The sequence below is a fragment of the Telopea speciosissima genome, chromosome 3 (genome assembly GCF_018873765.1).
Source record: "Telopea speciosissima isolate NSW1024214 ecotype Mountain lineage chromosome 3, Tspe_v1, whole genome shotgun sequence".
NCBI lineage: Eukaryota > Viridiplantae > Streptophyta > Magnoliopsida > Proteales > Proteaceae > Telopea > Telopea speciosissima.
In genome coordinates this window covers 48,635,133-48,707,221 of record NC_057918.1, presented here as the reverse complement: position 1 = coordinate 48,707,221, position 72,089 = coordinate 48,635,133, and the positions used below count along the sequence as shown (strand labels likewise).

The following is a 72,089-nucleotide window of genomic DNA, read 5'->3' as shown; positions in this document are numbered from 1 at the left end:
TTCAGCTGTGATTAACAAATTTTACCGAAGGATCTATGTCTACTAATCTTATATTTACATGTATTTTCACCTAATGAAGAGTTCAACCATTGAAAAGCTTGAAGAAGTTTCTCTCCTTCCTAGAAGAGTAGGAGTTTTATTCCTCACCTACATCCTAGAAGAGTTGTAGGCCACCAATAGATCGAGTTAATTTGCATCCTAGAAGAGAAATAAGTCACTCTACCCTTCACTTCATCCAAGTTATTTTCATGTCCTTGAAATTGATGTCAATTCTAGCACGATTTCAGATATCATCCACTTCGAATATGAAGAAACTTTCTTCATAAAAGTTGTAGCCGCTTCTGTTTTCTTAAACTTCAAATTGAATTACCCTAAACCGATCTGTGAGTACAAAGTTATTGTCATTTTACTGAGATGATGTGAACTTGTCCTATTTAACCTTTTGTAATTGTTTGTTCTATCTCTCTCCCGATCCATTTGTTCAAGCAACCCCGTCGGCGACATACATCAGTTATTAAATGTTAATCCAAGCCTTTCAAAACTATAATTTCAAAATGTTTGAATAGGATAAATTGAAGTCACATGTTGGAATCATGCCTCAGGAGAAAAATAAGTAAGCAAATTGGGTCTCTAAGGCCATTGATTCAAGTATCAGTAGTGTATCTGTATTCCGAAGATCAATAGCAATACAATACCGATACCATGGATTTAGGTACCGATATCAAGAACCATTTCTTTTTCTTTTTAGATTTTCTTGGACGATGCTACCCTTATGGCTCCGTTTGGTTGCAAGGGAAATTAAAGGGAAGGGAAGGGAAATTTTCATACTTAAAAAAGGAATTTTTATAATCATTACCCCATGTGACACCATGTGACAATATCAATAACTCCAAATCATTCCAATTTGGTTATTAAATTCCACTTTATTTTGCATCCAATTCCCTTTGGTTTAAAATGTAAAATAAATATCTCATCAAAAAAAAAATGTAAAATAAATATTACATGTAAATTGTATATTTACTCTCGATGGTAAGAAATTGAAGTAGCTTATACAATCACATGGGGTAATGATTACAAAAGTTTCTTTTTTAGGTTTGAAAATCTTTCCTTCCCTTCCCTTTAATACCCCTTGCAACCAAACGGAGCCTACGTAATCGTTTTCCATGTTGTTTGGAAAATTAAATCCCATTACAGAAATTGAAGTTCCCGATGGAAAAGATTTGTCAAGAGTTTAAGAAAAGGACCTAAAGTTTTGACCAAATATGTTGGATTTAGGCACCAAAAATCCACCATCAAGAACCAACTCGTTGGTCTCTTTATGGGTCTTTATGTCTTGTTCTTGAATTCCTGCAAAACAAAAAAAGAGCCAGTCTCTCACTATAAAAAGATTTAAAACCACAACGCCATTGTTCTAACTTAACAACGATCAGAATAAAATAAAATAAAAAGACAAAAAATCTCATCACCAATTGAAAGAAAAAAGAAGAGAGAACCCCAAAACAGAGAAGAAGCGATCGATATATGGAAGGTTTTAACAAGTTTAGTAGTAATAACCAACTTGCACGTCAAGTTTTGATCTATTTGGGTGGGGTCCAAGTTAGAGTGATGTGGAATATTCATCGCAAATCGCAATCACAATGTAGATTTAAACCTCTCCTCATGTGTGCCCAGTAAAGACTAAAGACGGACATCACTACACCTAGGGGTGGAAGTGATAACTTGAACCCCCATTACCGGTTCAGCTTTGGTTTACGTTTATGGTGGAAGCCAAAAGCGATAGACTCAGAGAAATTGAAACTGAACCCCTCCACCTAGGGGTGCAAGTTTGGCCCAGTCAACCCGAACTTGCCTTGAGCCCGAACAGGGCCCGGTTTGGCATACCTAGTCCTGAGGGCTGGTCAGGACTGGAAATTTCTAGCCCTGAGTCAGGGCTAGGTCAGGCCAGGGTTGAGGCCTTGGAAGCTGGCCTGACCTAGCCCAACCCTGTTTTAAGTTATACTATAAAATATATATTAATATATTATATATATTATAAACTTTAAATGTCACAAATATTTTGGTACATAATATATTATATATGAAGATAATAAGTGATAATGTATTTTATTATAGTGTCATTTTATATAAAATTGATAATTTTTTCTTCGACCCAGCCCAACTCAATTCAATCCATGCATCTCTCCTTTCCCCCACTCCATGATCAGGGTTAGCTCGGCCCTACCTTGAGGACATGTCAGGGTTGGATTTTTGAGACCCTGAGTTAGGGTCAGGCCAGGCCTGGGCCCAGCTAAGAGGACTCAAAGTTGGGCTGGGGTTTTAAGAAGCCCAGCCCAACCCGACCTTGTTGCAAACCTACCTCCAACCACCCCCACCCAAAAACAAAATAAAATAAATAAAAATAAAAAACTTGAAAAAATATCACTTATTCTTTATTTTTTAAAGGGAGAAAGAACGTAGTCACACTGCGTAGCGTATGCTACCTATGTGGTTGTGTCTATCTCTCTTCTCCCGCCTATGAAATGATATAACTGCCCCTATTGAGGGGAGAGAGATAGACACAGGAGGTACTAGCACATGCTACGCAGCCAAACAAGGAACTAAAGTCTCTTTTTTAAATGGGCGAGAGAATGTAGCATGGGCCTCTAGAGCCTGCACGCATGTGCTGGCCAATGGGTTCACGCGTGCAAGCACTGACTTGGGCAAGATTTTTTCCTTTCCATGTCGATAGGGTGGTACATTCCATGGGAATAGAGCGATACTAGCTGTGTCTAGGCACACGAGCCACGCTGGCCACCCAACCAGGTAGCTTTTTTTTCTTTTTTCCTTTTTAAATATAGGGAAAAGGTTCTCTGGAGCCGCTAGGGCAAGGGATACTGTAGCACCTTCTTTGTCTATCTCTCTCCTCCTCATATGAAATGACCTTGCTGTCATGGATTTAGTTCTTGGTATTAGTTATAGTATTGCTCGTGCTAATACCGATACATATGATTCATATCAATACCGATTGTAGATCAAAATAATATTTTTCATAAAAAAAATACTACATCTATATAATATCAGCCATTCTGTATTGGTCAGTAACCAATACCAGTATGAATTGCTCAATGCGGCCAAACCAATACTGATTCCTAAAACCGTTCTTGCTTTCCTTCAATGTACGATAACATTTTATCATACCTTATTGGTGTGCTCCCCATACCGCTTACTCAGAGAACCCTCTCTCTAAAATATATATGAAAAATTAAAACCGAACTAAATCGAAATGATAATAGACCAATACTATTAAAAGAAACCAGTAAAAGCGAACATGAAACCACCGAAACCGAAATTTGTTTACCTGTTCAATTTCAGCTTGACCCAGTCTCAAACTAAAACCAGACCAAAACACCCCATTTCATATGGGGATTTTTTCCATTTCTTTTTTTTTTTCACGGTAAATTATTGCAGAAGAGTACACTTATTGAGAATTGTAAGAATGATCCCATCTGGGTTATGCTATGTCAACTACCAAACCAGTAGCCCTTCCCATTCATTTGTTAGTCATTTAGTTAATTTTAGTTTTCCTGTACTAGCACTATTCAATTATATATTTTTCCTTTTTCTCCTTTTTAATCTATCTGTTCCACAGATACATGCCCTAGATGGTTATCAGAGACATGTAGGAAGCCTTCCTTGGAACAGAAACTGTCTGACATCAGGAGGCCATGAAAGATTCATCATCAGCACGATGGTATTTACAACCTTACATATCACTTTGGATTTCTTCTGGTGCTTCAAAATTACCTTTGATCCCGCTGTTGGATTTATGTGTCCATTAAATCCCATTCGGTCCGGTTCAGTCCGATTTTACTTTGTATTGAACCTTTATATATTTTAGTTTAATATTATCACATGCGATATAAACTTTTTGAGCATTACGTGTCCGTAAGTATTACTTAAAATGGTAGTCATGACTAGGGTTTGGGCTGGGCACCCTTATCATATGGTCATCGCATTGGGTATGCCTAAACATGTGATGTCAAGGTACGAATGTGAGTACTCACATGTTCGATGTGTGTATTGGCAAAGAATCTATTTTGTCGTTTCCCTCATGTGTTACTATCAGATGTAGGATGGGATAGACATGAGTCACTGAGACCCTGTACCTGAGGGGACTCTGTCACTGCAAAATGTGACCGCATTCTTTGGTTCATCAATGACTGAGACTCAAATGAGTCAAAGCCGGTGTTCTGGGAATGCGTGAATATTTTGTGAGTGAAGGAGTTACTCAACATGGTCACCACTGCCTGATTGGGAAACACCAAGATTGAATTTGTCTGTGAATGGTCGGATCGAAATCTGGATCCAATGCCATTTTGGAAATGGTTTTTGCAAAACCTATTTTACATAAAATGATAGATTATATATAGTTATTTAATTAAAATGTTTTATCGAGTTTTGCAGGACCCAATCAGATACACAGACACTTTTATATAGACATGTACTATGGAATGGGGTTTGACAGTACTAGTGTACATGCCCTAGATTCCATAATGATGGTGTTGATTAGTGGAGGGGTGGTACATGATAATTTATTATCATATAGGGGTTTATTTGGAATTTACTAATATAATTGGTTATTTATTTAATTAATGGATATGGTGTTAATTGTAATTATCCATAAATTAAAATAATTAATTAATTATACTATTCCCTATTAGATTCTGCTTCTTCACCAATTAGAACCACTTTAAGATTAAATAGGATTAAGCCAACAAGGAGAGAGAGAGAGTCAGACTCTCACTGGGATTTTTCCCATCCAGGGTTTTAGAAACTCTGGCTTTATATAAGCACCAAAAACGCAGAGGAGGGCCAGTGCTCCATGTTTTTGGCAGTGCCCCCTCTCCCACGTTTTTGGCTCTCCCTCTCTCTCTTGGGATCTCTTCTCTGCCCTTCTTCTATCTCTCTAGATATTTTGAGAGTTAGGGTTTTGGAAACCCAGATTTGTGACTAAGGAACTGAAGGGGATCTAGGATTGGCTTGGAGAACCTTGGCTCCACCATTGGAGGTTTAGGTCTGTTTACTTTGGGGTGCTCATTAGAGAAATATCAGGGAATAAGAAAGAGAGAAGATAGAGAGAAGAGAAGATGCACAAGGATTTAATGTGGTTCGGTTTTAACAACCTACGTCCACAGTGCAATGGTGATTTCTCCTTATCATTCCTTGAAGATTGATACAGTATTTATAGAGTAGTTTTGTGATTGAGTTGATTGGGGAATATCTCCATGTGATTGAGTTTATTGGGGAGTATCTTCATGTGATTGAGTTGATTGAGGAATATCTCCTCTATACATGGAATGGGAATTTGAATCCTTATCACAGTTCCCTTTAGTTCTTCCTGAATTTGAATTCTTCCCATCTGTAGTTCTTGAATTTGAATTCTTTCCAACCATAGAATCCTCTTGGCAAAGATCTCCACGCTGGTGCTTGGTGTCTTGAGATTGAATTTGAATTCCTTCTATAAGAAAGAATCACTATCTATTGGAGGAGCAACACTTGAGGCTCATCAGGGTAGCAAATATATGTTAATTCCTATTGTTTTAATTTTATAATTATTCATGGGATGTGAAAGTAATCCGAATTGATTCCGTTCCGCTGCGCATTCGGGTATGGGATGGATCCCTCTTTCCATGGGATGGAATAGAGATGTGTTTTCCCCTTGACATGGATCCCATATTTTTATGGGACATCAAAGAGATGGACTGGGCATTGGTTTGTCATACCAAACCCTAATAGGGTCATAGTAGGGCACCCATGGGCGACCATGAGAAATCCTAAAAATTGAAAATAGGATGCCCAGGCAAATTCGGGGTGCCCTGTGGACAACCCTGGAGTTCCCAAGAGTTGGGAAACTCAAAGTATAATGTTTATTGGTTTACCAAGGTGAACCACAATGATCTCATGGACCGTAGCATTGCCTACAATGTGGTATCAAAGCCAGGTTTCTCGCCCATGGATATCATATAATTAATTGTATACAATTATTGTGTATGGAATGCAATCTTTTTTATGGAATATTCATGGTAGAATATAATTGTGGAGGATTGCACATGGGTTGTTATTATGGTTGTAACAACCTTCCCATATGCACATGGGTGGTTACAAGGTAGTTATTCATGTAACAACCTTGGCATGTGCACATGGGTGGTTATGGTTGCTGTAACAACCTTGGCCATGTAAGATGATGGAATTTAATTTTATGATTATTTTATTTTTATTCCATTATAGGTTTAATACCTATTATTCCAGATTAAAGACAAAAAAATTGATGTACCCTAGGTTCACTGCGCACGACCTGCTGCCTCTGCATGCCCGCGGCTTGCGCCTGGCGGGCGCGCGGTGTTCAGCTGCAGCAAGGCCGCGGCCTGCATCACGCGCATGTGCGATGCAGGCTGCAACCTACACGCGGCTAGCACCAGCGCGCAGTCTGCCTCTGTGTAGGCTACGCACGCCCAGTGTTGCTGGCCAACTGTGCTCTTGTGTGCGACTGCTGTCCGGGGTGTTTGGCAGTGTTTTTCCCTCCAGAAAATTAAAATAAAAAAAATTACAAAATAGAATATTTATTTGTTTTTAATGATTTTGCGGATTGGAGGAAGATGATGGATGAAGAGATCCTTCCCTTCACCCACTTGTGAACAAATTGGATTTGGGTACATGTTTTCACATGAGATATGATGCTATTCTTTCTGGAATGATCCATGTGATTGTGGGCCCCATACATAATATTGCATTGCCTATGTGTTTGGGATTGGCTATCTAATAATGTGGATGGTTATTTATTGCATGAATTTTAATTCATGGGGTTAATGGGTGGATGTGATGCTTCTATCTTTCTCTTTCTCCCTCTATCTTTTTTATAAACAATTGTACTCCACTTGATGGACAGCCCAAATTGGTGGGTTGGTTTCTCCATGGGGGTTTCTTTATTTTGGAAAGAAAAGTGTATAGAATTTTTCCTAGGTTTCCATTGTAATTTTTAGAGGAGATGAGATTTCCCAGAGCATGTTGATGATGATCCGCATGTGTTCAAAGTTTATGGAGATGATGAGCCAACTTTGAAGGAAGACCGGACAGAGGAGGTGATCGAGATGAAGCAAGCTACATCCTTGGCATGATGATGCACCCTACAAATTTATTAGATTTAATTATTTTTTTTATTGGGAGGGATTTTTTAATTGCTTCTAATAAAAATACTGTCATCCCATAATCACTTATAATTAATGTTGATTAATTATGTTATTTTGATTCCATCCATGATATGTATGTGAGAGTTGATTTATCCCTCTTTGATTATAATACATGTATGATATGGATTAGTCTAAGTTAGTAGACATGTCCATAGCCTCCTATTGAAGGTAAATGTAGAGATTATGTGATATGACCCTGCATACGCCGACAAAACATTGTCAAACTCATTATCACATGGTTATCTATATTCATCTTTATCTAGATACGTTAGGATATGGATAGTGAGAGGGCACTACAACAGTGGGCCATCTTTCATGATTCCATGATTCTAACTAATGCAATAGGTAAATGCATGACTTGGGTGTATGTCAATCGATAGGATCTAAATATGACACCCAGGTGGCCAAAAATATTGGAAGCCCATAAGGCGGACAGATTAGTCCACACTACCACGGTGTGTATAATGACTCCTGATAGGGTAAGTTATGCATGTAAGGGTTGTAGGTATTCAATTCATTTTTTGGGTCGTGAGGGAGACCTAAATTATGAAAGACCATTGATGTGTATGCTCAATTTTTTATCAATGGTTATTAATATGCGTGTGCTTTTGCTTGTATATATGTAGATTATTATTCAATGGTTGTTGTTAATTCCAACCTATTGACACTCATTAGTGAATACAAATTAAATGGTATAAATTATATTGATTGGTACCGGAGCATTAAATTGCTCTTGACTGTAGAAGGACTTTACACAGTTCTTGATGAACAAGTTCCACCTCAACCCGACCCAAATGATTTTGAGGCATATGAGGAGATGTAGGATTTCCTTAAGAGGGACTCCAAGGCATCACTTTATATCCTAGGATTATTGGAGAAGTCAGTACTGGACTCGGTCAAGGATATATGTACCTCAGGCAGTAAAATGGATAAGCTTGCTAAATTGTTCAACAGCAACTGACACATGCACACTCTAATGTAGTGAGTGAGATCCATAACTACAAGATGTCCTAAGAGACTCCAGTGATGGACTATGTCATGAAAATGATTAATCTATTCGAGAAACTGGAATCCATGGGGACTAGGTTTGAACTGCGATACAAGACTTATTTAATCTTGGCATCACTTACCTCTGCCTACGCATCCTTTAAGATGTCCTACAAGATGTCAGATAAGGAACTGGAGCTCAGCGAGCTTGCTAATGCACTAGTAGAAGTGGAGGCCACCCTGAAAAAGGATAAGGCTGAGGTCCATGCTACTGATGTGAAGCCTTCTTCAAATAGAAAGAAGAAGAAAAAGGGAAATAAAGGCCCTGAAACCTAAGGGTGGTAAGTCTGACAATAAGAAAGTTAAAGGCAAGTGCTTCTATTGCAAGAAGGAGGATCACTGGAAAATGAACTGTCGTGCATTATTGGCTACTATGAAAAACAAGAAACCAGATGATACATAGGCTGCTAACAAAGGTACATATGATGTTTACATTCTTTATGAGTCTAATTTATCCTTTGAACCGATCAATTCTTGGTTGGTGGATAGTGGTTCAACTGTTCACATTTGTAATGTATTGTAGGGGTTCAAAGAAACAAGGAATCTGGAAAGAAATGAGGTGCGTCTTCGGATGGACACTGGAGCTGAAGCCATGACGATGGTTGTGGGAACTTTTATTTTAAATTTTAGTTCTGTTAATTTAATTTTAAAGGATTGTTACAATGTACCCTCTTTTAAGAGGAAGATTATTTCAGTTTCAAAACTCGTTTTGGACGGATATAGTTTTTTCTTTAATTTCTAAATTAATGATTCGTTTTAATAATTCTTTTGTGGCATCTGGATATATGCAAAGTGGATTGTATTTCCTAGATTGCCCTATTAGAACGAATGTTGTTTCGAATGTTGATTTGAAATGAAAAGCAGCTCTAGTGAACTAAACATATCTGTGGCATCTAAGATTATGTCACATTAATTTGGACCGAATCAGTAGATTGGTAAGGGACGGGCCCTTAGAGTGTCTGAGGGTGGAACCATTCCCTACTTGTGAGTCATGCCTTCAGAGCAAAATGACCAAGAAACCCTTTAGCAATAAAGGTACTAGAGCCACAGTTCTGTTAGAGTTGATACATACTGATGTGTGTGGACCCATAAATATAAAAACAATGTATGGATTTGAGTATTTCATAACTTTCACCAATGACTACTCTAGATATGGTTACATCTGCTTGATGCGTAGAAAATCGAAAGCCTTTGACAAATTCAAAGAATTCCAAGCTGAGGTCGAAAGATAGCTCGATAAACGCATCAAGTCCTTACGATCAGATCGTGGTGGGGAGTATTTATCAGATGAATTTAAGGAATATCTCATTTCACAAGGGATAGTTAGTCAATTAACTAATCCAGGAACACCACAACAAAATGGTGTATCTGAACGATGCAATTGAACTTTACTGAATATGGTTCGGACGATGCTCACTTATAGTGAGCTACCTCTCTCTTTCTAAGGGTTCTCTTTAGAAACGGCTATTTATATCTTGAATAAGGTTCCATCTAAGTTTGAAGCTAAGACACCATTTGAGTTGTGGAAATGGCATAAGTCCAGCATTCAATACCTTAGGGTATGGGGTTGCATAGTACATGTGCGAAAGCAACAGGCAGATAAGTTGGAATCCAAGACTTCGAGATGTTTTTTCTTAGATTATCCTAAAGGCACGATAGGTTACTACTTCTATGACCCGGTTGACCAAAAGGTCATTGTAAGTAAACACGTTGTATTTTTGGAGGAAGAAATGTTGACCAAAAGGTCTGAACCTGTAGTCATTAAGGAGTTATTGGATAACTCAAAAACTGCACTTCTAGAAGTGAGACCAATCGACATACCCACTGAAAATTCAACACCTCAAGAACCTCAACGCAGTGGGAGGACTATTAGACCACCCACCAGGTTTACTCTTCTCAGTGAAGAAGAGAAAATAGTGGAAGAGTTCCACATGGTGTCAGTTGAATTGGATGATGATCCGATAACATACTCTGAGGCTCTTAAGGATGTTGATGCCACTAGGTGGCTGGAGGCAATGCACTCTGAGATCGACTCGATGCACTCCAACAAGGTCTAGACTCTGGTAGATCCACCACTTGGCGTTAAGCCGATTGGATGTAAATGGATCTTCAAGAGGAAGAAGGGCGCGGATGGAAAGGTCAAAAGATTCAAAGCCGAGACTGGTGGCAAAAGGCTATACCCAGAAAGAGGGTATAGATTATGAGGAAACTTTTTCACCAGTGGCAATGATGAAGTCCATCAGGATTTTTCGTAAGCCGTTACTCTTTTCGACACCCGAGTGTTTGGACTTCGAAGTTATCCGACACCATTATTTTGCCTGAGGTCCAAGCACCCGACACCTGTAAGCCGTTATTCTGCCCGACGAGGGACAAAGCTAGTCTTTTGCCTCCACCTGAGTTAGGGGACGCGATCCGTCCCGCATAATTGTATTGGTTTAAAGCATACATGGATTTATTTTCTTTATTGAACCTTGAATTTCGTAACAATGTAGGCTTTTAAATTATTCTCGTGTAGTGTACAGTAGTTAATGTAAATTAGATTATTGTTAGTTAAGCTGTTTGCGCATCATTTTAGCCATACATGTGGGAATATGACATTTAAAAAAGGGAGAATATTCGAAGACAAGCATCTAGTAGAAAGACCGGTTCACCCGAACGAGGTGGGTGCCTAACACATTCCAACTCTCGTAACCTGACCACTTACCCCAAATCTCTGACCAGGCAAAACAAAGTCCTATAGCCCTTGACAGGGCTACACCAATGGGTCCTAGGCCCTAATCCAAGGTGGCGGCTCCATTTCATTTAATTGTATGACCCCCATCCCCTGATAAATTGACACATATACTTGAGAAGATGCATTCCTTCTCTCTCCAACCGAGGAGCATAATAACCCTCCGAACCAAGTGGGGAACGCGTGGTTCCGGAACAGATCCTCACACTTGGCCTATGAGATTGATAGGTTTTGCATATGCTCCACCCAACATTTCTCTCATGCAAAACTTATAGGTGAGGTCCCGTCCGGTTCCTTAGGTCCCATGATAGCTACATCAGTCGATTCTTCGGGATCCGCCATTGGTGAACTGGGGGATTGGTCCGAATCATCAACCGATAAAGCCCACAACATTGAGGCATACATGGTTACTGAACCTGGACCTGGAATCATACAAATTCAATTAGACCTGGTTTAGAGGTGGGTTTTACACCCTACCATTGGCTGGCTTGCCGAGGTATAACTGGGGCTGGGTTGGTTTAAGGGTGTAAATTGGTTCGGAGCCAGGTATTCAGTTCGGTTCCTAGGAGTATTAGTGTGATCTAGATCAAGACCAAGTCCCGCATCGACTATGAAATTCAGTACTCGAACCAAAACTGCACGGTTCCAGTTCAATTCCGGTTTCAATTCGGCTCATACACAGTTTGGATCTGGTTCATGTACTTGGTTTAGACTATATAAGTTATACTATAATATAATAGTATTATAGAAACTAATACTAGTAAAATATCTGTTATTATAAATTAGTATTATAATGTTTTAATATACTATAATATATTAGTATTAAATTATATTAATGTATTATAATATAGTAGTACCTAAATTCGGTTCGATTTCGGTTCTAACTTTTGGTTCCTATGTTGGATCCGGAAAGTAACCAAAGTCCCACCTTGATTCTATTCCTTAGTTCCGAATTGTAACTAAATTATATTTGGTTTGGTTCGATTTTGGTTATTCGGTCTGGATCCGGTTTCAGTTTTTGGTTCCGGTTCCAATTTGACAATTGGTTGAATAAATAGTGCAATTGATGAATTTTCAATAGGGCAAAAACCTGAGATCCGACCCCGATATAGTTGAATTAAAGTCCGGTTTTCTAATGGGCTGGCCCGAGTTCTTACATAAATTCCTTTTAAAAAGGGGTAATTTTGTAATTTGGTCTTAAGATAATGTGTATAGTGCTAGACTTTCGTTATCCGCTTGAAGCGAAACGTTGCGCGCTCTTTCAGCCGAGTTCGAAATGGCTTCTTCGTCTATTCTTCTTCCGTTTGGTAAGTCTTTCCTGAACTCTCGTAGTCTCTTCCACTTCTCTTTTATTTAAAATATAGTTTGATTTTCCCCTACTTGCTATACATATGAAGATTCTGAAAAGATTGCAGATATTTTTGTGGTATTGCTTTCTGCAATTTTTTCTCTTTCTTTTTTGCATGTTTAACGTTTTTTTATCACATTCAGTATGGTAATGTAGTTTTGTTAATTTTTCTTTGAAGTATTTACTGATCTATAGAAAAGAAAATGTCAAGAAAGAAAAGATGAAATTAAAGTGCCAAGGGTCTTCCTTGGTTTGATAATCTTTTAATTTTGGTTTCATAATAATTTAGTTTAGGTTGATGACATAGTAATTATTTGAATTTTCTTAAGTTAAATTCAAGTATCATTATTCATCTATAAACTAGTAATCAGTTTAATTTTTCATGTTTTCATTTTAATCCCACACAGTGAAGTAGTACACAGATTATTATGGTGTCATGCCTATGTTAAATATGCAGGGAGGTGGTATTTTTTCAGATTCAAGTTGTTGGACAAACTAAATTATGGTCAGGCAATGAGTGCATCATTTCTTTTAACTGGAATAACTTGCTCCTTATGTGGTTCTGAGATCTGAATGCTTCTGCTCAAGTTTCTACTTGGTTTTCTTACTGCAGATTGCCCATACTGTGTAGCTGCATTCGAGTTTTGCTCCATATGAAACCTTGTTAAGTTTTCTACAGAAAATAGTACTGTTTAACCTAGGTCAATGCACTTTGTCCAAATCATATAAGCATTGAAATAAATAAATAAATAAATAAATAAATATATATATATATATAAAATAGAATGTAGTTACTGAACTCTGCTTTCATAGAGGTTTTGATAGATAATCAGCTCACTGAATTTAGGTTAAACCCAGATAAATTTTGTACCTTAATGTCAATGATTCATCTAGGTGTTGAGCACAGCTTGCATTGCAATGTTGTAGTCATTGTTGTCAACACAGTCAGCCAGGAAGATCAGTTGAGCAGTGAGCTTGTGTTGATATCCTTGATGGTCAATACACTCACTCAGTTGAGCCGAGATACAAGCATATGGATGGTCAGTGTGAAGACGAGCAGAGTTAGCACAGCTGGAAGCCTCGAGAAATATTGGTTGTCTACAGTCAGCAGTGATAGTAGGAAGTTGTCAGTTGAAGGCTATAGTGAAGAACTAGCTTGAGAGTTGGCATGGTGAGTAATCTTCAGAGATGATTTGATCTATGGTGTGCAAAGGCAAAGTCTTGTGGTGGCCAGAGAAGAGCAGAATGGACAGCTGGAGTCTGGGTTGATAGGCCTGACGGTTGTCAGATAGCAGTGGCAATGGCAGTTGATATTTGCATCTTGCAAGCCGGGCTTGTACAGTGAGCTGACATAGACAGGAAGGTCTTGAGATGGCTAGACCAGAGCAGAGCAGCATCACTGGAAGGTCAATGGTGTAAAGACCATTGAATTGGGCTGGATCATTGACAACTGATGTTGTGTGTGAGCAGTTGAGCTTGCATTGTGGACTGATAAGGTATGATGAGATGGCCAGTGTTGTGCTATGTATGTTGAGAGAAGTTGTGAGAGCCTCTGGGATGCATGGTGATGATGTAGAACTTCTGTGAGTATGATTTCTATGGTAGTTGGCTTGAGGCAAAGCTTGAAGATGAAGTGCTGTGATTTGTAGTGGCATTTTGTATGGTGCAGACTTTCATTATAGTTTTGAGCTGTCTTTGAGGTAGCATCAGTTGATGATTGTTAGAAGTCGCGAAGTAAAGAGGGGAAGGAAGTCGTGATTTACTAATCACGATTTCTCTATGGGGGTATTTCTGTCTTTTTTTTTATTGTTTTGTGTTTTTGGGGTTTTCCCTATTATATATTGAAATCGATGGGGAGTCCCAACCTTACGGTTGTGACTTCCAAGAGTTACAGCAGCTCTCTTCTTCTTCCTCCCTCCATTCCTTCTCTTTTCTTCTTCTTTTAAATTATTACATGGTATTAGAGCAAGGTACTTAGGGCTGTGACATATTCCCTAGTATCGTGTTCTCCTCTTTCTCAAGGTTTCAACCTATTTTGGTTGATTCATCTCTGGTTGGTGGTTTGCGACTTCTTTAGGACTTTTGTTTGAAGGGGTACATCACCCTATGCTGTATTGTGGAATGTTTTAGAGACTAGTTCATGTTTCGGTATTGAGAACTAGGTCTCTCTCTTTTTTGTGGTGATCGATTTATGGAGTAGAAGGTTGCGGTATTATTCTCCATTCAGGTATGTGTTGTTGAATGGTTTGGGGCAGTTAGTTTGATCAGTTTTGGTTCAATTTTTGGGCAGACTCTGGTTGTATTTTCTGGACATCGTTTTCTGGGCAAACTTGACATCGATTTCTGCATATTTTCTGGACATCGTTTTCTGGGCAGACTTGGCGTCGATTTCTACATATTTTTTCTGGGCAGATTCTACATTATATTTTTCTGCATTATTAATTGGACAGATTATTTGGATCAATGGGTGATAACAAATCTGTTTTTACTGAAGTTTCTTCCAACAAGTTAGTGGAGAAGAAGTTGGAAGGTACCAACAATTTTCAACAATGGAAGAAAATTGTTGGGCTCGTTTTGACTGGTCGTGGTCATGAGAAGCATTTGACATAGGCCAAGGATGAAGCTGATACGTCATGGACAGTAGTGGATGCTCGAATTTTAGGGCAGATGTTAAATTGTATGGATCACCACATTGTTGACCTGGTGACCCATATCGATACAGTGAAGGAATTGTGGGATTATCTGTATGTTCTGTATTCTGGACAGAACAACCTTTCTCGAATTTATGAGCTGTCCCAGGACTTTTATCGGGTTGATTGGAAGGGTCGTTCTTTGACCCAATATTTTGGAGACTTCAAGAGGATGTATGAGGAGCTGAATTCCTTACTTCCTATTACTTCTGACGTACAACAAATGCAAAATCAGCGTGAACAACTCGCCGTCATGGGATTTTTAGGTGGTTTGGGTAAAGAATTTGATGCTGTCCATTCCTAGATTCTTGGTAGCGATAAAGTGGCCACACTTTCAGAGACTTTTTCTCGTGTTCTACGTGTCTCACGTGAGAATACACATGATACCACACCAAAACTTATAATTGTTCTGTTACCTTTATTCCTGGCTATTGTGTTTTTCAGGATCTTACGTCGAAGAAGACGATTGGTAGAGGCCGTGAATCTAGGGGGTTGTATCTATTTGAAGACACATCAGTTGTGGCGTGTTCGAGTGTGGCGCTTCCTCACCAAATTCACTGTCGTTTGGGTCATCTTTCCTTGGAGAGTCTAAAACTTTTGGATAGTCGTTTTCGGTCGTTGTCCAGTTTACAGTGTGAGTCTTGCCAATTTGGGAAACTTCACCGTGTAAGTTATCCCCCTATAGTCAATAAACGGTCTGACCAACCCTTTTCTTTGGTTCATTATGATGTGTGGGGTCCTTGTCCAGTCATGTTTAAGTTGGGTTTTTGTTATTTTGCCACTTTTGTAGATGATTACTCCAGAGTTACCTGGATTTATTTAATGAAAAATCGTTCTGAGTTGTTCCCAATTTTTTGTGCCTTTGTTCTTGAAATTTCAGAATCAATTTAGTACTTCTTTAAAAATCCTTTGTAGTGATAATGCTAAAGAATATTTTTCAGTTTCTTTCAGTACTTTTATGATGCAGCATGGGATCGTTCATCAGTCCTCTTGTGCTGACACACCTCAACAAAATGGTGTGGCAGAGAGGAAAAATAGACATTTAATGGAGGTCACTCGATCTCTTCTGTTTGAGATGAAAGTGGCCAAACCTTTTTGGGTTGATGCTGTTTTGACCGCATGCTCTCTCATTAATCGCATGCGTTCTTCTTGGGTGGTGGCATTCCATACTCTTTGTTGTTCCCTTCTGCACCATTATTCGTATTACCACCCTATGATTTTGGGAGTGATTGTTTTATTCGGGATCATCGTCCTGGACTTTCTAAGTTGGATTTTAGAGCTCTTAAATGTCTTTTTGTTGGGTATTCTAGAACTCAAAAGGGTTATCGTTGTTATTCATTTGATTTGAATAAATATTTTGTGACAGCTAATGTTACCTTCTTTGAGTCTACTCCTTATGTTGAGTTTTCAATTGTTTCTTCTGATTTGGATGATGACTTGCCCGTATATATTGTCGAATGTTCTCCTGGTTTGCAGGTTCCTTTGTCATCTGCTCCGCCTCCTCGTTCTACGGAACCTCTTGTTATGTTTCAATGTTGCACTCCGGACGAGGCTGCAACCCGTATTACACCTTTCGAGAGATACACCACTCGGTTGAATGCTTCTACCACGCCTTCTTTGCCGGCAGATCCTGATACTGCACTGGGTACTTCCTCTTCTCCTACAGTTCCTGCTGTTTTTGATTTAGATGTTCCGATTGTTCATTGTAAAGGTGTTCGCAGTTGTACCCACCATCGAATAATTATCACCTCTAATTCCTCAAATTCCTCTAATAGGGGGGAGTGGACCCCACCTTGGGCAGTTTTTTTGGGCAGGGCTAGGGTGGTCATTTCCGCCTCCCCCATGTGAGGAATTGGAGGTGCCCGCGAATTGGAGGGGACAACGATTCCCCACCATCCCATTTCTAACTTTGTTTCATATTCTGGTTTGTCTCCTGGTTTTATTGCTTGTTGCCTACTGTTGAGCGTCATCCTATTCCTAAGTCTATTGTAGAAGCCTTGTCTATTCCTGGGTGGAGAGCTGCTATGACTGAGGAATTATCTACACTAGAGGAGAATCAAACATGGGGCCTTGTCTCCTTACCCTCTGGTAAGTCTCCTATTGGTTGTCGATGGATATTTGTGGTGAAGGTCAACCCTGATGGTTCCTTGGCTCGTTTGAAGGCCAGACTTGTTGCTAAGGGTTATCCCAGGTATATGGTGTGGATTACCTGGATACTTTTTCTCCTGTTGCAAAGCTTACATCTGTCCTCATATTAATTTCTTTGGCTGCTATACATCATTGGCTTGGCTTTTATTTCAGTTGGATGTGAAAAATGCCTTCTCACATGGTGATCTCCATGAAGAAATGTATATGGAGCAACCTCCTGGATTTGTTGCTTAGGGGAGTCTGCTGGTAACGTGTGTAGGCTGAAGAAATCGTTGTATGGGCTGAAACAGTCGCCTCGGGCGTGGTTTGGCCGATTTACTGATCTTGTGTTGGAGTTTGGGCTGACACGATCTGCTAGTGATCATTCGGTGTTTTTCCGGCTATCTAATGCAGGAATGATATTTTTGATAGTTTATGTGGATGATATTGTCATCACAGGAGATGATTCTCCTAGAATTGAGAAGTTGAAAGTACATTTGAGACAACAATTTCAAACTAAAGATCTGGGAAGGCTGAAATATTTTTTGGGCATTGAAGTTGCTCAATCACGGAAAGGAATTTCGCTCTCACAGCGAAAGTATGTTCTTGACCTGCTTTCAGAGACAGGGTTGTTCGGCGCTAAACCGTTTGATACTCCTATGGATCCAAATTTGAAGCTTATGATAGATGATGGTGATGTTCTTGAGGATCTTGAGAAGTATCAGAGGCTTGTAGGGAAACTTAATTATATGACTGTGACTAGACCTGATATCTCCTTTCCTGTTAGTGTACTGAGTCAGTTTTTGTCTGCTCCTCGGTCATCTCATTGGGATGCAGTTATACGAGTTCTTCGATATATCAAGAAGGCTCCTGGACATGGTCTCTTATATTCTAATCATGGTCATGGGAGGATTGAAGGTTTTTCTGATGCTGATTGGGCAGGATCTCCTGTTGATCGGATGTCTACTTTAGGATATTGTATGTTTGTTGGAGGGAACCTAGTGTCATGGAAAAGCAAGAAACAGACCGTTGTAGCTCGATCTAGTGCAGAGTTCGAGTATCGTGCTATGGCTCATGGTACTTGTGAACGGATGTGGATTAAACAGTTGATGACTGAACTTGGGTTTGTTGATAATTCTCCTATGACTTTGTGGTGTGATAACCAGGCTGCTATCCATATTTCTACTAATCCTGTGTTTCATGAACGAACGAAAAACATTGAGATAGACTGTCATTTTGTCCGTGAGGAGTTGCAATAAGGGATCATTTCACCTCATCATGTTCGAACAGGAGAGCAACTTGCTGATTTGTTTACCAGTCTTTGGGAAGTGTAAGGGTTGAGTATATTTGTAACAAGCTGGGCATGATTAACATCTATGCTCCAGCTTGAGGGGGAGTGTTAGAAGTCACGATGTAAAGAGGGGAAGGAAGTCGTGATTTACTAATCACGATTTCTCTATGGGGGTATTTTTGTCTTTTTTTATTGTTTTGTGTTTTTGGGGTTTTCCCTATTATATAGTGAAATCGATGGGGAGTCCCAACCTTACGGTTGTGACTCCCAAGAGTTGCAGCAGCTCTCTTCTTCTTCCTCCCTCCATTCCTTCTCTTTTCTTCTTCTTTTACATTATTACAATGCTCAAAACTAAAAGACTCTTGCCTTTTGAGTTAGCTTTCCAATGCCTCAAGAAGTGAGTCAATTTGACTTCTGATGAGGAATATATGTTCTTGAATGTAGTTGTTGTGCATGATTTCCATAATGCTGTTTCTACACTGCTACAACTTCATGGAAGTGTTGAGTGTTTCTCCACTTGGATTCTTTAGAAACCATAAATATGGGAATTGTTCATCTCTGATTAGCTTTCCAATGCTTCAAGGATTGTGAAAATCTGAGTATTGGTGAATGAGTTATGGCCTGGACAGTGGAGATGACACAAAGGTTCAGAACACTGTTTCTGCACATCCGGAAACTTCAGTGTTAGTTTTGAACATAGTTATCAAGGCGGCAAGGCGAGGCGACCATCGCATTTGAGAGGGGGGGGATTAGGGCGACACTAGCAAGGTGCCAAGGCATTGCCTATGCGCCAGTCCAGGCAAAGCTCCCTGGACACCCTTTGATAACTATGGTTTTGAAACCCTTCCATTAATTCTGAGTTGAAACTCAAAACTATAAGACTCTAGCCTTATGAGTAAGCTTTATAATGCCTCAAGAATCGAGTTAATCCGAGTTTGGACAAGGAAGTTATGATCTCGAATGTAGATGCAACACATGGTGTCTAGAACACCTGTTTTGCATATACAGTGACTTCGGCCCTTTTTCCAATGTCTTGAACTCTACCTGTATTGAAGCTCAACATAAGAGTTGTAGATCTTCGAGTCTTCTTTCCAATGTTGTAAGAATCAAATCAATACGACATCGGACGTGAGAGATATGATTGTTTTTCCGACAGGACGCAGAAGATGGTCTGACAGTGTGGGAGCAGAAATGAAGCTCATTTTTGGTTTCTTAAACACAGGATTTCTCAGCAAAAAAGTGAGAGAACCCTTTGGAGAAACAGAATAGGAAGAGGAGAAGTTGAGGGAGAAGAGAGGGCTCTCAAGTCAAAAGCCCATGCTACCAACCTCCATTGGGCATTAACGCTTCAATTAAAGGCTCTGAAGAGATGGTTGATGAATGCATTGAAGACCTAGCTAGGGTTTGAGAAGATTGAGAAGATTGAGAAGAAAGAAGAGGAGAAAGAAAGAAGAGGAAGAGAAAGAAGGAAGAAGAAAAGAAAGGAAGGCAGAGGCCAGAGAAGGCTTCAAAAAGTTGAGAAATCCGGTCTACAACTTTCTTCAGAGGTTGCCAGAGTTGTAGGTAACCCTTGTAGCAAATTCCCTTTTGTATTGTATTCTCTGTAAGCTTAGTGTTTGATAAAATGCCCGAGTGAATATCTGTGTTTTATGTGGGTGGGATTTGTAATATATTTGTGCTTGTAATTTGGGCATTCTATAAGCACATAATTTTTGTATTTCTGGACCTGTCCAGTGGGTGTTGGACAGAGGGATTAGAATTCCTCGGTAGTGGGTGCTACCTAAAGCCAGAGGTTGGTGCTCCCCCACAGTAAGGTGCTCTGAAATTCTGGAGTTGGTGCTCCCTGCAGTGGGTACTGTAGAATAATTGTATTAAGCAATATATAGAGCCCATTTAGGGCATTGCTCCTTGGATGTAGGCACATTGCCGAACCATGTAAAAATCTTGTGTTATGGGTGGTTTCTTGTGGATTGTATGTGTGGATAAATGGAGTCCCTTTTTTGCAGGATGGGCCTTGCCACGTGGATGTGAATACCTGTGGTTGTGAGGCAAGGCGTGTTACATGACTGTGTGTAATCAGTTACATGCTTAAAAATAAGAGTTGGCTGTCAGGCTTTGGGCAGTGTGGTTTTTGTGACCGAAGCAGTCCTTCAATGACAGTTGGGCAATTAAAATAAAATTTAAAAGAATTACTGATTCCCCCCCCTCTCAATGACGACCAAAGTTCAGCACAAGGTCCTTGCACTTACCCAAATCATTTTAATTCATTGAAATAAGAGGATGATGGACTATAATTCTTCTTTCATAGAATTCTATCATGATCAGCAACTGTTTAAGTTGAGTTGAAGTCCTAGTAAATTTCCATCTTGAAAATGTTTTCGGTTGGCTTCAAACCATGCATTTCACCAAGGTTTTAGATGCAGCTTCATTTCTATTTATTGCTTAAAATATACGAGCTTACCATATTTTGTCAAAATTCTTGTTACAGTAGCTCTCAACTCTTATTGTAACTATATGTTAAATTATGTTGCTTTAGGTTCTGTATTTGGTAGAGGGGCTTCTGCCAATCGTCAAAGTATATCTAGAAACAGAAGCCAAAACCTTACAGTGCAATACTCAGCTTCAAGGGATAGAGTTAGACCTGGAGGTTCAAGTGAATATGAAGATGACTTCACTCTAATTAATCGTAGGACTATGATTGGGTTAATCTTCGGGATTTCTAGGCTTGCAGTCTCATTCGATGCTGGGGCTGCAGGGCTCCCTCCCGAGCAAATGCCAAGATTATGTGATGATGCGTGCAAGGAGAAACTAGAAAATGTATGGTGAGATTGCATGGTCCCTACATCTGTCAATTTCCTTCAATTCAGGAGTTTCAATTTGATGCTGTCAGATATTCAGTATGTAAAAGATGTTCTCTCAAGATTAACTAGGAGAACATCCGACATATTCAAAATCTTTTATTCAGTCTGATTGGAGCATCCAGTTCTTGAATGTTTGGACTTAGAGATCTTATGTGCTGATTAAAAAAAGGGGCATACACAGTGAATGAGGCTCCTGGCACTGCGGGGCCTGGGGAGAGTCATAATGTATGCATCCTTACCCCTGCTTTGCAGAGAGGCTGTTTCCCATCCTCATGTACTGATAAACATCTGGAAAATTGAATTTGGGTTTGATGAAAACCCAAATGATGTAAACTAGCAATCCGGCTAAAGTAGCTAACTAGCTTCAGAATACACTTGCCTTGTGTGAGTACCAAAGAGTTTTCTTGTTCGTTGGATTTTTTTTTCCAACTTGAAGTTAGGATCAACCTGTTTTATTTAGCCTTCTATTGGGGACCAGCCTGTTTAATTCATCCTTCAGTTTCTGCAATTACAGCAAATTGTGTCTGAATTGAATTAATGAGAATGAGAGTCTGAAATCTGCATGCATTGGCTTTTGTTTAGAGACTCAGACTGCACCATGATATAGTAGTCGATGCAGGGAATGTGTGAAGAACAGATGGAGTATTGTGACCATTGGATTTTTTTTTTTTCAATATTCAAAATGCTTTCTGACCAGGCAAGAGAATGCTGTAGTTGGACCGAGTGATTTCCTACTTCAGACCCATAAAATGACACGTCATGACCCTATTGACAGCCTATCTTGTATGTGGAATTTTAGATTTCCATATGCTAGTTGGATACATTTCAGATAACAAAAAGAAAAAGTGAGTTGGACATTTCAATGAGGTCTTCCATGTGAAATTCATACATTCAGTTGGTATGGGTTGCTGTTGACAGTAATAGATGATTTTGAAAGTTAACGGTTGGAACTAAGCCTCATCCTTCTGTATTATGAAGGTACCTATGATAACTACAGAGTCCGGCTTGCAGTACAAGGATATTAAAGTTGGCATTGGTCCTAGTCCGCCTGTTGGTTTTCAGGTATATAAGATTTTCTTTCAATTATAAACTTACCTGCTGTCGGTATCACAGTTAGAAACTAGATATTGCTTCTTTGTTGGTGTGAAATATTAAATTCTATCTCATGGTTTAATAAATACCACAGAACAATGTGCAACTGTAAAGTATGGCTCTCTTCAAATGGATCTTTGAATAGATCTTTCGTTTATACCTAAGTAATCTAATCTCTTGCTAGGATATTTTTGGTCAATCTATGTTTGTATGAACCAAAAAAAAAAAGGTTGGGTTATATGTAACAACCTCTTAGTGACAACTAAAATGTATCACAACCTGCCACATCAGCAAACATGGGTGGGTCCATGTGATATAGGACCTTAGACACTTCTCACAGTCAAGTTTCATTCCAAAACAGGCAAAGGAGAGTGCCTTAAAAGTGAGTTTAAAGTTACAAAAATGCAATTAGATTTTATTATAGTGAAATGGAAACCTTGTATTTTTGAGAACTTTTAACAGTGCTTTTAATTGATATCAGAACACCTTAGGGCTAGGGTTTAGAAACTACAGAAAACTCCAGAATTGAAACCAGTAAAAATTCCAGATTCAAGAGAAAATTGATATCAGAAAATAAAAGTCAGATGTGGCCAATGTGCTGGTTGAAGGTCAAATAAATAGTGTCACACCCCGGCCCGGTCAATAAGGGCCAAGTGTGACTGGATGTCTCTGACATCCAAACAATCCCAAGGATCACAAGTGCAGTACTCCATTTACAAACATATCTCACAAATACAGTAATCAGAGGCAGCGGAAACAATTTAAATAATAGAGGTAACATCAATAATAAGAGAAGTCTAAGTGATATTTCATTTATATAAAGGATTTAACTTGTGTTACAGCTATACAGTTCTCAAAAGTATCACAAGGTATAACTGAACAAGAATTATATTATAACTATACAAAAATGTTATAAACACAAAAGAGTAGGGAGATAGCCTGGGCTGTCAGGCCAAGATCAAGAGAATGTGCAATCATCACATGCGCACGAAGCATCGTGCACTTCACACTCCAGCGCTGCAAATCCACCACCAGAAGTAAACAAGTCATCTGAAAAATAAGGATATCCACAGGGGTGAACTCCACTGAGCCCAGTAAGGGAAACACATAAGCAAGTGCAAATAGTCCATGATGAATGATCTAGAGCTAAGAATGCTTCTAACAACAGTACTAAGTCTCATGAGGCATAAGTGCTACTGTAATAGAATGCCAGCCTCGGTCCCGGAAACACATAACCAGACGTCGGTCACCCGAGCGAAACCATTCTACTACGGTGAAGACTCGCCAGCTCCGGAATGAACACATCGGACCCAAAGCAGACCCCAATGACTAACCTCATCATTGCTCCTCGTAGAGTACACACGCTAACATGGGACAGTGAATGGCATTCTGGAATTTACCCTTCGGACCTACCACGGGTTATCCAACACTTCAACCCCTGTTGGTAAGGGTCGTAGCACTGGGTTCATGCCAATCCTAACCATATGCATACTATCATGATGACATATGAATCATAATAGATAATACAACAATTCTGTCCAACAACATCATCATCATAATAAATTCTAAGAATCAAGTAATAAATGCAAATGCAATATGGAAATGTAACCTAAAATCATGCACATCTAATGCAAAGAAGTTAAAGCTAACAAAAGTACATAATCAGTGTTATTAATATGATGCATGACATGGCAATCATAATAAACCAAAATTAATTATCACAAATACGCCGAAATTAAAGTCAAAATCTCCTTACCTAGAGTTGGATGTTTGTACAAGTTTGTAGATGAATCCAACTCCCAAACAAACCTCAACAATAAGAAATTACAGTCCTAAACAGTAATAAATAGCATGTATTAGACCCTATATAAACCTAGGTTAAAGCCTAAACCAACTAGGACCAAAGCAGAGACAATATGGGTGGACCGGATTCAGACCAGCCTTGAATCCGGTCGACCGTAGGGGTCACGGGCTCTGAATCCGGTTGGTAAAACAGTGCCTATTTTTGAGTTCCAATTTCATGGATCTTGCCATGCATGGAGTCTAATCCCTCAAATTGGCTTAGGGGAAATAAAGGGTACAGCCATGGGGTCATTTTGACCCAATTGCATGCATGATCAAAATCATGAATTTCAATTAAAGATTAAAAAATTCAGAATTCTTGGAATTTCAAGAACATGGCTGACCCCAAGAAAAAAGAGAGGAATTGGACAGATTAAGGGGATTGAAGGTAACCTTAATTGGGTTGACTTAATCCAATTGCATGTAGGATCAAAGGCTTTCAAGCCAAATTATCTAAGTTCTAAGCTTTGGGGTTTGCTTGAGTTAAGAACTCAACAAAAGCAAAGAAGAAAGAGAGGAATTGGGAAATTTCAAAATAGTTAGACAGCATACCAAGGATATGAAATGAAGAAGATGGTAGCAGCCCAACCATCAACCTTTCCTAGAGCTTCTCTTCTAAGCTCCAAGTACTTCAAATCCTTCAAGTTCTTATTCCCTCTTTTTCTTCTCTTCTTTCTCCCTTAGAGCAGAATCGGTTCTTGTCTAGATAAAAAATGAACTCCTAAAGGCTGTTTGGTTTGGTCAAGTTGGAATTAGTTTGGTTAATGTAATTCTCTAAACTAATTCTAAGACAAACAACCCCTTAAAGGCTTATATTTAAGTCACGGGATTGATGTACCATGTCATAAGTGGGGCCCCGGGTATGTTGGTCCACGGGCAGCTCGGGACACACGGGGGTGTAGGTCCCACAGGAGAAAATTACAATTCTGCCCCTACTATACCATAAAGCATTAATGCTATATATATATATATATAGGAATGGATTCTTACCTAAGACCCGGCCCAATGGTATGCGGACAACTTAACCCGGACGGGTACGTGGGTCCCACAAGGAGAAAATTATATTTCAGCCTAGAATAGAGTGAGGTTCGCAGGCTATAAATCCAGCATGCCAAGCTTATGTGTTGTCCTCCGTTAGACACCTCAGACTCAATAGAGACTAAGTTAGTTGGCTGTTCGGAATGCCATTATAGGCGGGTCACGAGATTGGTCTGAATTTTCAACCGAGACAGCCCACATTATAAAGGCTAGCTTGGGCAATGAACTAGAACCTGAAACCACACAGGTTCCAAAAGTTCAAATTTATTGCGGGTTTCACAAATAGGGAAGAATAGTTCCTCACAGTCAGACTTGGATCTGATGGTCAGTTGCTAAGTTACCGAAGAATCCTAGTGTAAGTAGGATAGTTCAAGAACTAGAAATTGATAGCAGGAAATAGAAGATCTAGAGCAGCAATGAAGTATTCTCGGAATAAGGACTAAATAAAAGTAGAAACTCTGCAGAAGCAATTGAACAGAAATCTGAAACTGAAACTCGAAAATAGAAATCAAAGCTTGATGTTAAGAGATCATAGACACCTGAAAATTGATACCAATACGAGATTTTGAAAGCAGATTATGAACTAGGTCTAAACAGAGAATAGAATAATATAAAATGAAGAGAATTAAGACCAGCAACTAATCCTGAATCTCCAGAACTCAGAAGTCCTAGTTGGAGCAGGACTTCAAGTTGCGGTTATAAAGAACATGCTTTGATTTCAGAAACAGATCTTGAATAACTAAAAGAAAGAATAAAATAACAGAATATCATTAAAAGCAAAAGAGAACTGATTATGGAGATAAAAGTATGCGCAAGAAGTAAAGATAGTTTTACTGACCTGTTATTCAAGTAGAAGAACCGAATAAGTAGGAAATAAGAAAAGGGGAAATGATGGTTATATTTAAGATGAGAAATTGTCTTGTTCATAATTGGTACGGAAGGTTGGACCACTGATCTTCGAGAATGCCCCTTTCCCCTCCGGCAGCCTCAGTTACTGCCTGCCCAGCTGCTTCATCCCCTGCACCTTCCATCTCCCCTCCATCCAGCCCTGCCCTTGTTCAGCATAACACCCCTTCCAATTCTTGGAGCTCCCTCTTCTCCGGCAAAACCTCTGCACCCACTGCTAGACGCTCCCTCCATTTCCTCCCCCCTTCCACCCTCGACGAGTCCAAAGTTGGTTTCTGCCCCAAGGGCTTGCTTGACGATGAAATTTCAAAATGGCAGTGTTGCCTTGTGGGCCACTTCCTTGGCGCCTGCCCCCCTTTCCATGTCATCAAATCTTCTCTCCATAAACAGTGGCGAGCTGCTGGTGCTGTCTTCACCTACCTGCTGTCCAGCGGAATCTTCATATTCAGGTTCTCCGATGAATCCGACAAAGCTCGTGCTTTGGAGGGTGGTCCCTGGCAGATTGGCAAGAAACCAATCTTCCTCCAGCAATGGGATCATCGCTCCTCTCTCAGCAGAATTGACCTCAAGTCCATCCCCATTTGGGTCAACTTACCTGGTCTTCCCTTTCACTATTGGTGCCCTTCTGGGCTCAGCATCGTCGGATCAACCATCGGCACTCCTCTATTCTCCGACGAACGCACCAAGAGAATGGATCGACTTTCTTTTGCTCGAATTTGTGTCGAAATCAACGCTGATGATCCTTCTCCAGATTTTGAAGAAGGCCACTCCTTCTCTCAGAGAGTTCTCTACGAGTGGCTGCCCCTCTACTGCTCCGTCTGCAAACTATTTGGCCATCCCTTGATGCAATGCTCTTCAGTTTCTGTTGGTTCCAAGGTTGCCTCGAACCCTTCCCCTCTAGCTCCAGGGCCTTTGGTCGAGGTTGATGCCTTTGTCGAAGACCTTGGAGAAGCGACGCTGGCTGACGAAGAGGAAGAAACCGATGACGCTGCTGCAGTGACTACCCTTCATGCCTCTGCCGCTGCTACGGCTTTGGAACAACCAAGGAAGACTTCCACGGCTGACCCTTACAACTCAATGGAGTATGATGGTTCTCCAATCCTCTCTCGTGGCCGGGAAAAAAAGAGAAACCGTCACTGGAAAAGTCTTCGTGCTTCTGAGGAGGTCTCCATCCCCGGCGAGTTGCCCGATGCCCACCTACCACGCAGAACATCTGACGCTGGCCACAACAGGTTCGTAGTTCTTCAGAGACTCGATCTTGGTGCCGACTGTGAAGTCGTTGTCTCGCCTGCTCCTGATGAGCCTCGGATGAACCTTGATACTGATCTGCAGTCTCCTACTGCATCTTTACCTGCAACCCCTCTTTCGCCTTCGCTTCGTATGCTTTCCCCTTTTGTTAACTCAAACAAAAACCCTCCCTCTGCTAACCTTCCCCATCCCCCTTCTCCTAGCTCCCATTCTCCCCTGACGTCGCTTTCTACGAGGTCCCCTTTAGCTAAAACCCACCTTTTGTCCTTTCCACGTGTCCCCTTTGGCCTTCATCCCCCTTTTTTTGTCCCATCTCACTTAAACCCACCTTTTGACGAATAAACTTCTTACACCGACCCGATCCATCACCCCACCCATCTAACCCACTTATCAGCCTTCAAACCACTTATCCCAACCTGGCCGAACCTTGTGGAACTAGTCTTCCTCCCTTATGTGCTCATGGCCTGTTGCACCTCATAAGAAATTTGGTTGCATTTGGCTACGTCATTGCACCCACCAGCCAAATGCTGCTTCAATCTAGTGGCCCTTCCAAAATTTAGTACCTTCTGGCAATACCTACACCTTGACTATTTCTTGTCGTTTCCTATAGGCTCTCCATGATATATCTCCACCTCTACACTCATCCATTGTGCAACAATCTTAAACCTTTTTATACTGTTACATCAAAATATTCATGTATTATATAGCTATTCAACATCATTTCAAACTCCTAAAACAATCATATAGTTATTTCCTATTTTTCCCTAACTCCTTTTTTTTTTCTTAATTAAAAATAATTTTATATTTTGTAGAAAAAATAATTCCATAACTCATCAAAAATTATAATTAAATGAGACATTAATCATCATTTTCAATTTGAAATACAGTAACAAGGCTTTCATCAATTTTAAAGAATTTTCAAACAAAAACAGATTTTTTCCATATTTTTTTTTGAATTTTTTATTTAATTTTAAAAAATAATTTTAAAATTCCAGCAATTTAAATAATTAATTTCATGACTGAAAAAAAAGACTCCGTGAGGCCGTAGATCGGCTAACGGTGTCTAACATATATTAAAATGACCTCCAAACAATAAGTAATAACTATATATTTTTTTTCAAAGCAAAAAAAATCATTTTTTTGTGCGGAAAAATAAAAAACTATTTTAAAATAGAAAATACAATCTGATTCTGTCAAGTCATAGATCAGGCAACAATGTATACATACAAAAATTGAATAACAACAATCAAGTATTTATCATATTTTTTTTTGCAAAAAATAGTTTTGGAAAAAAGTGTGTTACCCTCAAGTTCAAATCTCTTCCAAATCTTGTTGTTGGGCAGAAAATCTCCTCCAAATCTTGTATTTGAGCAACAAATCCTCTTGTTCATAGCTTGTTTGGGTAAGATTTTGTCAAAAGGAGCAAATAGGAGATTTGAGGTGGTTTTCTTCACTATCAAACGAAACCAGACAAAATTTCGACTGAGTCTCATTGAGTTATGGTATTTAAAGTAAGTGACTTTTATCGTTTTGGCCAAAAAATCGGTGAAACGAAATACTGGACTGAAATTTTGGTCGAAACCCTGTAGTTTTTCTATTTCAATGTTTGTTTCGACTCGGAGGATGGTGAAATTGAGATATTTACTGAGATCTTGCGAGATCTCGGTGAGATCTTGTACCATGTTTCAGTCCGCCCCTTGCTCTTTTTGCTGCCAGGGCAAATGTTCAGGTTCGAGTCTTGAGGATAGCCAACGTAAAAATGCCAAAGGTCAGGACCGACTCCAAACTCACCCCTCCCAGGATCTCGCACAGGCGGGACCAGCACGGGGTAATAGCCCTTTCTTTCTTATTGGTGCATCCAAAGGTCTTTGTTGCACATGTCCATGTCATCGCAAACAACTTTCTTTCAACATATCATGTATCGCAGCTACTCTTAGATTATTGTTAAGGATAGGCATTGACTAGACATTGTCTAGGTTCGTTGTATCAGTATGCTAGATAAGGATTGTGACTCAGCCTTAGCTAGCATACCTTATTTTTATCCATCATTCCCTCTATAAATAAATGAAGACCTTTGTCTTTCTGACAAGCTAGTCTATTCTTCTCACCTTGGTATCAAAGCCCAATACTTTGGATATTTTTTAAGGTTTTTTCTCATTACTACAAGAGGTCAGCGCTACGCATTAGTGGCTTCGGCCTCCCAAGGCTGAGCATGGTCACCTAAGACGTGCCGCCTTTACTTACCAGTTGACTCACTGGCCATACTATGGCCTCGTGCCCTTATGACATCCTGTCTGCCACCAGGCCCTCCTCGCCGATCACCAGTAAGGGCTCCTGCCCTCCCTGCTGATCACCACTAAGGGCTCCAACCCTCTCGCCAGGGCCCCTGCCGTCTCCGACTTCTTGCTGTGCACCGTCATGCCCTTCAAAGTAGGGATGTAAATGAATAGCCGAAATCCATTTCCGTATCCGTATTCGTATCTGTTTAGCACTATCCGAATCCGTCCGAAAGCTAAACGGATGCTGATACGGATAGACTATAGCTATCCAAAAAGCTATATTTACATGTAAACGGATAAAATATCCATTCCGTATCTGTTTAGCACTATCCGAATCCATCCGAAAGCTAATCGGATGCGGATGCGGATGCAGATATAGCACTATCCGAGCCAAATCCGATCCGTTTACATCCCTACTTCAAAGGGCCCCCTGCTTCCTTGCGCTCGTCCACCAGGTCCTCTTATGATCGCCAGGGCCTGCGCCCTTACCCTCTTGGGATCAATTGCCAGGCCCCGCTAGGGCCCATGTCGCCTTGTCAGGGCCTCCCAGGCCCTTTTCGTCTCGCGTGGGGCTCCTAGGCCCTTCGGCTACCTTGCATGGGACTCTTAGGCCCTTCAACCGCCTCGCGAGGGCCTCCTAGGCCATTTTGCCTCTCTTTTGCTCTTGGACAGGCCTCATTAAGGCCCTCAACAGGGATTTTCCCCCCCTTCTGCTTGCTGCCAGGCCTCACCGAGGCCCTTTGCTTTCTCACGTGAGCTCTATAAGCCCTTCGATAGCCACCGCCAAGCCATTATCGGTCTCTTGCCTCGCTGCTTACTTCACTATTGGTCTTCATTATTTGCTGCTGCCTTCGACCTATGTATCTCCTCCAGTGAGTGATCACTGATCTATATCTCGGGCTTAGTGCCACTTACTATATTTGGACTTATATTTACCTCTTTATACATGGTGGAAAGTAGTGCTCCCTCTATAGGGAGAGTTGAGGGTGTTGGTCATCTTGGAAATGATGGCCATGACCCTACTCTTCAGATAGGACCTACTAAGTTGAATGGGACCAATGATCTTACTTGGCCACGGATGTGCCTTCTCACTATCCGAGGTAACAATTTTTTTGGGGTATTTGAATGGTGATATGATTCCGATTGAAGGAGCTAAAAGAGCTAGGGGCAGACCTAAAATGACCATAGGGGAAGTAGTGAGGAAGGACGTGCATGGTCTAGGTCTGGTCCCAAGTATGACCTCGGAAAGAATCTATTGGAGGGCAAGGATCCATGTCGCAAACCCCATTTAGCTGAGATTATCCTGCGTGTTGGGCTGTGCCTTTTTCCTCTTACTACCTTTCATCTTTCCTTTATTTCCCATCTTCCATTTGTCTTTTCCTCTGTCATGTCTCATCTCTTTCCCCATACCTATTCTCCTATCTTTTCTTCACCTTTTGTTTTTTAGTGTAACTTTGGTTTTCTCTATTTTGCTTTGTTTGGATCCATATAGCCGACCCCATTAAGTTGGGATAAGACTGAGTTTGTTGTTGTTGTATTTGAATGGTGACACCCTTAAACCCCCTGATCCTACGGAAGCTAACACTTGGTTGGCCAATGTTGTCCTCATTATGTCATTCTTGCGAACTCCATGGGCTCCACTATTGGCCCAAGATTTTTCCTATTGAATTCTGCCAAGGAACTATGGGATGCGGTCAAACAGACATATGCACAGTCAAATTACTATGCACAAATATATGAACTGCGAAGGCAAGTTCGTGAGACTACTCAAATCCCTCCTTGCTTACTACTCTACCCTTAATACACTATGGCAACAATTTGACTTTTATCGTCTTGTTTCCATGGTTTGTACTAGTGATGCTAGTACGTTTCAGAAGGAGCGTGAGATGGAAAGGGTGTATGATTTTCTCTCTCGATTCCACCCAGCATATAACCAGATATGGGTTCAGCTTCTTGGCCGTGATAAATTTCCTACTTTGCTTTAGGCTTACAATTTGGTTCAACATGAGGAACGTCGCCGCTTTGTTATGTTGCTCACTCTTGCAACTCCTTGTTCAGAACTAGTTACTATTCCTCAGGTGGATATCAGCACCACTAAACCGGCTGCTCCTGCCAAAGAGCCGGTTAAGTGTGATTATTATGGGCATCCTTGTTACACCTGAAAGACTTGTTGGAAGCTTCATGTTCAACCTAAGGGAGGGGGACATGGGGGAAAGCAGGGCTCGTCCACTCGCCCTTAAGCTCATATGTCAGAGACTGCCGATGCCTCTTCATCTACTACAGTCTCCTTTTTCTTCAGAACAGATGATAGCTCTCCAGCGTAAGATAACATAGCTTAGTACATCTCCCACCATGGCCTCTTCCACTACACCAGCTTCTCATCTTGCTCAATGAGGTATCTTTCATGTTTCTTCCCCTTCTAGTTTATCAAGGCTCCTTGATTCAGAGGCCTCTGATCATATGACTATCTCCTCGGACATGTTTCATACGTACCTCCCTTGTTCCGGTCAGAACAAGGTCCAAGTCGCTGATGGATCTTTGTTTGCTATCTCTGGTAAAGGTTCCATTTCCCTATCATCTCTTTACCTTTTGTTCTCCATGTCCCTAACCTTTGTGCCAATTTACTTGCCATTTATTGTCTCACTATTGATCTTAACTGCTGTGTTCATGTTTACTCTACCCATTGCCTCTTTCAACATCTAGTGGTAGGAGCAATGATTGGATATGGTAGGGTACCTGATGGGCTATATTACTTGGACCTGGATATCAGTGCATCCTCTTCCCTAATTCATCGGTAAACATATAATCAATCTCCAGATTGGAACAAAATATTCGTCTGCCATCAGTGATTCTGGTGGTAGCATATCTCCATAGTTGTGCAGCTTTATGCAGTTCTATAAGAGATCCTCGATACATTGATTCTAGACAAACTTGTCGTGCGAGTTGTAATTCCCTATCGTCTTCGATCTTTGGAGGACCAACAAAATCATTTTCATTGGCACGTCTCAGGATCCAAAACTTCTTTTCGTGTTATAAGTTATTTATTTCCGTCTTTGATAAAGCATTGTACTACGGACCAATTTACTTGCGATATCTGTGAACTAGCTAAGCACATTAGGTCTTATTTTCCCAGTGATAAATAAGTGCTATTTCTTTCTATATTATTAATTCAAAAAATTTATGGGGACCATCTAAGACTGTTGCTAGGGGTGGGTGTAGATGGCTTATTACATTTATTGATAACTGTACTCGTTTAACTTGGGTTTATCTTCTCTAGTCTAAGTTCGAGGCCTTTACATGTTTCCGGTCTTTTCATATTATGATCAAGACCTAGTTCCATGCCTAGGTTCAAATTTTGCGGAGCGATAATGGGACAGAATATATCGATGGTTCATTCCTTCATTACCTTGTTGTACATGGCATTTTGTCTCAAACCTCCTGAAAATGGTGTCCCAGAAAGGAAAAATTGCCATCTCCTTGAAGTCACTCATTCCTTGATGTTTACCACCCATGTTCCCAAATTCTATTGGGGTGATGCGGTCCTTGCAGTTGCCTTTCTTATAAACCGGGTTCCTTCCAGTGTCTTGGACTTCAAAACACCTATGAGTCTCCTTTCGGATCCCTCCTTTGCTTCTCACATTCCTCCAAGGGTATTCGGCTGTGTTTGCTTTGCTCACAATTCCTCTCCCTCTTGATCCAAATTGGATCCGCGTGCTCTCTATTGTATCTTCCTTAGGTATTCTACTTCTAAAAAAAGGTACAAGTGTTATCATCCCCCTTCTCGTTACTCACTGATTACAACAGATGTTACATTTCATGAAATTTGAGTCCTACTACCAGTCTTTTCTTCAAGCGGAGAGTGTTGAGGAAGAGCATCCTTCTCCTTTTGTTATTGATACTATTCAACTTTAGGGGAGAAGATAGACACTGATCATGTCACTGGAAAAGGGGTTCTACTCACTTATTCCAGGCAAAAGGAAAAGCCGCCCATCTCAGATCCACCATGTCCACCTATGCTCCCAGATCCAACTCCTTCATCGCAGATGGTAATGATACTCCTACTGATGATGTTCCCGTGGCTATTAAGAAGGGAGTTAGAAAATGTACCCAACACTCTATATCTAATTTTGTCTCCTATGAATCATTGTCTCCTTCCTATCATGCCTTTGTTTCCTCTTTGTCCTCTGCATCTATCCCACAGGGCTTGAAAGAAGTTGCCAATTGTCATAGATCCTAAGAGGAAAGATGCCATGGTAGAAAAAATGTAGGTTTTCAAGAAAAATGAAACCTAGGAGCTTGTCCCTTGTCCTAAAAGAAAGAGGTCAGTAGGTTGTAAATAAGTGTTCACTATGAAACAAAAGGCAAATGGGCAATTGAGCAATATAAGGCACGATTTTGCCAAGGCTTCACCCATATGGGATTGACTATCGGGACACTTTTGCCCTTGTTACGAAAAATGAACTCTGTTCGGGCATTGCTATCCTGTGCTGCAAATCTTGGATGGAATCTCCAACAATTTGATGTGAAGAATGCTTTACTTAAGGAAGATCTCGAAGAAGAGGTATATCCCTCCAGGATTCGAATCATCATCTATAGCTGGCAAGATGTGTAGTCCCTCTATGGTCTCAAGCAATCACCCCGAGCTTGGTTTGGGAGGTTCTAGAAGGCTATGCAACAATTTGGGTATGAACAGAGCCATGCTGATCATATATTATTTGTCAAACATAGGGACAAAAAGGTTACTGCCCTTATTGTCTATGTTGACGATATAGTGATAACAAGGATTGATGATGCAGAAATCTCCTTGCTGAAAACTTGACCAAAGATTTAGGACCCACCAGATATTTTCTTGGGATTGATGTAGCCTGTTCAAACAAGGGTATTTCATTTCTCAAAGGAAATATGTCCTAGATCTTCTCAGTGAGACAGGAATGATTGGCTGTAAACCTGCAGACTCTCCTATTGAGGTGAATCATCAACTCAGCTACAAAGGAGGTGAATTAGTTGACAAGGAAAGATATCAGTGACTTGTAGGCAGATTGATATACCTCTCCCATACCCGACCTGATATTGCTTATATGGTTGGTGTTGTTAGCCGTTTCTTGCATGATCCCCGAACTAATCACCTTGAGGCTGTATACCGAATACTGAGATACTTGAAATCGGCACCAGGAAAGGGTATTTTATTCTCCAATAATAGCCATCTGAAGTTGGAATACTTTACCGATGCAGATTGAGCTGGCTCCATTGATGATTGGCGCTCTACCTCGGGATATTGTACATTCCTCGACGGAAATCTGGTTACTTGGCGCAGTAAAAAGTAGTCCGTGGTATCTAGATCCAGGAAAAAGCAGAGTGCGGAGCTATGGCACAAGGTGTGTGAGAGCTTATCTGGCTTAAAATCTTTCTTGAAGATTTGCGGGTAACGTCTGAAGAACCTATGAGGCTCTACTGCGATAATAATGCAGCTAGCAATATAGCCCATATCCCAGTCCAGCATGACAAGACTAAGCATATCGAGATTAACAGACACTTCATTAAGGAGAAACTTGAACAAAGCTTGATTTGCATCCCATTTATCACTTCAGAGAATCAATTAGCTGATGTATTCATTAAGTGATTGACTTCTAAGTCATTCCATCCTGTTGTTTCCAAGTTGGGCATGAGAGATATATATGCACCAACTTTTTTGGGGGGGGGGGGAGACACTGTCAGGTTTGTTGTATTTGTATGCTAGATAGGGACTGTGACTCAGCCCGAGCTAGCATATCTTATTAGTATCCATCATTCCCTTTATAAATTAATGAAGGCTTCTGTCATTCTGACAAGCCAGTCTATTCTTCTCAACTATTACCTTTGATGTGTCTCTTCCTTATTTTATCTTCTCCACTCATAGATTACCCTAATCTTCATATAAATACATATTCATAGTTTGTGCTTGACGTGCATGGACATGGGGGTTTCCATGTGATCACTCCCATCTCACAAGTTAAGTTCCAGCGCCAAATGAGCAAGGGAAGTGGTTAAAAAGAGCCTCATAAAATTGCTCTATCTATCCCATGGTAAATGTGTTGTATATTGTGTTGTCACTTTGCACTCAGATTTAGAGAACTTCTCCTTCTTGTTTAGGGTCAAAATGATCCTTCACGTGGATCTCAAGATTTTTATCACATGGACCCACCTATGTGGAAGGGAATAAAGTTCCAACTTAAGGGTGCCAGATGATATGAGCTTACCATAATTTTTCCCCCTGAGAAATGCCTTACCTGGCCAAACTGAATTTTTACTATAGAAACTAGAAGATACACAATACTGATGTAGACAGGGTCAATGAACCCAATCTAGGTCTCCAGGTAATGGCCCATGGGAAGTTAATAAAGAATTCCAAGTTACCAATGTGCAAAGTAGAGAAAACTGAGAGAAAGTAAGTGTCTCAGCTGATTGAAAATTGACCAAAACTCAGAATCGAGGTCGAGAGGGGCCTTTCTGATCTTGCAGCTGCTGTGGAAGAGATTTCTCTCCCCAAAAGGAAGGGGGATAGGTGAATTATTAGATGAATTTAATTCCAACAGAAGAAACTGAATTCTGCCAATAAGAAAGCAGAAATTCAGAACTAGATTTGAATTTAGAATACCAAATCAGATTGGCCGAATGATCTGATATGAGTAATTCAGCCACAGGTTAATGGAATCAACAGAATTAAAATCAGAAATTATAATAACGAAGCTGCCCTGAGATTGAGTATAAAGAAAGTATGGATAGACTTTTTGCATTATGTATTTGATGAAAGGAGAACGAAGACCACAGCAGTAGCAGTAAATATTCACGGCAGAAATCAGCATCAACATAAAGAGTGCAATTAAGCAGCAAATCACCAGGCATTGTTCTGTACTTCTGCAAAAAGTCTCTACCGAGTAACCATATGTGAATTCAACCCATTCCACTGAAAATATGCTGTTTATAATGCTATTTACAAGTAATTGCTAGATCCCTATCTCCCTGCACATAACTCGACTCTAACTAGAATTAGGGCCATTACCCAGTGCTGGTCCCACCTATGCAGGGTCCTGGGAGGGGTGAGTTTGGATTCGGTCGTATCCTTCGGCATTTTTGCACAATATGGCTGCCCTCAAGACTCGAACCTGGGCATTTGCGAGGCACCGAACCTTTTACCATTGCTCTAAGCAATGGCCCCTTGACTCTAACTAGAATCCTAAAACATATAAATAACTGTATCCTTTTAAGACCCCTTATAATTATTAACCTTATAATAAAAGAAAACTCATTCCCCAACTACTTTAAATGTATATAAAGAAGTCTATGCTGGTTTGGCTTCTTTAGACCAAAAGCTGACCTGTTTCCTGATGAAAATAGAGAACTAAACTTGACATAGTTGGGGACTCTTTAGAAAACACACTTTAAATTGACATTGGCTCCATTTAATAATTTTGATCAAGTACCATGCTCCCAAGCACCAAAAGTCGATCCAGTGGCCTGCAAGGAAAAATCAAGTATGGATTCTTCAGATGGGGATGCTCTGGCATTAGATATGGTATATTTCGAGTCACTGCTAAAATATTATTGTTCGAAGGATCTTCATTCTTAACTTGGGTTTTGATGTTTTCTAACCTGGAATCTAATCAATCTATGACTATTAGAAATGAGCAAAAATGGACACGTCTTGCTATTTTGTATCCTTAAATTCTAAGTGTCAGCTAGCACCTATCCAAAGACGAATTTTGCTGTTACCTTTTCAGCAGATGGCCTTCTGAACTTTTATTTTATTTCCTGTACTGAGAACTTTCAAAAATTGAATACATTATTAGCCAACTCATATCCACATCACTGAAATATAGGTAGACATCCTATAGAAAATATTTTAATTACATAATTCTGGTTAGTTTAACAATCTCCAATACGGAGGTACAATCTGGTCTTACTGTTTCAGTTGAAATCCTTTAATTCCTCTACGTAATTGTCCCACTTTTGACTGTAGAGTCCTATGGTAACTCCCCAAACAAAGTAGATGCTACAATTCAAAATATTTATATATCCAAATCATTATAGGATTCAATGGAATGAATTCAGCAACTTTATGCAAAGTGACGCAGATTAATAATTAACCTGCAGATGAGCCCACCCAAGCGGTACAATACAGAAATATCAATTAAATATGAATCTGCCACTAGATGAGCCGTATACAGGACAGACTAGGACTAAACTAGGATGGTCCAGAGATCACAATATTCAATCAATCTTCATAAAAGTTACAGGCCTTTCATAATCATCAAATATCAGGTTTAAATGTCTCACAGAAAAGTTGTGAAAATTGAGCCAAGAATCCTGCCCTGCAAAGCTACTGAACAGCAGGGATAAATCAAGTTATATATAAGCCCATCCTGATCCAAACGGAGTGATTCCCAGAGTTCCAGAATCTTTACTCATAGGTGATTTGCCCCCCCTAAATTATCAAATCCTACAGACTTGATCTAATAGGGTTAAATTGTCTTTGAATGCAGCTGTGATTTCTGCCCAGAACAGAGGCAAAAACTTGAAATAAGCTTCCCAATCATGCCGAATAACTTCCCAAATAATTTAAATTCTGAAGTAAATACCCTAAATTCAAGTTTCACTTAGCTTTCTTAAATAAGTCAAGTTTCATTAAAAGATGACTTGATAGGTCAAACTAAAATATCACCAATGTATGTACCTTCCAGAATCAATAATAAATCAAAAGATAATAAGCAAAACACTCGATTAATGTTCAAATTGGCCTTACTGGATAAATTAAAGCTCATGGGACTGGTATTTTTCTAGATTAGAGAATTGATTATGTTCCTCTAAACAGATCCTTAAGCATCTAGTCAGATAATTCTGACTTCAGATTGAATCAGCTAGAAAAATAGATCTGGAACATGAATACTAGATGTACCAACAGCCAATTAAGTAGGGATAGCAGTAACAGAGTAGTATAAGTAGCAAAAAAGTGACAATTAAAATGCTAGAACCAGCCCCCACAACCAATGAAAAGGGAACACTCTACCTATTCAAATTTTAATTTCTAAACAGGCCCCCCCACAACCCTTGTCTTTTAGCTGGGGCGTAACAGTACATTACAATCACATAACTTTTAGTACCTTGAGGCACATCATGGTCAGACTGTCTAGTAATGGTGCATACTAGAAGAACAGAGTCTTTCAAACCAGGGACTTGATCAACTTGTGAAGTGTGTGCTAAAATCCCAGCAAGTCTAATTTGTACCTGCTGAACGATAAAGTCAGTCATCAACCTAGTGGTTTTTATTTTTTAATTTTTTTTTTCAGTCAGCATACTTTTTTTGACAAATGCCGAGCAGTTGTCCCTGTGCTAGACACTTCATTTTCAAGTTTAAAAGGCCATATCCCAGTTGCACCTTTGCTGTACCTTATTAATATTGATTGCTTATAGGTTTTGGATTGGCCAATTGATTCTTTAATGTAATATTTTACATCATCAGTCAGTTTTCCTTTAAATCATGACTCTCGCATTAGTCATTCCACTCCTCTTCATGCTGATTGTTGTATAATCACAGGTCGCTGCAAATTATGTTGCCATGGTGCCCTCTGGACAAATATTTGATAGGTAGTTGCATCTTCTAATGCAGATAGCTTAGTTTTTTTAAAAAAAAAAATATTCTGATGCCTAAAGATTATCTTAAATGAAATATTGTGTACCTGTGGAAGGTTATATTTATTTTCTAACTAGAGGTATTTTTTATCCATAAAATATTGCAGTTCTTTGGAAAAAGGTCGACCTTATATATTTCGCGTTGGCTCCGGTCAGGTAAGTTTGGAATTTACTGATGTTCAAAACTTCAAATAAGCTTAAAACCATACTTTTTTAAGCCAGTTAAAATGCTTTAGTTTAATTAACTTCTAACTTTGTGATTTGCGTGCAATGGTGATTTTGTTGGATATTTTAACATTTGATGTTTGTCCATCAAACCCAATTTAATTTGAATAAATTAATTAATTGCAGTTTATGATTATATGCTTGCTACAATTAAATCTTATATGCAACAGCCAAAAGGTACTGTTTACTGTCACAACTATAGACAAATTTGGGCAGTCTTTTTTAGGGTTGCCACGTTATATATATTTCCCAATAGGGATTGGCATGGAAACATAGATGTGGGCACATTTGCGTGTTGAACATTGATCTGTTGAGATTCTTGAAAGGTGTACTGCCAGTTGTGTTTGGCAATAGGAATCTCTGGTAGTTACTTTCTTCGTTTACTTGAGAGGCACTTACTGTTGCATTTGTGCGTTGTGCGTCTGTGGTGTGCCAATGGTTGATGCCTACCGACAGGACTAGCTCTATATCAGTCTGCTTGCTGTGATCAAGTGAGAAAGAGTGAGTTTTATGGAGAGAGGTAAATGGAAAGAGAGATCAAGAAAAGAGATGGAACAAAAACAGAAGAGAGTTGTGATGAGTAACTTTACTTGGAACCAGCAATCCCTTGTTTTGATGATTGTTGCGGAGTCACGAGGAGATGGAAACATCCTTTATATGTTCTCTCCTATGATACAACAACAACAACTCAGCCTTATGCCAACTAAATGGGGTCACCACATGGATCCATTCAAAATAAAGTAGAGAAAACTGAGGTCCTCACAAGGGGAAAGGAAAGTAAGAGGAATGAAGAGTAAAAACAAAGAAATGGGATAAGAAAAGTTAGTAACGGAAAATGAAAAATGAAAAATGAAAGTAAAAGGAAAGAGGATACCCAGGAAATCAGGAAAATCTCAGCTACATGGTATCGTTAACATGGATCCTTGCCCTCCAATAGGATCTATCTAAGGTCATATTTGGCACAAGACCCAGACTATGCAAGTCATTCTTCACAACCTCACCTACGGTCATTTTAGGCCTGCCCCTAGCTCTTTTAGCTCTTTCAATCGACATCAGATCACTTCTCCTTACTTGGGCGTCCCCAGGCCTCCGTTGTACATGGCCAAACCACCTCAGACGACATTCTCGGAGCTTGTTGCTGATCGGGGCAACTCCCACATCAGCTCTAAATCGTTCGTTCTTTACTTTATCCTTCCTAGTTTTGCCGCACATCCATCTTAACATCCTCATCTCTGCAACACTTAACTTTGCTATATGACACTTCTTAACTGACCAACATTCCGCCCCATACATCATAGCAGGTCGGATAACAGTCCTGTAGAACTTTCCTTTAAGCTTTAAAGGAATGTGTCGGTCACACAGTACTCCGGTCGCAGCTCTCCATTTCATCCATCCCACTTTAATTCTTTGTGAAACATCATCATCTATGTCACTTTTTTTTTTGTGTATGATAGACTCCATATATCTGAAAAAGTCACTTGGTGGTATCTCTCTCTCCTCAATTTTCACCATGTCATCATCCATCATAGTGTAACTAAAGTTACACAGCATATACTTTGTCTTTGATCTACTAATCTTAAAGCCTCTTGTTTCCGAGGTCGATGTCCACAACTCTAACTTAGTGTTAATCCCTTGATGTAGGACAAAACATGTAGAAAAAGAGGCCAAACCACTGTTCACGTGAACAGTGTCACAGCCCCTTATTTTGCCTTGGTGAGAATATTATTAGAAGATCCTTGGTGGGGACCACATGAGAATCCAAGCTTTGACAAGAAAGAGGATTGGCTGCTAAAAGACTTGAAGATTTTGGAGAATTAATGAAAGAACTTTTGAGGCAAACTGTTGCACTCAACTATGGGAGTAAGACCCCTGTTCAACAGCTGGGATAGCCGTGGGTGAGAGACCCAGAGCTGAGAAAGCCCATCCCCTACCCCCTTTCTCCTATCTTCTTCTCCTTTCTCCTCCTCCCTTCCCTGCTTGATTTCCCCTACTGCTGCTGTTATTTGATTCCTGCTACAACTTCAAGGCTGTGTATCTCCATTCCCCTTCATCAAAACCTGCGGAGTTTTGGAGCATCATCTCACACCATCTTCCCCTCCATTCGATCCCCATTCTAGCCTGTTCTATTGGCTGGATTGCTTCCAAGCCTTAACCTTCTATTTTCATCGCCCCTTCATAACTTCACTTCTGTCCATAAAAATCACACCAAACTTGTTGCAGATCATCTACTCTACAAGGCCTCCACTCGATCCAAACTTGAGCCCCAACTGCTGGCTGGTTTGGCCTGCAGGATATGAGTTTATATTTTGGTGTTGATGCCATATATTCCAATTCAACCATCAGAATCAAGTGACATTTTCAGCAGTGTTTCTCCTTCATACAAGCACCAATCGACCTAAGTTTGGTTACATTCTCACGGCTGGTTTGGTTTGATTTATTAAACCTTCTAATTCTGCCCTTGTTTCTATTTTGGATTTGTGGGTTTACTTGGGACTAAATTAACCCTAATTTAGTCTTACATTATCCCTGCTTTTGTCTCTTCCACCAATACAAAATCATCGGCAAAGAGCATACAACATGACACCTCGTCTTGGATGTTCTTGGTTAATTCATCCATGATAAGTGCAAACAAATAAGGGCTTAGGGCTGATCCTTGATGTAACCCAACCGTAATTGGAAATTCCTTGCCTTGGCCACCCACAGATCTCACACTAATCACCACACCCTCATACATATCTTTAATTACCTCCATATACTTACTCGACACCCCTCTCTTCGCAAGAACATGTTGGAATAAATCTCTAGGAACTGTCATAGGTTTTCTCCAAGTCAATAAATACCTTATGGAGATCCTTCTTGCAAGCTCTACATCTTTCCATAAGCCTCAGTAAGTAGATAGCTTTTGTCATGGATCTACCTTGCATAAAACCAACTTGATTCTTCGAGATTTGAGTCTCTCTTCTCAGCCGGGCTTCAATAACCTTCTCCCAAAGTTTCATAGTACAACTCATTAGTTTATGCTTCTATGGTTATTGCAGCTCTGAACATCACCTATATTTTTGTAGATTGGAACTATAATGCTTCTCCTCCAATCATCTGGCATCTTCCTTGTGATCATAATCTTGTTAAATAACTTGGTTAACCAATATACCCCACATACTCCTAGGGCCTTCCACACTTCTATTGGGATCTCTCCTATGGTCCTACCAAGAATTCTACTGTTTATGTTTTAGATTTAATTCACAATAATCCCCTCAATATAGCACTTTCGTCTGATGCAGAGTTGAAGGTGTATTCAAGTAGGAGGAAGGAAGCAGGCCAGCAGACCATGGTTAAGGTCCTAGGCCAGAAGCAGGCCCGCATTGGGTCTCACATGGCTTGGTTTGGGTGCACGAAGCCAGCTTGCATGGGAAGAGATTTGTAGCTGCAAAGTATCTTTTAGGAGTTAACTAAATATTTAGTTTCTAATTTCAAGCAATAGGCTACTTAGTGAATAAGCTATGCTAAGTAGAAGTTACTATTTTGTTTGCTTTCTATTTTCCTTGTAATAGCTAAGGATCCTTTCTTAAAGGATTCCCTTTTTAGTGCTTGCTTGTACCCAAGTAGTTCCCCACACAGAGGGTTTCTATCCTTGTAATCAGTTCGTTGGGTGTTATAAATAAAGGAGATAGGGCACCCTAGCTCACAATTTTGAGGGTTTGGCAAATTATCTCTACATGAGTGTGTGCACTGTGGTGAATCAGTGACAAGTTCTAATCCTATTTAGTTTCTGCTGTATTCATAGTTTTCTGGTCCTGCAATTCTGGTTTCTAGTGTCTGTTTTCTTTCAGTCTGGTAAACCTCATCTCCATCTTAAAGAAGTTGCAAAACAGAAAAATGTGAAGCAGGAAACCTTTTTCTAGTAGCTTCTTCTTTTTCTTTTGTAATATTGAGTTCTTAAGAACAATCATGTAACAAAATGTTGTTTTACACTGAGATTCCTTAGAAAATAAAATTTGCTTCTGAAATTGTTTCCAAACGCAAAAATACTTGTCATAGCTTTGCTGATGAGATGGATAAAGGGATTGCTGCCCCATTTACATTGTTACTAATTAATTGCTCTTTTACTAGAACAGGTAATCAAAGGACTTGACGAAGGGATCCTAACCATGAAAATTGGAGGGAAACGCAGGCTCTACATTCCGGGATCTGTGAGTTTTCGAAGTCATAATATCTCAAACCCCCCACTTACCTCTGTTTTCTTTGTGGTACCCTACTGATGCCAGCTTTTCTCTAAAAAAAGATTAAAGTTGGAAATTGTTACAACCACTTATCCCAAAAGCTCGAGCTGTTAAGTAAGGGCCACAACAATGTACATCACACACACACGGCTCTATATCTGACACATCACATGTCATCAAGGAGGCACAACCTAGATGTAGTGCACAACAACACATAGCACAAACCCCTTGCACTTACCAGTTACCAGGGATCGAACACTCAACCTCCTGGCTCTGATTACATGTTACAGCCACTTATCCCAAAATATCGACTTAAGTAAGGGTCACAACAATGTATATCAACATATAACACCTCCCCAGTACGTGCATCCCCCCTCCCCCCCCCCCCCAAAAAAAAAAGAAGAGAAAGAAAGAATAAAATAATAATAATAATAAAAAAAGAAAAAGAAAAAAGAAAAGACTTTGCATGTGGCACCAAGGGGCACAATCAGATCAGTGAAGAAGAGAAGAGAGAGCTAACGTAGGGGAGAAAAGAAGAGCAAACTGTTAAACAACTTCTAACCGGAGGGTAGTATGCTTTATTTATTATAAAGAAACTGTTAAACAACTTCTAACCGGAGGGTAGTATGCTTTATTTATTATAAAGAAATTACAACTCCAAAAGACTCCTTAGACACCTCAACATAATCTAACCATAACTAAACTTCACCACAAACTATAAACATCACCATGACTACTAAAACATAACATAAACATGATTACTAAACACCACCATAACTTCAACACTCGCCCTTAAGCTGGAGTGTATATATATATATATATATATATAAATATATATATCATACTATTATATAAAAGTATGAACTCCTGAAATTGTTTGGTATACTTTTTAATTGGACAATAATCCCCCTCATAATACAAATAACTACTACTATCTCTCTCATTCTCTCCCATCTAACATTGCCTCCTTCCCCTCTCTCCTCTTTCAAATGTCACCCCCTTCCCACACCCTCTCATACACGTCCCTCATTGTGTAGTTACACCGGTGTATATATATATATATATGAGTGTATTTATGTGTACATTTGATTTAAGTTTAGAATAATGCATTACATGGCACATAAGTATTTGGCATATCTAGGATACCATGGTGATATGTATAGTGGTCAATCACTTAAGATTTGAGGAAATGGATTCACGATCACTTTATTTCTTTTGAGGTTATGCCAATAGGAGTTGATGATCTTATCTCTTAAACTGTTGAGCTAAGTTTGAAAAGCCCATGAATGAGAAGATAAAGCTTGGATGAGAAGCATGTTGGGAGAATATTTGAATTAGGCCGCCTAGACAGTGGCGGTCGACCGGATGTGTTGACGCAGTTGACCGAAATCGGGGAAATTCAAATCTGTCAGGATTTTTAGTTCCCAGCTTTGCTGACTTTTCAGCTTCTCGGGTGGTCATTCCCTAGGTCATTACTTGTTGCTCATTTCCAAGGTAACAATCCTTATTGCTTTACTCTTGTATCTCAAATTGATACTATGAGCAACATTATTCTTCATTCATCTTTGTATTCTCTCTTCATCTTCTTCTGAGTTTTCTTCAAGAAATGGAAAATGAATTAGGAAGCAATGATGGTTCAATTATCTCTCATGAGTCTGATCTTAGTAAGTTTGAAGAAATTCTCCTTTATGAAGACACCCTTGAAGGAGCACTAGAAAATCTTTCCGTAAAGCAAGAAAAGATATTTGATGGTGTCCGTATTATGACTGGCTATGGATTGGACATTTGTGGAGCCATTAGAGTAAAAATTTCAAGGTTAATAAATCTTTTGGACATAATCTACTTTGTAGAATCTGAGCTTGCTAGAGGGAATGAGATTCTTGAAGAAGAATATGATGCTCTCATTTCTGAAAAGGAAGGCATGGATGAAGAGATAGAAGTTATTCTGAGAGATCTGGAGAAAGTAAGGATTAACCTTTATAGGGTTCACAAGAAAGAAAGGAAACAAAAAAATCTGTGGGAAGAAATTCTGCAAAAGATTAACAGGGTGACTGAAAATCTCCGAGCTGCTAAGGATTTGTGAAAGAAGTTGTGATTTAACTTCAATTTTTAATTAAGTTATTTTGTAATACCAACTCATCATCATATTATGGAGTTTTGAGTGAGTATGAATGAGCTTTTTATCCCTCATGTTCATGGTATATGAAATCATCTTACTTATGTTAAGTATGATGGAATGATTGATTTGCATCTTGCTATTAAATTTTTGAATTATATGTGAAGCTGCATGTTTATGGCCTTAGGAATATGGCACGATATGTGGTTGATATATTCTGATATTCTTTTGTAAGTTCAGTGTTATGGCATGATGATTGGTGTTAGGATTTGTGCTTGAATTTGGTTGAAATATTTGATAATCCTATGTAAATCCAGTGATATTTATGGCCTTTAGGAATGTTGTTTGAATGAGATGATTATCTTGATATTCCTATGTCAGACCAGAAATGGTGTGGCCTTAAGAATTTTTCTTGAAAGAAATATATATATATATATATATATATATATTGCAATTCTTATGTAAGTCCAGGTATGCCATGTGGCCTCAAGAACATTGTGCACAAATGGTGATTTATCTTGATGTTCTTATCTAAGTCCATGTGTGGCCTTAGGGGTCCTCTTGATATATGGAAATATTTGATCGCTATGTATATCCATTTGCGGCTTTAGACACACTTCATTTGATATGTGGAATATGGTTGTGTCTAAGTAAGACCATTTTTGGCATTAGAGTACTCAATCCTTGAGTAGATTTTGTTTTCTCTCTGTAAGGCCAGCTGCGTGGTTTAGGGTAGCATATATATGGAATAAGTCTAATGCTGCTCCCAATATAACTCCATGTTTTGTGGCTTTAGGTTTATTTGTTGAGAAATGAAATGAATAAGTTAAAGTCTATATAAGACCATGTTTGATATATGTGTTTTTCCCTGTTCAAAATTGGTATATTTTAAAATATTTGGGATTCACACATATATGTTGAATGATAGCAAAACTTGAACCTTTTCTGTGCTTTCCTTTGGAAAGGGAAAGGGAAAGAAACCTCAAAATTCCTGCATCCAATCAGCTGGAAATCCGTTTGTCTTCCCAAGGCTGAAGGAGGCTTAGGCATTCGCCGCATTCATGACTCCAACAAAGCCGGAATCCTCAAGCTCATCTGGAAAATCTCTTCCAAGCATGATTCCATCTGGGTCAACTGGGTCTACTCCCACCTTCTGAAGAATGATTCCATTTGGACTGCTCCTTTACGCCTTGACGCATCTTGGGTTTGGCGTAAGATCCTCGTTCTCCGGCCTCTTGCCCTTATTGCCACCTCCACCGCCATTGCTAATGGCTCCTCTACCTCCCTTTGGCTTGACCCCTGGCATCCCTTAGGCATTCTTTACAATGTCTTTGGCCCTAGAGCTGTCTACTCTTCTGGTATCCCCAAATCTGCCCCCTGTCTCTCATAATCTCCCTTGGTTCCTGGTCCCCTCCTTCTCCCCTTCCCCCTGTCCTATCCCAGATCTGGCCTACCCTCCCCCCCATTCACCCTCCCTCTCCTACCCTTGTGGATAAGGCAATTTGGCTTCCCTCCCCCTCTGGCAGTTTCACCACTAGATCAGCTTGGAACTTTGTCCGCAACCCTTCCGCCCCCGTTCCTTGGCACAACCTAGTCTGGTTCAAAGGCTCCATCCCCCCGCCATAGCCTCACAGCCTGGAGATCGCTTCACCTTTGTCTTCCTACCCAAGCCTTTTTACTGCACCGCCACATCCCTGTCCACCCCTCTTGCACCTTTTGCTGGAACGGTTTTGAGGACATTGCCCATCTCTTCTTTGCTTGCCCCTTTTCTTCTACAATATGGAAAAAAGGCCTCTCTTCCATCTGGTACCGAAGCAGGAGACACCTTCCTTTTGACCGAGAATGCATCTGGTTGACCAAAGCCTTTAAAGGCAACCATCCGTGATGATATGGGAAGCTTGTTTTTGGCTCTGTTGTCCATCATATTTGGATGGAGAGGAATCTTAGGAGATGGACTTCCAAATCTAGATCTTTCGACTTGATTTGGAAAGACATCTCCTTCGAAGTTTCCTCTAAGATCAGCACCATTCCTCAACGGTCCCTCATGGATACCCCAAGGAACAGGCACATTGTTGTTACCTGGGGTCTGGATAGCAGTATGTTGCAGTCCCCTTTTAGTTTAAGGAGGACTTGACCCTAGTCTTTCTTTTCTCCCCCCCTCCTCTCTTTGTACATTTCCCCCCCCCCCTCTTTTTTTCTCCTTCCGGCCCCCTTCTGGGGTTTGGTAATATATACTTATCCACCAAAAAAATATATGTTTTGATATGCTTTTGGGCCTTGGCATTAGGCCTCCTTGATCTAAAAGTGGGAAATATTTGGAGCCTATGTATGACCATTTGCTATGGAATTACATGTGCTAAATTAGTTTATTTGATTATTTTTGATATTCACATATGTTGTTTGGTATCCATGGATGATTTAAAATGGAATAATTTTTTCTAAATGATTGAAATATTTTCCATTCGGCCTTAGTAGCCTGATTCAAAATTGGATTATATTTTTGCTATTATGTAAGTCTATGTTTGGCTTTAGACATCTTCTATTTGAGAATTAGTCAAATTATGATGTCTTTATAAGACCATTGTTTCGGCAATAGGTATCATTGAACTTGATTGGTATATATTTAGATGTCTATGTAAGACCAGCTTTGGCCTAAGAATAGTTCATCTTATGGGCTTTTTAAGTCCAGTTTTGGCTTAAGATTGCTTCCTTGCCGGCAGTGGAGAATCTTCCGACTGCAGTAAAGGATGGGAACCTTACTTGGATAAAGATTCCTCAAGCGGCATACCAATCACAAGTTGAGTTGCACCGTTTTGCTTTGTTAGGGCGGGTTAACTTCAGATTCACATCCATAGAAAGACTATGGGAGTATGTTGTTGCTTCGTGGGTGTTGAAGGAAGGCATTGTGTTGAAATCGTTGGGGAAAGGTTTTGTTCTTTTCCGGTTTGCATGTGAGGCAGATATGGTAGCAATCTGGAAACGTGGTCCAGTACGTGTGGATGTTCAATTGCTTCGTTTTCAACGATGGAGGAAGGACTTTAATGTTAATGAACAAACCATTACGCATCGCCTTACGTGGATCCATTTCCCAGATTTGCCACAGGAGTACTGGCATGAGGATATCCTTCTTTCAATGGCGAACACGGTAGGGAGACCGGTTGCTATTGATCGAAAAACCAAAATCTCGCACTATGATCACTTGGCAAGAATTTGTGTAGACATTGATGACGCACTTCCACGCGTTGAGGAGCTGTTTGGTGAATGTGATCAAGAGGGATCGCTGGATTCCTTTGTTTTTAAAAAATAGGTGATTTTTGAAGACCCTCCATCTCACTGCTCTGTTTGTCGCCGTTATGGTCATTGGGCAGATGTTGTATGGATAGGGGGAAGGAGAAGGAGGAAGCTTCAGAGATTCCTGGTGCAACGTATGTTTAGGAGCTAGGAAATAGAACTCGCCGCCGGCAAGAATCATAGTTTTTTTTGGGTGAATGGCAAGAATCATAGTTATCAAAGCGGGAAGGCGACCATGGCGTTTTAGAGGGTAAAAAAACAAGGCGACACCGCCATGGCGCCCAAGGGGTCCAAGGCGACCAAGGAGTCTGGTCGCCATGGCGACGCCTTGATAACTATGGCAAGACTGGAGACCTCGACTCCGGCAAGGCCCTCCACTAGAAGGGGCGGGGTTGGAGAAAGAACCTGCTTTGGAAGGTGCTTAGGTGGAGAGGATTCCATCTTTGGAACGACTCTCGGTACAGCAAGAAGCCGTTTTGGAAGGTGTTGTTAGGAATCCGGATTCTATGAGATTGGATGGAGGGGGTGGGGATCTCCTCAATTTCGGGTTGACAAATCTGGAAAGCTAGTTGAGATTGAGCGCAGGTCCTTGAGAGGAGATGGAGTTTCCTTTGATTCTGGCGACGTGGATTTACTCCCTTCTTCTTTTGAATCTCATGTGTCCTCATCTACTGCCTTATTTTTAGGAAGTGATGAGGTCACTTATGCAGTTATGCTAATAAGGAAGGGGTTTTGGATAAGGATCTTGATGGTGTAGCATCTGAACATTGGGGGGGGGGGGGGGTTATGGGTGTGACTCATGGGTCGGTTAGTATTAGTGGTGATCCACTTGTTTTGGTCCATGGAGCGGTGGGTGGTGATGTAAACCCGTTTCAAATGGAGATTGGCGGTGAAGGAGGTCACATCGAGGTGGTGTTACCGGCTGTGCATGGATCTCCCATTAATGTTTCCAGTAGGGATAATGGGAGAGTTGCTATTGTTCATCATGATCTCTTGGCTCCTAATGAAATGGATGTTTCTGCAGTTTCGTTCGTAGCAGTCCATCATAATAAATTGTTGCATGGTATAGGGGCGGGGGCAGAATCTTCTAAACAAGGGGCTCGGCGCAAGAATAAGAGGGGCCAGGAATTGGCCGTGTTGGATGAATTAATTATGCAGAATCAGGGGGGAGGGGTTGCCGCTCGTCGCCCAACTAGGAGACTCAATCCCATAAAAATCAATGAAGTGTTTATTCTGGAATATTCGTGGAATTTCGAATAAGCGTGCTCGTTCAAGTTTCCGTTTACTTGTTCAGGAGCATGATCCAATTTTATTGTGTTTAGCTGAGCCAAAGGTTGATCCTTTAAAGTGTCTGAAGAAATTTTTTGAAGCCTTGGGTTTTAGTTCTCAGTTCATTTATAATCAAAAGGAGGACGGTCATCCGAACCTATGGTTTTTTTTGGAGGGATTCTTTGCTGCCACTAAAGGTCATTCTTATGTCGGATCAACATTATCTCTTGCTCGTTTGTTGTTGGAGGGATGCAATGTATCATTTCGATGGTGCACGACTGCACGCTAATTGTCGGCGGGTAGTTCGTTGCCAGCTATGGTATGACTTAGTCTCTATTTCTGGTGTTAGTTGCCCTTGGTTGGTTTTGGGAGATTTCAATTCTTATATTTTCTCGCACGAGAAACGTGGCCCGGTAAGATTTAATGTGGTTTCTTCGGAAGAATTCTCGGCCATGATTGACTTAGCTTCTTTGGTGTCCATTCCTTTGTCTGGCTGCACTTTCACTTGGTCAAATAACAGGCGAGTGGGTAATGTTTGTGCAGTATTAGATCGAAGTTTTTGCAATGAAGAGTAAATGCTCAAATTTGCAGGTTGTACTCAACGTGTTCTTCCTCGGGGGTATTCAGGTCACTCTTCAATCATTATTTCTTGTTGTGAGGTGCCCCGTCCTCCAAATGTTCCTTTCCGAATGATGCGGTTTTGGGCAGATCATTCGGAGTTTAGAGATGTAGTTTGGGAATCATAGAACTCTCTGGTGAAGGGTACGCCTATTTTTGTTGTGGCTAAAAAACTTAAGCGCCTCAAGGGTCCATTGAGGGAATGGGCTAGGAGGGTATTTCCTCAGGTGGATGTTGAAGTTTCTCGTACTATAGGGTGTGTGGAGGAAATCCAAAATCGGATTCAGAGGGAAAGTTTCAGTGAAGATTTATTTGAGCTTGAGCTTCAAGCCAAGGGAGAGTATGATAAGGCTTTGTTGTTGAAGGAAAAACTTTGGGCAGAACGTTCCAGGGATAAATGGCTGAGGTTTGGAGATAGGTGTTCAAAATATTTCCATTTATCTACCAAAATTCAGAGGACCAGAAATGTAATTCGGAATTTACAGACGGAGAATGGAGGGGTTCTTACAGATCCTTCTACTATTGGTGTTCATTTGGCTAATCACTTTGAAGACTTCTACAAGAGTGGTGGATCAGTACATAGGGAGGAACTTCTCTCTCTTATTTCAACCTTAAATATCAGACGCGGATAACATTATGCTAGTTGCAGTGCCTTCCCCAGAAGAAGTGAAAGCCGCAGTGTTCAATTTGGACCTAGCAAGTACCCCTGGTCCAGTTGGTTTTTTAGGAACCTTCTTCAGAGTCTGCTGGGACATAGTCTGTCAGGAGGTATGTTTGGCGATCTGAAATTTTTTTAAAGGTGTCATTTCTAAAGGGGTGAATAATAATTTTATCACTTTGACCCCTAAGGTTGATAATGCCAAAAAAGTTAGTCAATTTCGGTCGATTTGCCTAAGGAATTTCTTTTTTAAGATTATTCCTAAGATTATGGCAACTCGTCTTTCTCCTCTTCTATCGAAATTAATTTCTGAAGAATAGGGTGCTTTCTAACAAGGGAAGATAGTTGAGTTTCAGATTAGGGAAACAATGGAGAAGGAAGGAAGATGTTTTTTTTTTTTGTTGTTTTTTTTTTTTTTTTTTGTTTTTTTTGGGTTTGTTTTTTTTTTTTTTTTTGTGTTTGTGTAGATGGGGGGATTAGAAACAATGGAGAAGGAAGGAAGATGTTAGAGAAGAAGGAGACAAGAGAGGGAAGAAGAGAGAGTTACGGTTCAAAGTTGTGTGTGTTAGAGAGACTTCTCCAACCCACCTATATTGCTCAAATAGAATTACTAAAAGTATTACAATCACCTCCCTAGGAGGTAAAAAAGGTAAAAAAGACATAAAAAGTTAAAAATACATAATAAGGGAACTAGTTAGAAGTCTCAGTTCCTGAACTACCCCTGATACATATTTACTATCAACTCTAACAAAAGATAACTTTCCCAAATATTGGTGTGGCTTCAGAGCTGACAAACATGATGTTTTCCAAATGTCGTAGGGGAAGCTTGGGCATGAAATTGGATGTTTAGAAGGCGTATGACATGTTGGAGTGGACGTTCCTGTTTGATGTTCTTAAGTTTGGATTTTCCCAAACTTGGATTGAGTGGATTAGGCAGATGATGAGGTCTACAAAGGTTTCAATCCTCATTAATGGTGGTCCGATTGGTTTTTTCCGAGATGGAAAGAGGTCTTAGGGAGACCCCCTGTCCCCTCTCCTTTTTATTTTAGCTGAAGAAGTGCTTTGTTGGGGTCTGACCAATTTGAGGATGAAAGGATTGGTGAAACGGATTCCCGAACCCAGAAACACCTTTACTCCATCTCATCTCGTGTATGCAGATGACTTATTCATTTTTATGAATGCTGATGTGAGAAGTGTAAGGAAGGTAAATAATTTTTTGGAATGCTATCAAGCTTACTCGGGCAAGAAAATTAACCTGGAAAAGAGAAAAGTCTTCTTGGGTTCTATTTCGGACCAGCGGAAACGAAGAATTAAAGAAGTGCTGCAAATTCCTGAGTGTGGTTTTCCAACTCGGTACTTAGGGGTGGAATTGTTCAAGGGCAGAGTTAAAAAAGTCCTTATCTTTCATCTTGTCGTCAAATTTAAGCTAGATTGGCAGGGTGGTAAGGAAGATTATTATCTATGGCTGGAAGAGTGGAGCTGGTGAAGTCAGTTATGAGTAGTATTTCAATCCATAATTTCTCGGTGTTTCTATGGCTAGAATCGTCAGTGGTAATGATGGAAAGGTGGATTAGGAATTTTATATGGAGTGGAGATGCATCTTCTACAAAGGCAGTCACGGTTCGGTGGAGTAAGTTGTGCAAACCAAAGAGCAAAGGAGGTCTTGGTGTTCGGCGCCTTAAAGAGGTTAACTTATCTCTTCTGGCTAAAGTGGCTTGGTATGTTAAATGTGATAAATATATTTTTGCTTCTTTCTTGTGTGTGAGATTTATTGCTTCAGATGGTTCTTTAAAAAAGGGGGTGAAATCTTCCATTTTACCGGGCCTTCGAAAAGTTTGGGGGTTGGTGAACTAGTCTGAAAGATGGGTTATTGGTAATGGGGAGATGATTAATTTCTGGTATGATCGGTGGCTGAATGGGCAGCGTATTTGTGATCTTATTCCTCTAAATGTAATGCTGCCAAGGACTTTTAGTGCCAAAGTTTCTGATTTCATAGAGGATGGGGCTTGGGTTTTACCCATGATAAGGTTGCCAGAGTTGCAAGTAGTTTGCAATCAAATTATGAAGGTGACATTGCCAGCTGCAAATTATGAGGATACAAGAGTTTGGTCTCTAATAGAGTCGGGGACTTTCTCGGTGAAATCAGCTTGGGAAAGTTTGCGGTTCTGCTTGCCACAGCAAGGATGGTCGCACTTGGTTTGGCAAAAAGGTGTGCGCCCAAGATCTTTGATTTTTTTGTTGGCGATTGTTGAATGGGAGTCTTCCAACTGATGAAAATGTTGTAAAGCGGGCAGTGCTAGGGGTATCTCGTTGTGATTTATGTTGTAAATGCCAAGAATCTGTTCATCACATTTTTCTAGAGTGTGAATTTGCTACCCATGTGTGGTTTGCGGTTCTCTCCCTTTTTGATCAGAGATGGACTGGTTTTCCTTCTATTGAGGAGCTGTTTTCATGGTGGAAGAGGAAAAAGGCCGGTGTTGTGCTCCCAAAAATTTGGCCAGCTTTGGTTATTCTAGTGCCGTATCAACTTTGGATGGAATGGAATAGACGGAGATTTGAGAATAAGCACCATAATCCTTCATCTATTGTCAAAATGATTCTCAAGGAGTTAAAAGATGTGTCATCAGTTGTTTCACTGCAAATCTCTTCTGTGGCAGATTTGTTGCTTTCAAGGAAATTATTTGTAAATATAACTAGACAGCCCAACAGGAAGATTATTGAAGTCTTTTGGCAGCCGCCTCTCCAGGACTGGTTCAAGCTAAATATTGATGGTTGCTTACTAGGTAACCCAGGTCGGGCAGGTGCTGGTGGAATTCTGTTTTTGTAATTTTCAAGGGTATATCATCCCCTGATCCCTTCTTTTTTGTCGATGACGAAGGGGGAGAGAAAAATTATGTGGTACTTAAAAAAACAGCTACATTGTGATTTGTGAAGATATGATTGTGGATAAAAAGGTTTTATTTTAGCATATATATATATGTGTGTGTGGCTATTGAGAGCAAAGGCTGTGTGTTTAAATTAGATGCCAAAACATTTGATATGCATATTCTTAGGGGGAGTATTAATATTGAATATGTCTCATATGTGTGTGCTATGATTGCTACAGAGGGAGAGAAAATGTACTTAATTGATATATATTTTGAATATATGATAGCATTCATTTGGTCTTCCATGCTTGGATACCTATGCGTTGATTGAAGGACAACTACATGTTTAAATGGAATATATTTGGTGCTTTGTCAGTAATAGCTTGTCATCGTAAAAATGGGGAGATTGTTGAGGCAAACAACACCATATGTACAATCTTGGATATATATTGATTTCATGTTTTGGTGATTACATTCTATTTGTGTATAAAAAAGCTATAATGCTCTTCCTAGTGCTTTAATGAGTATACAAGTTCCAAGCATTGAGAAGTGTGTCCTTGAGCCTAAGCATCATACTGGAATATATCAAGCTGTTCAAAAGAATTTGTCATGGATTGGTGGAGCCCAAATTGGAAGATCAAGTCAAGCTATCCATGTGGATTCAAGTAACATGAGACAAAATTGGAAGATCTTTTTTAGTTTTCTTGAATATATCCTAGGTGTTGTGCTTTATTTTGTAATATCTAGATGATCCTAGTATGTAAAGACCCCAATTGATCAAGCTTAGCTCAATCACCTATGGACCTTGGAAAACCTAAGATAGATGGCTCTTAGTGTAAACCGACTAAGTCAATTGGCCCACCAGCTCTGTATAGCGGTCGACCAGAGTTTAAAAAATAGATCTATTAGAGAACATAATGACTATTTTTTTTACAATTGGAAAATGCACTATAAATAGTGATTTAGCCAGTGTTTCAACAAGAGACTTTGTGGCAGAAACGTGGAAAAGCTGCCGGGCTAAAATCGTGAGAAATCCAACTGCCTTTGTGCTAAAACTTGCAAATCATAAGAGATACTGAGCAAAGAAGGCTGTTAGTTACAATTTGCATATCATTCAACCATTGAGCTATGGGCTACTGAGCAAAGGGATCAATCAAATGCGCTAGCACTTGCAATTCTGCCTATTAAAAAGGTATCTTGATTTTTAGCCTTTTGGTGATTGTGAATCACATTTTAGTGATTGGGTTGGTGAAGGAAATTGAGGCTCTGAACTTGTGTTGACTGTTTCTCCAACTCTGCAAGGAGAATGTGTTTAGGTGCCACTCCCCCCTTTAAACGAAGATTGTATAGGTGTTGCTCCCTCTTTTAAACAGAGAGTGTGATCTTGGGGAGATTTATGTGTGGGTGTTTCTCCTACCCTGCAAAGAGCTTGTGATCACAGGGAGATCTGTGTGTGGGCATTTCTCCTACCCTACAAGGAGATTTTTGATAGTGGAATTCCAATCCAGCGAGGGATTTGGGAGTGGACTTAGGACAGTATTGAGGCCATGCCAAACCACTATAAATCTTGTGTGTGGTGTCTCTGTTTTCCTCTTTATCTCCATTGTTTATTTCATTACATTTAACTAACAACGTTTGGAGATTTGAGATAGCTAACAACAGAGGGTTTGAAAAGAAATTTTGAATTGGTTCTCTGCTTGTACTGTTAATCAACTTCTACTGTATCATAATTTTTATATGTTGCATATGTTAATATTCAAAATATTGGTAGTATTTGAATTTGGTTTTATTTCATCGATCTAGTGCATCTGAATACCTGTTGTACTTTTATCTATATTTCAAGATATGATTCTATTCTCATAGAAAACTATAGTTTTCAAGTATTAATTATTTCTGCATCTGATCGCTCGTTAGGCTCTGCAGCCACTGAGATTTGTTAAATTATTTTTTATTAACTGGTTCTTGCTACTAAACACAATGTCAGAATACCTTTGAATCAGAGTCAGTTTCCCCTTATCTTTCATCAAGTTCAGGTCTACATGTGTAGTTCAAGCATGGTCAAATATTAAAATTTGAAGTGAACATAAAAGTTGGATAGATCATAGTTTGAAGCTCTCTCTCTCTCTCTCTCTCTCTCTCTCGCACACACACACACACACACACACTTTTCCCACTTCCCACTGCCTTCTTGTCACTACTATCTTTTCAGGCATTCTATTTATACAAGATTATGGACTTACAATTCATACTTTTTTTTTTATTTCATAATAGTTGGCATTCCCAAAAGGGCTTAATTCAGCTCCAGGAAGGCCAAGGGTTGCTCCAAATAGTCCAGTTGTTTTTGATGTGAGTTTGGAATATATACCGGGTCTTGAACTGGACGAAGAGTAAGGTGATTTACCTCTCCATTTTACTTTCTTGGTCTTCACCCACCTCTTTGCTTACTGGAGCTTGATCATAAGGCTTCCCATTATTCTTTTCTTCTTTTATGGTGTTTTTTTTTTTTTTTATGAGTGGGACTGTTTCCTTCTTGCTTGTATTTAGGATTTGGATTTAAGGTTCAGTTTCCTCTCTCAGGTTGCACTTGGTTTTATTCTTTCAATAAAATTTCATGAGATTAAGGTCCTGGATAATATTCTATGAACCTTTGTTTTTCATGGAAAAGAAGTATAGATATATGAATTTGGGATAAGATATGAGAAATGCTCCTTCATGCAGGAAATAACAAAGGCAGTTTGGTTTTTTAACCTTGAAAGTGATAATGGTATAAAAGGGTCATGTGGAATCTTAGGAAGCTGGGGACATTGTAAATCCAATAGCAATACTTGAATTAATGACCATATTACTGTAGCTTAATTTTTGGACTACAACTATCTTTTATCATCATAAAAGTTTGACAAATGTGATTTGCTTAAATTGGAAAAAATTGCCATAGAAAGTAGTTTGATGAGATGCAGGTCCTGTTTGTCAGCTGAAAAGAATGGATAAACTTAAGTAGCCCCAGAAGGAAACAATTGAATTTAACAAACAATATATGGATCGCTATCCGTCATGGCAGGTTGGTTGGAGCTAAGTCTTCAATGCTCACTTTGATCGAAAACTGTTAAGGTTGAGATATTTGTATCATTGTCTTCCCATCCAGTTCACTTGTCTGGGTTTGTACAAAATAACTTGTCACCCAATCCCCAAAATGTGTGGTTTATTACAGATACACAAATTGTTTGTCCTATTGAAAAGCATTGATCTATCTATTGAAAAGCATTGATCTATCCAAGGTTGAACTGAACATGTAGGAATAAGTGAGGGTGGTATGTTGGTAGAATCTGTTGCTCAGTCACCAAAATAGGATGGTCAGTAGGCTGGGTTAGAAACTGAGCTGAGATGGCCAAAGCTGGACATAAAGCATTAGAAGCCTTAGTACCAATGGCCCAGTTTAAAACAAACTTAGTAGATTAGATCTATGTGCTAAAGTAGTTAGCAATTGAACATGTTTGGCTTGGCCTCAGCCTTGTGCTATGCCATCATACCTATATTCTGTTTTAACAGGTCAAGTTAACTCTTTAGGGCACATCTCAAGCTAACCTTGATTCCCCCCTCCCTTTTTTATATTAAAGAATGATTCCCACTTTATTGGTCCATGTGACAAAAGAAACGTGGCACACCAACCAAATTGTCCTGACTGTCATAACTACCATCTTGCTAATGTTGGAACTATATCATCCAAGTCATACATGAAAATACATGTAACAAGGGGTTAAGATTACTTATCTGTTTTGTAGACAAACCAAGTTTGATGTCGGCAACGAGGTCTTTTAGATCTCTTTCCTTTTTTACAATTCCCTAATCCTAATATCGTAATATTTTTTGTCATTACTTCTAGATCGTATATACCGTATTTGTATATATTATCAAAATACATTATCTTGAACCACGCGTGTTGGGATAAGCTAAAAAAAAACTATTTCGAAAGCAAGTCAATGATGACCTTCATCTCTAACCAGATTGTGATCCTTTGGAATGAGAGGGGGGGGGGAGGATTTGATTGCAATTGAACCGGTAAAGAGAGTGACAGATCCGACGATTTATGACAAGGAACTATCGAAAGAAGACCTATTTATTCACACACCTACTCTTTCTTTGATCGGTAGTTTGACTGCCCTAACTATGGCAGAGTATTTCCGGGATGTTTATGAACAAGACGTACTTCTATTTATCGACAATATCTTTCGTTTCGTCCAAGCAGGATCCAAAGTATCCGCTTTATTAGGCAGAATACCTTATGCTGTGGGTTCTCATAACTACCATCGGGATAATGTTGGAACTATATCATCCAAGTCATACATGAAAATACATGTAACAAGGGGTTAAGATTACTTACCTGTTTTGTAGACAAACCAAGTTTGATGTCGGCAACTCAAACATCAAATATAACATCACGAACCTGAAATTATGTTGAGAAATTTAATGGGCTGAGTTGTATCTATAGACATTGTCCTTGAGATTGTAAACGTCCTCTATGGTGCAAATCGGGTTCTTGTGAATCAAGCTCCAAGATAAAACAATTTGTGGCCCCTCCAGTAGTCGTTGCACTCGCTTATTGGGCTTCGTTGAGACACATTCAGGTTGTGCTCAGTCAAAAACAGGAATGGAACAACAAGACCTCTCAAAACAATAAAACTACAAAGAAAGCTTGAGAGAAATTAAATACAAGAGAGAATGTGTACATCACTTGTATTTCTCATACAAAAGTATCCAAAAGCATCATCTATATATAGAGGTGAATGACCCTTTGGAGACACCATTCCCAAGGGATGTGTCCTTTCAAGAGAACGAAAAAGTTGACATCGGTTAAAACCGATCAACCTCAGACAGAACCAGAAACACACAAAGGCATTGTGAAACTTTATTTAAAAAAATACAACAGGTAATGATAACACACCATCTACCATTGCAATAACATCAGTTCTAAAGTAGCAACAACAACAACTCAATCTATCCCCAACTAAATAGAGTCGCCTGCATGGATCCTTGCCCTATAATCATCACTATTCGAGGTCATACTTGAATATCAAATGAGTTAGGATGTAATGTTAGTGGGATGATCATCAACAACGGATCCAGATCCTCTCCAACTACTTGGGCATCCAACTCTTCTTCGACCATCCATCCAAGGGCTCAGAGGACTTGGACACCCATCCTAACACCTAGGGATGTGTGTCCAAGTCCTCACCACCATTGAATGATTGGAGAGGAGTTGGAGTTGAAGTTGGAGAGGATCTTTTTCAATCAACAACATCACCCTCTTTAGAAATATATGATTGCTCGATTTGACTTCACGAGACCGACCATTTGGTTGGTAACACAGTGTAAGACATACATGCAATGGTTTCCAGTTTTCTCCTTTGCATAACTAAGAGAGATTTTTCTCTAGCCAATTGACATGCAATTAAAACATCAACTGATAAAAAGTTAGATCCTTTGTTCCTTTTAAGAAAAACAAAAAATGGGTGATAATGCTACTAGTATGCCTTTGACTGCTAGATCCTTAATAATTGCAATGTGGGAGGACTTTTCCAACCCACACCGATCGAGGAGTGGGAATCGCTTTCATCAATAGGAGGACCTGAATGGTCAGAAAGGAAAGCATAAAAGAAACATTTTCTATAGGATCCCTAAGGACGTGTTTGGTTGAAGGTGTTGGACGAGTCAAATCCAGTCGAATCTAGGTTCTTTTTTTTTTTTTTTTTTGGTTTCTCGAAACACGGTTTCGTGTTCGAATCCGTAGATCCACGCGAGTCCACATTTAAGGCTATATTGAGAATCCAATAGAATTCACCCCTTGGGGTAAATTCAGCAATAAATCCACATGAGTCCACCTTCTCTGTTTCTCTCTATCGCTCTCTCGATTCTTGTTCTCCATACCAGTCATCTTTCAAACTGGGTTTCTCAGTATGGAAGAACAAGATCTTACTTTACCTTTATCTTCTTCTCCTTCTTCTGCCCACGTCAATGGCGAGCCTTCATGTTCTGCTCCCTCCTCCTCCTCTTCTTCTTCTTCGTCATCTGAGACCGTGCGGGAAAAAGAGAACCCTAATGATCAGATTTGGGAAGATGGAACTACGATTGATCTGCGGGAATTTAAGAAGAAAGGAAGATAAAAAAAAAAAGAAACAAAGTTTCAAAAGAAGAAGAGACTTGGAACTAGGGATAAAAGAAAGGAGATTCAAAGAAAAGAAGACACATTGTATTCTACTCAATATAGAATTCTGTTTTCTCTGGTTTTCCTTCTTAATAAATATCTTCTCTTTCAGTATAACATGCTACGAATTTGGGAATGTACAATGGCTGGTCCATATCTCATATAGAAATTTTCAATCTTTATATGGTAGATACTTACTACTTAGCTATGTTTATTTCTAATGTCAGAGAGGACAATGGAGTGTTGTTACTTCACCTTCATATAGATTCAGGATGAATCCAACTGACAGACTCAGGGTAACCAAACAGTTTTATAGATGGATTTAGGATGATTCCAACTGACAGACTCAGGGTAACCAAACAATTTTTTTTTCTCAACTACGAATCCACATGAACCAGATTCGTATGAGGCAGATCCAAAATCAACTTACTCATCCGACACCTTCAACCAAACACATCCTGAAGGTCCTTACTTCACCTTGATGGTTATGTCATGATACCCTTTTTTGCTTTTGATGAAATAGAAAATCCATTAACTGAACATTAAAGGTACATTACAAATAATAGAGTTTGAAGGTGAACTTGTGAGCCTAGCATGCCATTCTAACGTATGAGCCGGATGTATGTACTGTCTTGGCTGTTTATAATAGATACAAAATTAAGTAAACTGAGACTAGTCTTAATATCAAAATGCAAATGGAAAAGTTTCCATGGCCATTGGTGATTTCCTGCATCTGTTAGCCAGTTGGTAAGTTCTACTGAGTCCATCCAAATGGTTAGGTTTTTTGCATTCTAGCATAAATGCCTCTTCGACCCCTTGTTGGAGTCTTCTGAGTTCTGTTTCTTGGGCAGTCCCTACAATTCCAAAATTCATTGAAGTTGCAAAAAACTTGTGATTTGATATAATAATTGAACCCCACCTTCTTTTCAGTGATGCCGAATCAAAGCTGCCATTGGTAATGAGCACATACATGGGAATCAAAAGTTTCCAACTCTAGAAAGGACATCCATAGGACTGGTGTTTGTGTAATGGGGGTGTAGATTGGATGTGGTATTGATCATTGACATCCACCGGACTAAGATGTAGATATCTTTCCCTCCTTTAAGACTGTCTTATTCCTGTGAAGCCATATGAGTACATTGTGATTATTGCCATGATTCTAGGAATTCTATTTCCTTAAGAAGGTGCGAAAGCCAAGAGAGCCAGCAACCTAAATTCTTTTTGTGAAAGAGCATAATAGAAGAATATGCCAAGTTGTTTCTGAATTTTCATGGCAGATAAGACATGAGATGAGATTGGGATTTATTATAGCCAGTTTAACCCGAATTGTTGATAAGCCATCAATGAGAGTTTTCCAAATGAAAATCTTAAATTTTGGGGTATATTTTCAATTTTCATACTCTGTTCCATAATTTATTGTTGTTATTCCTGACATAGGAAATGTCATAGAGATGTGCTGCAACGCTCTTAGTGGAGAGGATGGTATGAACTGATTTTGTTTCCTATTGGAATCTATGTTGTTGAGATAAGATAAGGAACAGAAATGGTTTGATCGAGGAAACCAAGGCCTCTAATGTATACACGTTTGATTTATAAACTCCAGATGTCGTTCTCATTAATTTACTCTCTTTAAATAGAGGTTACAATTGATAGTAACAACCTACCAACTTAATAGGAGTTAACCCTAGGTAACATAATAATAAACAGAGACGCAACTCTTATGACTCATTAACTTATGACTCATTCAAATAACCACTAACAACCTGCCCACTAACACTTGGACTGTATCTATTCAAACTACTAACAACCCACTAACACTTGAACTCTATCTATCCAAATTAGTTGATAGCTACCTACACCAACACGTCAACCCTCAATCCCATTCCATGCTCGACTCCCACCACAAACAATAGAAATGACACATAACACTCCTCCCCACTTGAAATTGGTCTTGTCCTCAAGACCCAAATTCTGAATGCTCTCTTACTCGTGCTCCATTACGATATCACCGTCCTCTTCGTCTTCGTAGCAAGCCTCAATGAGAAACAGTTTCTTGCATCGATGTCCTGGGACGAACCTCTCGTTGCAATTGTAACACAACCCCTTAGCGCGCCTTTCTTGCAACTCGCCTTGTGACATCCTTTTAACCGGAACCATTGCTTGGTTGACGGAATCTTTTTTGGGAGTTGAAGCATTTTCCTTGGAATTCGTTGGCAATGTTTGATTTTGGGATGAATAGCGAGCTTCATACAACCGAGACAACCCGATTGCAGTTGACAGGGATGTAGGTTGTTTAGCCTACACATCAGTTCTAATGGATTCTCGTAGTCCACTAACGAAACAACTAACCTGTCGCATTTGCTGTAGAGGCCCTGCCTTGGCAAGCAACTTTTCAAATTCGTTTTGGTACTCTTGTACCGTCCCGATTTGCCATAGCTTGGTAAGCTCTCCAAACAAGTCAAAGAATTGATCATGGCCATATCGGGAGAGAAGCCCCTCCTTGAAATCATCCCAAGAGATGGAAACCATCTCCTATTTAAGCAATTGATACCAGACTTGTGCATCGCCCTCAAGATGGAATGATGCTAAGGAGACTCGATCGGCAGCCGGCGTCATATGAAGTTGGAAGAATTGTTTAGCCCTACATAACCAGTTGGTTGGGTTTTCTCCGCCTCCAAAACGGGAAAAATCCAACTTCACAGGTCTAGGAGTATAAGAGTTGGTAGAACCCGTTTGGTGGGAGCCGTTATTTTCTCCTGTACGCTCATCGCGAACACGCATGTGGGCAGCAAAATTTTCAGCAACCTCATTAGAAGATTGCTTAGACATTTGTTCCACCCGAACACTAAGCTTGTTGAACATCTCCGTCATTTGATTCAAGACCTCCTTCTGGCTGACCGAGAACCCCTCCACGTTCTTCTCTAACTGCTCCACACGTTGGTCCATCGCCAGGCTCTGGTACCACTTTGGTATGAACTAATTTTTTTTCCTATTGGAACCTATGTTGTTGAGATAAGATAAGGAGCATAAATGGTTTGATCGTGGAAACCAAGGCCTCTAACGTATACACGTTTGATTTATAAACTCCAGATGCCATTCTCATTAATTTACTCTCCTTAAATAGAAGTTACAACTGATAATAACAACCTACCAACTTAATAGGAGTTAACCCTAGGTGACATAATAACAAACAAAGACACAACTCTTGTGACTCATTAACTTATGACTCATTCAAATAACCACTAACAACTAACAACCCACTAACACTTGGACTCTATCTATTCAAACTACTAACAGCCCACTAACACTTGAACTCTATCTATCCAAATTAGTAGATTCTACCTACACCAACACGTCACCTCTCAATCCCATTCCATGCTCGACTCCCACCACAGACAATAGAAATGACACGTAACAAAGGATGCCTAATTTACCAGTAGTGGTGAAAAGTTGATCATTAAGTGGGTGTGGGAAAGAGGGATAGACATGATGGATTGACACTAATGTTGGTTGGGAAGATGGCGCGTATAAGGGTTGTATTCCAGGATCTACCATTCAAAAGCTCACTGATGAAAGTGGTTGGAAAATGGGAACCTTGTAGTGAAGGAATCCAAGGATCTATCCATATTTTGATGTGTTGACCAGTTCTAATACGCCAGCAAACAATTTTCCTCAACTCCTGAAGAATTGAGCGGATGCTGTTCCAAGTCCATGAACCAGAATTAAATGAACTGAATGGGTTGAGTGGAGATTTGTTGTGAAAGTATTTTGCACATAAGACCTTTCTTTGCCCAAAGTACATCTGGGTGCTGAAGTAATCGCCAAACTAGTTTGAAGAGAAGAATTTTTTTATGTATCAGATGAGATCTAATACCCAGACCTCCTGCCCATTTTGGGTGATAGATTTTATTCCATGAAATAGGGCAGAAACCTTTTTATTACTGGTGCGTCCTCTCCAAAACGAGGCATTGATAGAGTCTAGTGTTGTACAGAGACATTTGGGAAAGAGGTAGCAAGACATTTGATAGGTTGTGATAGAGTTCAAAACAGATTTGATAAGAATTGTTCTCCCAGCTTGAGATAGGAGGTTACACTTCCAATCATTTAGTTTGTTTTGAACACAATGAATAAGAGGGGTCAAAGTGTATTTTTTTTTAGCGTTTGGAAAAAATGGAAGAGCCAAGATATTTAGAATTTTTTTCCATTATTAGTATCCCAAGGATTTTCCCGATTGAATTTTGGAAGGAGGTAGGTGTTGAAACTAAAAAAGATTCCACTCTAAGAGAGATTGAGTTGTTGTCCTGATAAATCCTCAAAGAGATTTAGGATAGCTTTAATGGTGTGAACATCTTCCATAGTAGCACGGTAAAAAAGGAGGCTATCATCAGCAAAGAGTAGATGTGTGATTTCTAGGGCAGTTCGTGCAACTTTAACAACTTTAAAAAGGTTAAGGTCTCTCTATACTTGAAATAGTTTGGAGAGACAGGAGAGACATTCCATGGTGATAATGAATAGATATGGGCTGAGTGGACAACCTTGGCGAAGACTTCAAGAAGGTTCGAAGAAATCAAAACAACTACCGTCAAGCTTGATGGAATAAGAACAAGGTAAGATAGAAGAGATAAGAGAGATCCAGTTGGTGTCAAAGCCTAAAAATTGAAAAAGGCTTTTGAGGAAACCCCATTCCACAAGGTCCTAAAAGTCGGTTAACCTTTTGGGATTGGTGTGTGGTTTGTGTGATTACACTTTCATTAAAAAAAAAAAAAGTAACCCATTTTCCTCTCTTTTTTTTTATTTTTATAACTTTTAGGTGGTGAAAAATCTCTTGAGCAATGATAGTGTTATTAGAGATTTGGCGACCTTTGATAAAAGCCAATTGGAATAGAGAAATGAAATCAGAGAGGAGGGGTTTAAGTCTATCAATCAAGATTTTTGTCAGGATTTTATAGGAAACATTGCATAGACTAATAGGCCTATAATCCTCAACCCGACAAGAAGATTATTTTTGGGGATTAAAGTGTAAGGTTGTGGTTTGTAGCAAACGGGAGGATGGAGAAAGAGAAGAAATGAGTGACAAAATCAATGATGTCATTTTTAATAATGTCACAACATTGATGATAGAACCAGTTGATATCCCATCTATTCCTGGAGCTTTAAAGGCTCCGAAGCTAAAAACAGAATTTCTTAAAGTGTCTTGATGCCCTTAAAGCCTATATGTGATGATAAATTCTTGTAACCATGCCATATTTTCTTAGTTGAACAGAATTTTGTTGAGTGTCAAGGATGTGTTAGAGTATGGGAAAGCATACCCACACTGACTTCATGGGATCATTTTTCCAAAAAGAAAGTGAATAAAAAGTCCATTTTAATGGGGGATGTAAATGGAAAGTCGAAAATCATATTTCATTCATGTTCGTATCTATTTAGGGGAACCCATATTCGAAAAATCGGTTTATGAAAACTATCCGATTCCATTTGAAATCTAATCGGATGCAGATACAAATATTTCAATTTCAGACAGGATATTATTTGATCCGTTTAGGTTCAATTACAAAAAAATATATATAATTAAATAATATTTTATAATACTAAAATGCCATTATCAATTCATGATGTATTACAAGTAATTAAACAAGAACTTAAATAAAAAAATTTATGAGGCATCTATGTAATTTTAGATATGACACTTCAACATCAACCCTAGTGGGGTAATGGATTTAGCTTTTCACCTTCATGTCTTCTCTAATTCTCCATCATTTGATGTAGACACTGAGAATGCAATGCCGCTCTCTCTAGACATATGACTCCACTCTATAGTATCTAATACAAAAGTAAATGGATAGTTAAAAATCCATATTTGATTCGATTTCATATTCGTTTAGGGTAATCTGTATTTGAAAAATCGATTTTTAGAAACTATTCGAATCCAATTGAATAGCTAATTGGATGCAATACATCTAGTGCTTTATTAAATTCAAATTCTATATGTCTACACCCCTAATTTTAAGATGCATGTGATTCCCACATAATGGTGTGGATTGCAAACCAAAACAATTTACCTTGGAATCGAATTGAAGTAAAATCAGAATCGATACACCATTTATTAATCGGTTCGGTTTTGGTTTTAAAAAGTGAAACCATTTAAACCGATTAGAACTAGAATGCTATGGAACCAATTATACATACTAAACCGTGAAAAAAAAACAATTAGTCTTGGTATTCTATATATGCTCTCTAGTGATTTGTAGTAGATTTACACTATATAAATTATTTTAAGGGCCCGCTTGATAACTTTTCTACTGTTTCTGTGTTGAGAAACAGTAAAAACAGTTTTTTTCGTTTCTGTGCTGAGAACAGCTTTTGTAGCGCTTGGTAAAACTGTTCTGGAAACGTTTCCGTAAACAAGTTCTTATACTGCTATCAATAATTACAGAATTGCCCTACTACTATTTAAATCAAAATAATATTTTTGATATTACAATCAATATTTCTAAAATAGGTTCGTTCAACATATTTATTTATTGGAATTCAAAAAATAGGTTTATTCCCAATTGAGCCCAAAGACGTCGACTCGAAGACCTAACAACAAAATCAAAACCAAAGGCAATAAAAATTGTTTCACCGGAACCATTTAGTAATTGGTTTCGATTGGGAATATTAGAACCGCTTAATAAATGGGTCAATTTTAATTTGCACCCTTAGCACTATGAATTGAACCGATTAACACCCTTAGCACATGCCTCTATAACCTATCCTGTTTTAAAACTAGGGATGAAACAGGGCCGGGTTGGCCCTGATTTATTTATTTATTTTTATGTTTTTTTTCCATTTGTGTCCTCCTATACATTAAAAAAATGAGACACATGTGATTGGGTATTGGTTAGTTTTGTACTCAATTGACTATTAGATTTTTTTTTGAGTTAAAAAACTTAGTCAAAAACTAAAAATTTTAACTGCTTTCGTTCAATTGATAATTAGACATTGTTTTGGTAAACCAATAGATAATTTGAGACAAACCCAAATTCATACCAACCAATCAGAGGCCGCCATGTGTCCCGGCCCAAGGAAGTGGGCCATGACAGAACCAGTGAAGGACCAACCGCAGGCGCCGACACCAACATCCACAGGCTCGAACTCCCTTGGGTGCGCCACCCTTGGGTGCCAACCCCCTTGGGTGCACCACCCTTGGGTGCCAACCTCCTCGGGCGCGGCCACCCTTGGGCGCCAACCCCCTTGGGGGCGTGGACCTCCCTTGGGCGCCAACCCCCTTGGGGACGTGGACCTCCCTTGGGCGCCAACCCCCTTGGGGCGTGGACCTCCCTTGGGCGCCAACCCCCCTTGGGCGACAACTCCTTTGGACGCGGTCTCCCTCGAACACGGCAACCACCACCATCAACAAGACATGTCCCATCACCAAGGACTCTAGGCCACCGCCTACCAATCACGTAGTCTGAACGGACTCATACATCGGGAACCTCATCTACCACGGAGATAGGTCTATCCATCAAGGATACCACATCTATCATGACACTACGTCTCACGAGAAGACAATCAATCAAGGATGAACCCTGCTACCCAGGAACTCTATCAACTGCGAGGGCTACTCTACATCAACTGGGACTCTATACACCGCCATGCTCTACTATAAAAGGAAAGCTACTCAACCCCATCAAGGGACATCTTAACTCATCTTGAATACTATTATTCATCTGTTTGCTCAGGAGATCTGACTTTGGCATCGGAGAGTCCTAGGCCGGAACCACACCGGTTCTCCTTTGTCATCCCTTGATCCTTTTGCAGGTTACGGCACTCGAAGGACCGCCTGACGATTTCTTGACGCAACCATAGTTAGTAAGTTTGGGAACGGCATTAATACGGGAACGGATACGTACGGTAGTCAAACGGACTATATGACAATAATACTTTTCAAAAAATCCGGTGCCATAATACGCTACGAAAATAATATGGTATGTGTTTAATACGTGTATAATATGGCTGTTCTGTAAAAATCCGGGAGCAAAAATACGGGTATATATTCACTATGTAACAGACATGTACACCTAATAAACATAATAATAGCATTTACTGATGTGCCTAAATATATAGTTTGATTGGTTAACAAGCCTAGAGATTCATTACATTCTTTATTGTAGGGCTTAGAATGACCAATCAAAAGGGGTGATTGAAATGAATATTGCTTATATCCCTGTTAAAGCAATAGAGATGTGAGAGAGAGAGAGGGAGCTGTTGGTTGGCAACCGATGACAAATGGAAGGAGAGCTAAGGTCCCGTGTGAAAGGAAGGAAGAAATGGCTAAATGGGTATGAGGTAACGTGAGATAGATGGTTATAAAAAAATAGTCATTTTCTTCTTCTGAAGCTTAGAGAATAGAAGAGAAGAGAAGAGCATAAATTAAATCTTAAAAAACTAAATCAAAAGACAAAGGTTCTAAAACACTACGAGCTAATCAGGAAAATACCTTAAAGAATTGCCGCTGCAATTGCCGACATGACGAACGCAAGAAGCACAGCTACAATCGCCGGTAGAACGGAAGAAGAAGACGAAGAGACAGAGACAAATGGAGAAGGGGAACTAGCCGCTGGAGAAGAGATGAGGGTTTGGTACGTGGTAGATTTTAGGCTTTTTTTTTAATCTAACGGTTAATATTAGAATTGGTTAACGGTTAAGATAGTTTATATATATATATATATATATATGTAAAAGTAAATCATCCGTTGTAGTCTAGTTGGTTAGGATACTCGGCTCTCACCCGAGAGACCCGGGTTCAAGTCCCGGCAACGGAAATTTTCTAGTCTTTATTCACCAAAAAAAATAAAAAAAAATAAAAATAAAAATATATATATATATATATATGTAAAAGTATTATACGCGTATTATACGTGTTTTATTCGAGTATTATATGTCGATACTTAAAATGCGCATATTTTGCCTACTCTGAAGTATTATATGCAATACGGAGTTTTTTTCATTCATACGTTCAGATACGCGTATTTACTAACCATGAACGCAACAGATTGGCACTGTCTGTGGGAATGACGCTAGCCATCATACCTACTAGCTTGTTCTCATAACCATTCCATGGCACCACGAGGCAAGAAGACCGCTCCCTCCACCAACAATGCTGCGAGGGAGGGGAACGGATCACCTCTTCCAGAGAGTTCACGTCATAGAGCCACTAACTATGTCTCTCAGGAGAGGGAGGTCCCCGAGAACCAACAAGTTGGGGTAATTGACCTCAACCCTGATGTAGCCACTGAAGCCGCCGTGGAGCCAGCACCTGATCCCAACACACCAGCGACTGTGGGTCAGATCAATGACTTGCAGCGACAGATCCTCCATGACCAACAACTCTTCCGCAACTACCTGAGGCAACGTGCAACATCCCACCACCGTAGGACGGATCCTCGACAGGAGCGGAGCCCTAGGAGGTCACCTCCCAGGGGTGATAGGTCAGAGAGGCACACCAGGCAGCGGGGGGAGCCATCCCAACCTCCCAGAAGAACAGTGGACCTTCCAGTACGATCAGACCATGGGAGAACACCATCACACCGGTCCGTGGTACCCAACCCAGAAGGGTCCATCAGGAGGTCGGTGTTCCAAGGTCGACTAGGAGGAAGTCACACGCCAGGGCAGAGCTAGACCGACCACGAAGAAAGCCCCTCACGATCATGTCAGGATTCATCGCGACGTGACCATTCACCATCCCGCCAATACTCAAGGTGGGAGGGGACTTCAAGGAGAGGACATGAACGAGGTCGCAGTGAACGTCCTGCCAGGCGTGAGGGACAGACACGGGATGAAGAGCTCGACAAGAGGCTCTGAGATCTAGACGAGAAGCTGGAAGGGTTGAAGAAACATACCAAGGGCGAGACGCACTTAATACCCGGGCAACACCCATTCTCGACAGAGATCATGTCAGCCACACTCCCCTCCAGGTTCAGGTTACCCACCTTCAAACTCTACAGTGGGACCACAGACCCTAATGACCACATCAACTATTTCAATGGTATGATGACACTATATGGTGGATCGGACGTGGTCTCCTGCAGAGCATTCCTTGCATCCCTCAAGGGTGCAGCTACTTCCTGGTTCTCCAAACTACGACCGAGGTCGATAGGGTCGTTCGCAGAACTATACAAGCAATTTGTTACCCGCTTCCAGAGCAGCGTCAAGCAGAAGAAGACCACGGTCAATCTACTGAACATGGTACAGAACCCTGGGGAGTCCCTCAGGGAGTATGTCAGCAGGTTCACCAAGGAATCCTTGGAGGTCCGAGATTTAGACGACCAGACCCAACATGCAGCCTTGGCAGGAGGCATCAGAGACTTGGACCTGATCAAGGACCTGGCACGTCATGAGTCCAGGACCATGAAGGAGCTCCTGTAGCGATGCAATGAGTTTGCCAATATGGCCGAAGTACTGCAGGCTAGGAAGAAGGTGATCAAGGCTAAGCCACAAGACAACAAGAGGTCAGCACCAGATGACCGTAAAGAGAGGAAGAGGTCGAGGACTGAACGTCGACAAGAGAAGGGCGACCCCCCATCTGGAAGGACTGACCATCGTCTAGAGAGGAGTGATAGAGCAAGCAGTCCAGAGTTCACACCACTGAACACCACCAGGTCTCAGATCCTCATGTAGATTCAAGACCGTGACCTACTCTGTTGGCCACGACCCATGCTGGCAGGACCTGAGAAGCGTAACCCCAACAAGTACTGTCTCTTCCACAAAGAGAATGGACATGATACAGAAGACTGTTACCAACTGAAGAAGGAGATAGAACAACTTGTAAGAGCAGGGAGCTTGAACAAGTATGTGAAGGGGAGACGTGATGGCTGTTCGGGTCAAGGAGACAGAGGTCGCGACCGAGAAAGAGAAGAACCCAGAAGGGAAGAAAGAAGGACAGATCGAGTAAGAGACCGCCCAGAGGGGCGAAGGGATGCAGTCGAGCCTAGTGGCCATACTTGGAGGACCGGGGTAAGAGTCCACTAGGAAAGCTAAAGCCCATGCCAGGTTCGTGGGAGTAGCGGAGAGGCCAAGCAAGGTAGCCAAGTCTGAGACAGTGATCTCCTTCTCAGATGAAGACTTGGAAGGACTAAACTTCCCACATGAGGATGCCCTGATGGTACAGGTGGAGGTAGCCCAGCGACCTGTACACAGGGTGTTGATAGATACAGGAGCATCAGTAGATGTACTCTCCCTGGAAGCCTACCGAT

At 40.1% G+C, this 72,089-nt stretch overlaps 1 protein-coding gene and 1 non-coding gene across 8 annotated transcripts; both read left to right on the top strand.

Moving 5' to 3' along the window:
• The first annotated feature begins 12,194 nt into the window (after positions 1 to 12,194).
• LOC122656846 (peptidyl-prolyl cis-trans isomerase FKBP16-3, chloroplastic) lies at positions 12,195 to 57,300 on the top strand. 7 transcript variants are annotated; one of them, XM_043851513.1, is made up of 7 exons: positions 12,195 to 12,315; positions 20,997 to 21,277; positions 22,300 to 22,383; positions 39,298 to 39,347; positions 39,500 to 39,543; positions 43,728 to 43,807; positions 56,928 to 57,300. In XM_043851513.1, the coding sequence occupies exons 1-7, from the start codon at positions 12,210 to 12,212 to the stop codon at positions 57,045 to 57,047; spliced, it is 765 nt and encodes a 254-aa protein (XP_043707448.1). In that variant the 5' UTR covers positions 12,195 to 12,209; the 3' UTR covers positions 57,048 to 57,300. The 7 variants fall into 7 exon arrangements, with proteins under 7 accessions (XP_043707448.1, XP_043707449.1, XP_043707447.1 ...); XM_043851514.1 differs by having other exon boundaries at positions 39,500 to 39,548; positions 43,733 to 43,807; positions 57,025 to 57,300; XM_043851512.1 differs by having other exon boundaries at positions 39,500 to 39,548; positions 43,733 to 43,807.
• Positions 57,301 to 69,586: 12,286 nt separating this feature from the next.
• On the top strand, positions 69,587 to 69,659 carry TRNAE-CUC. The gene has a single exon. It is a non-coding gene; the product is annotated as a tRNA-Glu (tRNA).
• The last annotated feature ends 2,430 nt before the right edge of the window (positions 69,660 to 72,089 follow it).

Coding starts and splice junctions, on each gene's coding strand:
- LOC122656846 (XM_043851513.1), top strand. CDS start 12,210: ATGTGTATAGTGCTAGACTTTCGTTATCCGCTTGAAGCGAAACGTTGC. Junction 39,348..39,499: donor TCTGGACAAATATTTGATAG/GTAGTTGCATCT, acceptor AAAATATTGCAG/TTCTTTGGAAAAAGGTCGAC. Junction 43,808..56,927: donor GGCTCTACATTCCGGGATCT/GTGAGTTTTCGA, acceptor ATTTCATAATAG/TTGGCATTCCCAAAAGGGCT.